The sequence below is a fragment of the Aegilops tauschii genome, chromosome 2 (genome assembly GCF_002575655.3).
Source record: "Aegilops tauschii subsp. strangulata cultivar AL8/78 chromosome 2, Aet v6.0, whole genome shotgun sequence".
NCBI classification, from domain to species: Eukaryota; Viridiplantae; Streptophyta; class Magnoliopsida; order Poales; family Poaceae; genus Aegilops; species Aegilops tauschii.
Genome location: NC_053036.3, coordinates 533,337,587 through 533,409,675, shown reverse-complemented (window position 1 = coordinate 533,409,675; position 72,089 = coordinate 533,337,587).

Genomic DNA, 72,089 nt, shown 5'->3' with positions numbered 1-72,089 from the left:
TTGCTTCTGGATGTCGACAAGCTTGTTGCACCAGATGGCCGAATCGTCGCGTTCTTCCTTCTCTCCACCGTAGCGAAGGTGCAGTCGGCGCTGCCGATGAAACGGGCGAATGCTCCAAAACCTCTGATGGCCCTACAGAAGTGGTAGATGAGAACCTCGTCCCGCACACATACCTGGGCGACGGCGATCCGCTGGTCCCTGTCAGGAGACGAATGGATGGGCACAAGGTCTAGTCCTACAACCTTGTGCTTTCTCGTCCTATAGGTACTGCTTGAACTCGGCGAGGCAGAGCTTCACCGAGTCCGGATCGTTGGTGTACATCACATTCAACTTGGTGCAGCCATAGGACTGAACGGCGAACTCAAAGGGGAACTCCTTGCTGAAGTCCATATCCAGCAGGCTCACCCCTCGGATCGCCATTAGAGTCTCTTTCAAGTGAACGAGTGTGTAGGCGGCAGCAGTTCATTTTTCAGCTCTTGGGGAACTGGATTCAACAGTAAACTGAGTGTGTACAGGAGACAACAGTTACTACCCCTCCCTCGTCCGCTGCACGCCCGGCAGAAGATGCACCCTTGGCGCATTCAAACGCCTCCATTAAGAAACCTACTCCGGCCACACGTCGGTTCACGAGCAGGTCTGTATTGGTCCTGTAATAATAGGAGTTAGTGGTCACTTTACTTAAATTTAATTAGCTTTAATAGAAATTTATACTTAAAACAAGCAATGCATTGGCTCGTTCTATCAGTGCCACAGGATCAACATGCACAACAATTAGAATTATTATTCTCAGGACGCACACGATCAACACATTTGTCGCGCTTTCACAAAGATAATACTACCAGGTTTGAACTGTTTGTTATGGTTGTTGTCCTCTGCATCATCATGCCATGTTTCCCAGCTTGCAAGATTCAGAACCAACAAATAAGATCCAAATAATAAGTACAACAAAGATGCCTACACATCTAATTGATTCCCAGCTTGCAAGATTCAGAACCAACAAATAAGATCCAAATAATAAGTACAACAAAGATGCCTACACATCTCATTGATTCCCAGCTTGCAAGATTCAGAACCAACAAATAAGATTCAAATAATAAGTACAACAAAGGTGCCTACACATCTCGTTGATTCCCAGCTTGCAAGATTCAGAACCAACCCATTAGAGCCTTTTGATAAAGTGAATATCGGTATTAAATCCATCTTGGCTAGCCATGTCATACAATCGAAGAACTTGGCGAATGCTCTTGACCATCACAACATCTGTAGTTGAGTATTCCTGTTTGCACACCACAAACCAGGAGAGCATGATTTCACTTTAATAGTGGCCTCCTTTACTCAACCTGCAGCTCCACTAGGATGAGGCCTGCCTGGAGTTCCATGATTCAATTCATGCGCCTTTTTCTGCAGTTCACCTGAAATGAAGCAAAGATTGCATCATTCAGCTAGCAAGAAGTACTTGCTCTCGTGAGCTGGCAGGTTCTTCTTTAGTAGTTGCACTAAAATTGAGGAACATTAAGGGTGGCTGTCCGGCTCATGTAAGGTGCAACTATAATTTTCTTATCCTTTTGTGCAGTTCCACTAAAATAATGTGCCATTGTGGTGACAGTGACGGCTCATCTTGCAAAGGCTAATAAAATGTTGCACGAGATTACCAGCAGAACTTGACGGAGATTTTGGAAACTCCAATCACCATTTTGTGCAGTTCCACCAAAATTGAGAGATGTTGCCCACGTGACATTTTAGTTGAACTGCACAAGACACTCATTCCAAAAAAAGTGTTTTGTGCAGATCACCAAACGATCACAATAGCAACAAGGTGAAATGGATATCCCTATCTGCACAAAAAGATAGAAAGTAAACAGTTGCTGGTCAATAAGAATATACGAAACATATACGAAATGAACAGAAGCATCTTAATTATGTTCATGGCAATCACGCAAGGATAGTAGAAATTTTAAAACGTCAGCAATTCTTCATGTTACCAGAAGCATTACGATCAACAATGAGATTCCTCAAATATGGGATTACTTTAATGGTGGCATTGCTTGTTTACCAGATAAAGTAAATCAACAGCAGCTAAAGAGTTGGTTTAAGGGCATGGGACCGTGGGGACACTAGGACACTGAGCAGCGTAAAGGAGCAACTTACTTATCGTACTGGGGAAAACAGCAGGAGTGCCATTTGTAACACAGTTTAATTGCATCTTATAACTGGAGGCATTAGATTAACAATAACACTGGTTAGACATGTCCCTAAGGTAACAGTGTGATCGATTCATTTTACATGCGCCCTTACATTAACAACAACAAATGGTTGGTATAAGGACATGCGACAGTGGACGCATCAGCACAATGTACCTACAAGGAGGCATAAAGTGGTGATGCAGAGTTTGTTCATTCTATGTGAGGGCAGCAAATCTAATCCTGGAGACCTTTTACTATGTGAGGGCAGAAAACCTAATCCTGGAGACCTTGTACTATGTGAGGGCAGCAAATCTAATCCTCGAGACCTTTTACTATGTGAGGGCAGCAAATCTAATCCTGGAGACCTTTTACTATGTGAGGGCAGCAAATCTAATCCTGAGACCTTTTACTATGTGAGGGCAGCAATTCTAATCCTGGAGACCTTTTACTATGCGAGGGCAACAAATCTAATCCTGGACATACTCTGTTGACTTCTCCACCAGCCGCCACTTTCTATCCTTTTTTTAACCAATAATAGATCTGTTCCTTATCCAGTTTGTACTGCGTTTTCCCATTATTTCCCTTTTCAACCAAGAGACCGGTTGGGTATCCGGTCTCTACTACTTTCACCATATTATTTCCTCTTTGAATCAAGTCCTAGATTCATGCTACAACTTTCCCCCCTTTTCTTCGCTGTTTGAACAAAGCCCTAGATTCGAATGCATGAAGTAGCTTTACCTCTAATAATACTAAAAATTTAGGTGGCTTTGGAAGAGCTGGTGGGAGTAGAAAAAGATGCACATGCAGACACGTGGGGAGCTGGGTCAGTAGAGCAAGGCCGCTTTCGAAGAACTTATACTTGAGGGTCGTCGGGATGTCGGTGGCGGCAGGTCGGATCTGCAGACAATACGGCAGGGAGGAAGAAGGGGCGGAGGACCTCCCGAGCCGGTGCTGTGTCGGAGAGAACGGCACGGGCAGAGGATCGGGCCCGTCCGGCAGCTGTGGGTTTCCTCCCTCGCCGGGGATGACCACGTGAACGATGCACCTAGTCCTCTACACACACCAGCCGAAGGGATCCGGCCGGATCTGTGACCAGCGGTGAGCAGAGAGAAAATGTCGCTACCGCTGTCTTGTTTATATCTGGAGAGGATGAGAGAATGAAGAGAGCAACCCTAGTAAAGCAAGCGCTCAGGCCCCTGCGTACATATATAGTGGAGTGATTATCTTTTTCTCTCCACAACAAGCGTTTCAATTTGTGTACGTGGCATTAAAGAAAAGAAACACTCTATTTAAGGTGACTACCTGTACGACTCCTACCTACTACTACTAGTAGTAGTATTGTTCACTTGTGCTCCCCGGCCCTCCATTCATTGAACAACCCCACGGGTGAATAAACATACAGTACTAGTATATATATAGAACGAACAAGCTCGAACTATTTTCGCGTAGATAAAAGTTGAGGGCGGGGCTTTTCCCGGATAGTACGCGCGGCAGTTTTCGCGTAGGCGGTTTGACAGAGAGGCGAGGAGGGTGAGGGAGTAGCGGATTCAACTTACTTACTGCTGGAAAGGTCGGGCTGTGTGATTTGAACTCAACTAACCCAAAAATATCCAAACAGGAGGGTTACTTTGGGTTAGTTTGAACTCAACTAACCCAAAAATATCCAAACAGGAGGGTTAGTTTCGGTTACTGTTTGGATCCACATGTTAGAGTTAGTTTGGGTTAGTTTGAACTCAACTAAACCAAAAAAATCTAACCCACCCAAGAGGTGCTTATTTGGGTTAGTTCTTTTCGGGACACTAAAAAACACATTTTTCTCTCGCTCTTCCCGTAGCAGATCCCTCCCCACTTCCTCGAAGCTTCTCGTCCTCTCCCTCCCTCCCTCCCTCTCGCAGTGCCCATGAAGGCACCTCGCCGTATCCACGCTCCATCTAACCCTGTCATCCAAACACCTATTTCGCTAGAGTTACTTCAGGGTTAGTTCAGGATTAGAATCTAACTCTAACCTTTAACTGAGTTAGAGTATCCAAACAGGGCCTTTGAGAGAAACGAGGAGGGAGAAGCGATACGGGCTGCTGGATTACTAGAGATAGGTGTCGCACGGAAGCCAAGAAATATGGTGATAGCGTGGGTTAGCCATGTACTAGTATGATGTAACTACACTGGGCTGCCGTGTTTCGTACTCTTCCAGTCCACTGTGGAGATGATTGGTTGATTTTATATCGCTGAATAATATAAAATATTATGAGTGCAGACGCTCCACCCCGAGGTTCCTTGCTCCTTCTCGGTCGTCGGGAATCTATGTTCTTCCACTCTATTTTTTTACGTGAGCTTTGTTCATCCTTTTGCCAACACGCGACACATCTAACATCAAGGTGCACGTGTCATGCAAGGATCGTTCCATCTATATGAAGAACACGTGGGACTGGAACTACGAGACGGACATGTACCCAGGAGTGGACGTGTGAACCTGTGTAACGTAGCGCAGTAAGTGAAGTAGAAAGGCACAAATAGTATGAACATGCGTGGCATATAGGCATTTGTCTCTTACTACCACTAAATGTTGTACGTGCAATGCTCGGTGATGTTATGGAGTACGTGACTAAGTACTCTACTACTACTATATTAATTGGAGGCATATATTAGGTTTTATATTTGTTTACGTGTAGGCCCCGAGACCTTCCAACTAGATGTGTCTTTCTCTCCGGGTCACACTTTGTATCGTTCATACCACTAGTACAGTAGTACTACTACGTGTGGTCTCCGGCCCAGAAGTGGAGACGCTCTACCACGCTGTACATGTCCCACTCCTTTCGCTAACGTGTGCGACATCCAGCACGTGTCGTGTGTTTGGCACTCCTTCGTCGTAAGAGTTGGAACGCTAGCATTCATTAGAAATAAAAAATAAATATAAATCACCAGTGATACTATACCACGCGGTTTCCTTGCTCCTCGATATCGGAAAGAATACTTCCACTCGCCGACATGTGGGACGTCGACCATCCTGGTCCACTTGCCATGCCCGCAGAACTCCAAGGGAGACTCACCCCGGTCGTCGCACCAAAGTAATTACTAATGAGCCGTCAAATCACAGGCCTAACTTTACCCACTGTGAAGTTGCTCGGACGAAGGAACCATCATGACTTTGAATTCCGCTTCTTGAAGGAACCAACCTTACCAGCAGTACTGCTAGCTACAGTAGTTACTCCAGCAGAGGCCTCCTTTGGTTCATAGGATAGGAATTTTATAGGAATATGAAAATCATAGGAAGTGAGATGACATGCATCTCAATTTCTATAGAGAAAGATATGCCATTTGATGCATAGGAGATGAATTTTTCCATTGAGTCTAGGCTAATGTACTGGTAATTTGCTCTAAAAACTACAGTAGTAACTAGTAGTACTGTTACATGCTCGTAATTAATTAAACAAACGTACGGGCGACACAGACACACACACACACACTAACTACTAGTACTACTACTTCTCACATGCTGGCCAGACGCCGTCGTTCTCCTTCCCGGCTTTGTCGGCGACACCCCACCATGCTTGGATCTCCGCTGACCTCTCCGCAGCAGCGCGTGCATCCTCTTCTTTCTTGCGGCGGCAGGCCTCTCTTTTCTTGAGTGCTTTCTGAATTTTCCGCTCCCTCTGTGCGGCTTTGGCCGCCTCTTACTCTACCGCCCATTCGGCCTTGGCAGCTTCAAATTCCGCCCACATAGGTGTGAGGTCGCGAGCGGCGATGAACTCGGCACGGCGGGATGCCACCGCTTGCCTACCATTCTGTGTGCGGTCATGGGCGGCGAGGAACTCGGCGCGGTGGGATGCCATCGCTTCCTTACCGGTTAGTGTGCGGCGCGGTGGCATGAACGACGCTTGGTGACAGCTCTGGGGTGGAGTGGCCGGACAACCGTAAAGTGCATTGGTTTTTCAAGAGCTCAAGGACAGAAGACGAAGGAAATTTGGAGTCCCCTTCAATCCTGGTCATTTATTACCGAGTAAAATGCATTGGCGGTCATTGAACTTGTCTTGATAGCTCACTTTGATCATTGTATACGAGATATGGTGATTATACGGTCACTGGCTCGACGTATAGCTCTGTATTTGTCTGGTTGACCAGTCAAACAATCCGCATGCGCCTCATCAGCTCGTGTTCTTTATCTATCTATCTATGCGGGCCTACCTGTCAGTGGAGAAAGAAATAAAAACCAAAATTATGCGTATGTGACATTACTGCTTAGACGTTTGCTGGAGGCCTCCGCGAACACCGAGCATGTATTCACCTGGATCAACACCAACGGTCATACTCGTGACTCGGCGCCTTGCTCATGTATATCGTCCGTCAGAACGACAATCTATAAAACAGCCTAGCTAGAGAGGGTACTATGGTGCGGAGTATGTACTATCGTGAGCAACCAATCATAGTGCCACTTCACATGAGTGTGTGTCTGATTGATTCGTCTATTATTCGTAAGCTATGTATGGTTGTGTGGTGTGTAATGGTGGTCGTCGAATGCTAGCTGGCGACAAGAGCGGTTGCATGGACGCCTGCTTGTCAATACGTGCCGCATACGCTTCAAAGGCTCGTCATCCATGAGTTCACATTTTACCACCACGCCAGCGTCTGACCGCCCTGGCCTACCGAAACCCCTTCCATCGCTAGCGCGCGATTCCCGCCTGAAACGATCACCGTCTCTCCGGAACGTCAATGCCGCACTCACCAGCCTTAACTGCAGGTGCAGTTGGTGTGTCGCTGACATGCGGGCCTGATGCCTGTTGGGCCCACATGTCAGTGAGACAAAGCACCTGCGGTTAAGTCACTGAAGCAGTGTCCGCATTCACGCCCGACACGACCTCTCACTGGCGCCGGCATTGCAGTAGCGCGATGGCCGAGAGAGTGCCACCCGCGCGGTATCCCGGTGCAAGCGATTGCTCCGCGTTACACGATGGCTACCGACGAACCTACTCCAGTGCCAGCCGTCCATCCGCCTGCCGCGGCTCATTGCCATTCGCCCGCTATATTAACTTGAGCCCCAGCTCCCAGCCATAGCCAAAGACCCACACTCATTCTCCTCCGGCCCTTCCTTCTGTTGGCACCACTCCAACCATGGCCTTCGGGCACTCCAAAGCTCTCTTGGACATACTGTCGCAGGAGCAGATGAAGGACATCGGTGGCTACACTCCGGGCGCGCTCCAAAGCTCTCTTGGACGTACTCTCGCAGGAGCAGACGAAAGAGATCGCCGGCTCCCCCCCCCCCCCGGCCGCCCTCCGCCGCCACGACCACGAAGCCGGCAGCGAGGAAGAGTAGTACACGGTAGGTCGCCACCGCTCTGGTCCCAGGAAGGCCACCGCTCCTCCACTCAGTCGACGCCAAGCTTGGTGGGATAAAAATCGGCGGCCGATTAGCCGCTTGACCGCGACGTGGAGGCAGAAATCTACATAACCTTGTGCTCCGGAGGAGGAGGTTATCGAGGCGGATAAGGAGGAGACAAAGGCAATGGCCAGCTTTCTCGGGTTCAGGGCCGGACATGGTGGTCGGGGCCCGGCGATCGTTTAGATTAGGTTTACAGTAGGTTTTAGTACTGTTTGTGCGAAATATGTAATGAATTTCGTCTAGTTTATAGGAAAAGTTCTCGAAATGTAATGAATTTCATATGGTCAATTTGAAATTTGCTTTGTTTGCACGAATTTCGTCCGGTTAGTTCATATAGTTGTCGAAAGGTATGCAGGCAGCATTGGATTGCATCCACCAGTGTCCTCGGACAGATGCCGGTGTAAATTTGAGGGCCGGCGCTGGAGATGCCCTAACTATCATGCTATAATCGCTAACAGTGCTCCATTATTTCGCAGGGAACAGTTATCCCTCGATCAAAATCAGCCGCCGTGTTTCGCACTCCTCCCACGTAAGAGTGTAGACTCTTGCTTACATAAAAATGGAGCAAGTGGGCGGCACTGTAGCATGTCATATCACTCAAACTAGCCCGCCTAACGCGCGGGAAAGCACCACCTCGTCATTTTGTTCTGGATTTCTATCAATAGATCGCACGAAAATGTTACGCTTTGCAAGTTCAAAAGGAAAAGGTGGCACACTTACAACTCGTACGCGTCGCGTTCATGTCGCACCCCTGACAGTCCGGCTCGCACGCCGCTCACCAGAGGGGACACGCGTTGTCTTGCATTTTCACGGACATGTGGGATTGCAATTGAATAAACCGTCGATAACCGAAATCTAATCGCTCGGCGGGCGTCGGCTGAGAGGAGAGAGACGGGGGAGGGAGAAGAGATCGCCCGCCATGCACGGACTCCAAGAAATATGTGGTGATAATGTGAGGTGGGCCATGCGGGAGTCCGCACCACTTCCAAGCCCGCTTCTTACCGCCCTGGCCCACCAGAACCCCTCCCGCACCCCACCACCTCCCCGCGCGCGCTCCCCCCACAGAGGCCAGCTGCCCGCATTCATAGCAAGTACTACCAGTAAAATTCTGGGCTATAAAGGGCATGTACAATGGTTGATAAGATAGCCTTATCATAAGTCTTGCATGTAATTTAGAGATGACAAAAAAACATGTGTACAATGGATCATCACTTAGCCTTATATCAATAACTAGTTATTCCTAAAAACATGGTGAAACATATTGTGCTAAGAGATCATCTCTTGTCTTCTCGACAAGCCCGCTTATGTGGAGGAGAGAGAGGCATTGACAAAGTCAAGGAGTGGGATATGCAGGAGCTCGTCTCTACACGTGCTCCTAGGTATAAAAAACTAATTCTAAAAAAAGAGGCATAAAAAACAATTGTGTCTAAAAAAGAAAGGTAAAAAACATTTGAGAGGAAATAGATAGAGAGAAAGTGAGAAAAAGTTGTAACCTTATAGTCAACACTATGGTAGTATTACATGAGGAAGGAGGGAGTGGTGCACATGCCAAGTTCAGTGGGCTGCCGTGTTTCACACTCCTCCGTCGTAACAGTGGAGACAATAGGTTTCATCAAAAATAAACAATGAATACTCGTTGCTCGTCCACTATATCGGAAAGAATACTTTCATTCGCCGACATGTGGGACGTCGACCATCCTGGTCTACCTGCCATGCACAAAATTATCCTGGTCTACCCCGGTCGTAGCGCAGGCTCAACCTTTCCCACTGTAAGTTAGTCGGACGAAGGAACCATCATGACTTCGTTGAATTCCGCTTCTTCAAGAAAACTTACTCTACCCGCAGTACTGCTACCACACATGAAGACTGGACGGCACTGTACCACGTCATATCACTAAAACCCACTAGGCCAAACTAGCCCGCCTAGGATCTGTACTCCCTCCGTTTCAAAGTTGACTCATCTATTTTGAAACGGGGGGACATCTCTCTAATGCTATGATTTTGTGTTGTACGTCTCTGTAATTCTGCTACGATTTTCCTAACCTATGAACCAAATGAGCTCTGAATGTATCTGTGTCGACTATTGTCTGATCGATCGCTAAGCCTACAATTTTAGGAGCTTGGGCTATTGGCCGATCGACGACAGATCAGTATAAGCGTACCACGAGCTCATCAGCCCCAACATTTCTCTTCAGTGAGTGTTTTGCAAGTACTATAGCTCGCACAGTAGCTAGCCTACTAACACCAAGAATCATCAAATAAGCCCTGCTAATATGATAAACAGTTCAAACTTACATCTAAGCATGCCATAACATCAAAAGTTGGTGAGGATACATCTGTTTCCATAACTCGGAGAGGGTTCGCATGATTCACTATCAAACAAAAGTACTAGCAAGTACCGCCCACACAAGACAGTGCACTAGCCCTAAGATGGTTTGCTAACACGCATCGTTCTGGTAATTAAACACAGGGAAATGCAAACTACCCTGAAGGATTAGCACGACCAACTATTTCTTGTCATCGATCTCTCGGGCAATGACCACAGCACGAACAGCGGCATGGGAATCGATCTCTGTGCGATGTCCAATGGACTGACCGCGACATTGGAATCGATCTCTGGGGCGATGTCCACAGGATGGACAGCGGCATCGGAATCGATCTCCGGGGCGATGCCAACAGGACGGACCGCGACATCGAACACGATCTTTGGGGCGTTGTCCACAGGACGGGCCGCGACATCGGAATCATCAAGGATGTCCACCGGCACCTGCACAACCCTAACATATTAGCAAGCACATTGCAAATAACCAAAAACCACAACTTTCGTTTTTTACCTTGTGCAGCTCACCGGGGGATCCCATCCCTCCGGGGAACATCTCCTCGTCCTCGATGGGGGCCATCACCTTGCCAGGGGAATACTGCTTCTCAACGGCGACTATCTCCTCAAACTCGGCCTTGAGCCACGCAAAGGTGGCCATCAGAGTTTCTGGGGTAGGCACGGTGGGGCCCTTGCTGTTGTTCCAACTTTCTTTGAGGAGTTCGTGTGCCAACGTCATCAACTCTTTGGCCAGTGCTTGTTTCTTTGAGTTCTTCGTCTCCATGGGTTGGCCCGCCAACATGGTCAACTCGTTGGTCGGTGCTCGCTTCCTGGAGATCGCTGTCTCTAGTGGGTTGTCCGCCGGCAACTCTTTGCCTAGTGCTCCAGGATCCATCAATGAACTGACAAACAAAAAGCAATCGAAAGGAAACCACATTCGCAATGAAAACGGGAAAAGAATAGGCTGTGAGAATCGGTCGGTGCTTCACAAAAAGAAGATTCTTGGAATGAAAATATAGCAGCATCACTGATTCGCCCACCTTTCCTTCGTCCATATAGAAGAAAAATGGCAGAAGTGAGTAGCCTGGAGTGAGGTTTTCTTCAAGAAAGGGGAGAAAGGGCTTCAACGAGCGTTCCAGTGAAATGATGGTTGCTTCGTCCAGTACAACTTCGAGGCCACTTTACCACTGCTGGTAAAGGTGTGGTTTTGTGATATGACGGGTCATGACGGCCACACCGGGGTGACCCGTGAGTTTCGATTGTAGCACCTCGCTGTGATTTGGTGGATGGATGCGGGCCCGGATGCTTTGATGTCCCGCATGTAGATAGAGCGGCTAGTCATATAGGAGTGGGCAATATTGTGCACCGCGACCAAGGCGGAGAGGAGAACGAAAAAAACTACGTAATTAATGCATGAGTTTAATTAGGGTAGTTTTGCAAAGTATGAGATACATTCCTCCAATCGCAAAATGCCTTGGTTGATGAGATTTGAGATTTGAGCCCTATAAACCGGAAGGGAGATTTGAGATTTGAGATACTGCACGCGGTGTAGTCTAGTCACTTGTTGGAATCTCTAGTATACCGCATGATTCTTTGCTTCTTCTTACTACTACGTACTACTTCGCCGACATGTGGGATAGCCAGCAGCATCCGGGTCGACATAATACGTGTCGTGCACCAGATTAGAGTGCGGAACGAAACGGGGGCATCACCCCAGTCGATGGCCAGCCTCGACGCGGAGCAGTCGGTGCACCGGGAAGCGACGCTCTCTCGGCCGTCGCGCCGCTTCAAAGCCGGCGCCAGTGAGAGGTCGCCTCCGCTCTGGCCAGGCATTAATGCGGCACTGACGCTCCAGGGCGACGCTGACCGTTTCATGCGGGAAGCGCGCGCTGGCAAGGGAGTATAGGTTTTGAACCGTTTCATGTGTAGTACTGGTAGTTTGCAAAACTACTCAATTATTGCACTCAGTTTCCTAAGAAATTGTGGTAAAAAACGTTACTCCACAGCACGCTTCCCTTCTCCTTCCTCTTCCACCGCACGCGCACGTCCGCGGGAAGCGACCGGTCAACCCTTATATAGGAGTGCTAGCACAAAAAGATGCATGCATGACCACTAAAATTTCCAGAATAAACAGCCGCTCCGGCGGGAGTATGGCGTATGTTGTTACCTTCGGCCGGGCCATGGCTACTGGGCGACGGGGACCAGAAAAGAGGCGGCGGGAAGGGAATGAATGCAGCCACTGTTTGGGTTCGCCGTCCGGCTTAAATAAATGCGCAGCATCACGTGTACCCATGGGTGCACAAATTGTAACATCGTGTCTGCTTAAGTGGGCGTCACGTAACTGGTGTGTGTGTGTGAGAGATTCTGAGAGACAGAGTGCGTGTATGCGACTCTACTCTTTGGACATGTACTCAACCTTTTGCATCGGGATATAAGTATAATGGTATTTACTTTAGCTAGTGATTTACGTGGCCATGTTAACATGGTTGTGTAAAAAAATGTCACTTCCTGCTCGTGATTTGCGTTATATAATTACAAGCAAGATGCTCGTGCATTGCACGGAACATCAATACGCATTTTTTTACAAAACACATGTTGTGATTTACCCATGCAAGAGTAATCCCATGTGTAAAAACTAATGATATTTCGAGAATTTTATCAGAAAACTGTTATCTCTTGTATGTCATCGAGAAAATGAAAGATGAGAGATAAGGTGAGGAGGAGTGGAGCATGGTGGTGACTGGTAGTCGGAATGGGCGGAGGCATGGGGATGGACGGCGCCGGCAGGCGGCAGCGGCCACCATGCTTGATTGTTCCGGAGACTTTCTTTTTTAATTGCTCAGCAATGAGGTGTGGGAGATAAGTATGTGGAGAGAGGTGCGGCTATCTTTTGTAAAATTATCATAGTTTTCTTTCTATCCGTCAGATATAGATCAGACGGTCTATATTACAAGATGGCAGGCACACCATCATCACCAACTCGGTTTTTTATAAGGGTACAAATGATAAGTTTGCTAACTAGTAAAGTAAAGTGGAATTTGTCCATGTTATACAAGTAAATTAAGGTGATTGTTTATCATACGGGTAAGGGTGGATGAAGGGTGGTAGGAACAAATGCTCCGCCTAGAGCATGTGTGTATGAGATGGAGTCTCGGTGTGTGTGTGTGTGTGTGGGTGGGTGGGAGAGAGAGAGATGGAGTCTTTGTGTGTGTGTGTGTGTGTGTGTGTGTGTGATGGAGTCTTACTCTGTGTGTGTGCGTGTGTGTGTGGGGGTGGTTGGGTGGGTGGGTGGGTGCGTGTGTGTGTGTGTGTTTGTTTGTGTGTGTGTGTGTGTGTTGCGGGGTCTTCGGTGGCGGATGTAATTTAAGTGTGCATGGCTTCATCATAGAGAGGTGATGTGTATGGCAGAGGCCACCAACGATGGGGTGCGAGAGAGGAAATGCCCGTAGAGAGGGAAGAGAAGGTGTGTGCGCGTGAGAGTAGTCGACATCGAGAGAACGTGTTTGTTCGAGAGACACCACGGAAGACTACTATATATCGATGGTGCATGTAGGCGGGAATTAAACGAAGGGATGGTCTTATTGGTTTCGGGGATATAGCGGAAGAGTGAGAGGGGAGTAGGTATAAGGAGATTGTTAAGTGTGAGTGTGTGTTTTACCCATCCAGGCGGAAGTTATGTGCACACAAGAAGAGAACGATTCGATGTGGCATTAGGGTTGAGAGTAATTAACTACGTATGGAGACATAGAGACCTTCAACGTGCATGTGTGAGAGGTATACATGTATACGTGGGATGTGTGTGTGTGTGTGTGTGTGCGCGCGCGCATGATCGAGATAAAAGAAAGAAGACATAAGTCATAAGCAAAGATCAACGACATGGGAGAGACGGATCGGTATGACAATATGCATGCATGCGAGAATGCAGGGAAGAAGGCCCAACAATTGAGCATGTGTTTTTGTCTTTAAGAGATAGTGGCGTGGGCTGGAGCATGCATCTATGGCGAGCAGAGGGAGTGAGGCACAACGATTGTGAAAAAGATATCAACCTATAAATGAAAGAAGGTTGATGGAGAAACAGATAAATAGAAAGATAAAGATGCTAGCTAGTGTGCGTTAGAGATAGGAGTCGAGTGGATCAGAAGGCTGAGTTATGGGTGTTGGTGTGAGAGAGATGAAGAAAGGGTGCATGTGACTCACATACAAACAAATATCAGAGAGAAATGAGATCCTGAGAGACGGAGTTTTGTGTCTGCGAGAGAGAAAGATATTTCAAAACGAGAGTGATAGCTAGAGAAACATATGAGGGAACGCAAGATATCTCTAGGGAGAGACAGTGTGTGTGAGCGACATGCAAGAGAACAGTGGAGAAATATGAGACCCTGGGAGACAGAGTTTGTGTTTGTTTGTGAGAAAGAGATATTTAAGAGGAAGATTCATAGGTTCTCATACCTAAGGAGCAAAAGACATCTCTGTATTAGGGGTGTGCGAGTTGCACATAGGGGAATAGTAGAGAGAAATGAGACCACGGAAGACAAAGTTTTGTGTTTGTGTGAGAGAAAGAGATTCCACATGGAGAATCATAGTTAGAGACACACAGCAGGGAGCGAGATATACTTAGAGAGAGATAGAGTGATGAAGGTCGAGGGAGAGAGTACCATCAGTGTGTTACGAAGATAAAAGATCATTGTCGACATACACGTAGCACGAGAGATACCCGAGAGACGATGAACGTGTATAGGTCTAGAGAGATAGTCCTATATAAGCATGAGTGATAGTTATATGAGACAAATATCTAGATTAAATGGGATTCAAATATTTAAACTGGAGATCACGACATCGATAATATCATAACGCAAATTGGTGTATCAAACATGCATATTCATTTGAATTTCGGGACACGTGTAATGTTATATAGTTTATTAATATTGGTGATCCATAGATTCTTTAATTAGAAACAATGCATGGTTTATATGCAATTAATGTCTAAACAGGATACACTATATGTTGCGTGTGTGAAACACATTATACATGTTTGACAAGTAAAAAAAACCGCATGAAACACACATTAATTGGAGACAGTTAGCGACGAATGCATACATTGGATTTCAACATAAAGTGGTTTCAAATATTTGAAAATCCAAATTGATGGATACAACCTTATGAATCTGAGATCATGCCATTTGTAAAACATATTTATGTATAAAGGGTGTTGTGCTTTTGAAAGTATATATAAAAAATGATGTATATAGAATTTTATTCCAATCAAAAATGGATCCCGCCCGAACAAAATAGAATACAAACGGGATTCGAATTGAGTTGACATAGTAAACGTGCACTCTGCAAAATTTGAACGAAGCGGGGAAAGTCGCAGTAACCACCCGAAACCAAAATCTGCGAGATGGAAATTACTACTGTCAATCCCTGCCACGCAAAGCCTATCTGCTCGATTTCTATAGGTTTCGACTGGGGTAGGTTTGTAATTTCACTCGAACGTGACATAACCGCCTCTCACCCGGATTCATACACGGTGGGCGCCAAAACACAGTGTGTCCTCGGCCGAAATCGACTCCCTCCCCGATTCATACATGGTGGGCACCAAAAACAAACTCTCGTCGGCAAATATTCGGTGTATGTGAGATTACCGTCCTATCCCCAACCGACTAATATTGATGTGATGTAGGAAATTTGAAACGGGGGCTAAGTTTGTAAATTTCCTCGCATTTGAGACAAGCGCGCCCTGAAGACATGGTTCCCCCTTCCTCTCCACCTCCATTTCCCCATTCGTACTCCGTGGGCGCCAAAACACCCTCTCCACCCCAGCCTCCTCCGTCCGCCACCCCATCCACCGCCGTCCTCCTCCACCATGCCGGAGCTGATACCCCGACGCCGCCGTCCATTACAAGAGATCGACCTCTCTCATCCACGACTTCGGACCGGGATCCTTGCATCCCGTCCTCTCGCTTCATCCCCGCCATCGTCCACCTTGCCGGCGCCGCTCCTACGACCGTCTCGTCCACCGCGCCCCGCCGCCACCGTCTACCCTCCTAGATCTGCTTCCACGCCGCTGACAGCCATCGCTACCGCAGCACCGTCAAATTCTCAGCAGATGCATACACGGCGCCGCACCAGAGGCGGTACTCTTTCGGATCTGCTCAACTTATTTATTGCAGCAAGAAAATAGATCGCCACTGCTTTACTCTGATTTCTTGTCCATCACTTACTTGCTAGTTGAGAGCAAACATTGGTTGCGAAGTTGCCTTTGTCCGGTTTGCACCTTCAGATCCGCCATGGCACGCTCAACACTATACTCCCAATGCTTATGGTTTTCCCCTTTTATATTCCACACTAGTTAAATCACAGTAGACTAAATTTCAAAATTGGGTCAGTTGATTTTTCAGAGCTCGCCGGAGTTCGCCGGTGCGAACGAAGGGGCTCGGGTGGGGACTTTGGTTGGGGGGGTGGGGCGGTGGTGGGGCCTCACCGAACAAAGAAAACTCGACGCGGGTGGGGGCGGGGGTGGGGGTGGGGGTGGCGGAGGAACACAAGCGGTGGGGACCGATGGTCCGGCCGGCGGCCCGTGCGGTGTTCTGTATGGGAAGAATCATAGACGAGGAAGAAGAAGGGTTAGGAGACGTAGGATCTTCATCCAACCGCCTGAAATGGTCGACTGGCCCAAATGCAGACATGCCTTTATATTCAGTACCATCATCGTACCTGCTTAGCACTGCTCCTAAATCCATCAAGCTAAACAAGGTGCCACTCATAATTCCAAACTTGTTGCTCAACTACGAATCTGATATGATGCTGATATTACTAAAATAGATAACATTTAATTGGTCAGCTAATGTTCCTACTTTACTTTTGAAAAAGCACGTGCACCACATATAGAGAGACAGCAGGGAGTTGCTTTCTTAATGCGCTCTGGTTCATCATGTGTGGTTACTGCGCAACGAACATTTTATTATCCAAAATCTGCTTGCTCTTCTTTACCATGTTCCTCTTCTGTTCTTCTTTAATAAGTACTCTCTCCGTTCCTAAATACAAGTCTTTGTATAGATTCCACCATGGACTACATATGGAGCAAAATGAGTGAATCTACACTCTAAAATGTATCTGGATACATCTGTATGTGATCCATAGTGGAAATCTCTACCAAGATTATATTTTGGAACGGAGGGAGTATGATAGTAGTACAGTATGTTCCTTGTAGTGAAGATGAGCAGGGACATTTGTAGTCTGGAGGTCTATACGGTCGGTTGGTATGGACACTTTGAACTCGTCGGGCCTCTTTGATTCGTAGGATTTTGTAAACATGGGAATAGGATTTGTAGTGGCCTGCCCACTTGAATCCTATAAGAATAGCAAGAAAATGCGGGGAGCTGTGTCGCCTTTGAGAGTTACACTGATATTAACAGTACCGCACCTTCAGTTGAAGAGAGCTGGTATCCGAAGCCTTTCTAGCCGTACCGGCAATACTAGCACATATATTCCAGCAAGTTCCACTTTGCTGATTTTACTCTGATGCTTATGGTTTTCCCATTATATCTACACTATGATTTGTGTAGCTGCTTTGTGTCGCACTAACAGCAGTCCACTCTTGAAGCTAAACACCGCAATGACTTACAAAATTGGCACCAAGGCATTGAGGGCCATTCTGGATGCAATGAAACTCATACGCTCCCCACCTGTTGACTCTTGTTCAGAATATGATCCTAATGACTCTTGTTCAAAATTGCCACATATAGAGAGACAACATGGAATTGCATTTCTTTGGGCGCTGTGATTCATCATGAGTGGGCAACCAACATTGTATGCAATTAAGCGGAACCTCAAGAATATGCTTCCTCTTCTGTTCTTTAACATGTTCCTCTTTTGTTATTCTGTATTTAGTACGTATAGTATGTTCCTTGTCAGGAAGGGGAGCAGGGACATCTGCAGTCAATAGCTGATAGAGCTGGCATGTACTTGATCGATAGGCTTTCAATTACTAGCGGCAATACAACACTATATTTTCAAGCCAGTTCCACTTTCCGATTTATATATCGTGGTTATGGTGTACCCCTTTTATGTACACTATGATCTGCCTAGTTGTTGTCTGCTCTTGTTATCATGGTTTGGCAATAAACTCTCTATACAATATATTTTGAACCTATCATCTGCCAACTATCCTTACTTCTGGAGCCTATTTTTTTGTGTACTTGTGCCAGATTATATAAATGCACGCACCATATTACAGCACACATGAGCTCTCCCATCAGAATCCAGTGATAGCACACAAGTGTTTACAGGGGTGCCCCTATATTAGAATATCCTTTGCATTACAAAGATAATCTCACAACTATTTATGTTTTCATGGTTCTCAGATATTATACGTAATTACAGTGAATATCAGAATCCGCGGATCAGAAGAATATTGTGGAACACTGCAATGACTTACAAAATTGGCATCAAGGCATTGAGTGCCATTCTGGATGCAATGAAACTCATACGCTCCCCACCTGTAGATTCTTGTTCAGAATATGATCCTAATGACTATTCTAACCTCGAGGAGTCAAAGGCAGATGGCCTGTCATGTTCACCCATCAAGGTGCCTGCTCTAATTTGGCAAGGTTTTATTGATTGCGCGTATCTTGCATATGTTGTCTTGCATTTCTTCTACTTTGTTGCACCGCCATCTGCTTAGTTTACTCATCATATATGTCGAAATGCCATGCCCATCCATTATCAATACATATTCCATCTGTCATCATACCATGGTTTTCCACTCAAATGTTGTTCTTGTGCATCAGACATCAAAAAGGGAAGAGGGTGATTGCCGAACCTGAAGGAGAACCAGCAAAGTCCTTGAAAAACGTGGTTGTGCCGGAGAAATCAGACAGCACCCCACTTATATTGGCTGTACAACCAGTGACACAAAACGTAGGACCGACTCCAGCAGACTGTACCCATACTTCTCTGGCCACACCACTAGCCCCACCACACTGGACCTGCACTCCAGCAAAAGGTATGGCGATTTCAGTTGCCATAGCACCAGCCGTACCACAGAAAAATCTCACTCCAGCAAAAAGTACAGCAAGTCCACCGGCCGAAGACCTATCCCAACTGCAGAGACGGCCAATTCCTGCAGATTGGAACCCCATTCCAGTTTTTCCCAGTTTAAAAGACAATGCTTTCGATGTTGTTAGGGACTACGTGCATATATTCCTATCATTGGAAGATTATAGTGAAGACAAACACCATTTTCACATCTTCCTATCCCACGTACGTGTAAGTGCTATTATTCATGGTGATTATTTTCCTGTTTTCTGCTGATTGAACACATCAATGATTTACACTACATTGTTGTAAGTAGGCGAGGGTCAATCTGGATGGTCATGACGAGCAAAGCTTGCTTGTGCTTTTCAAGGAAGCATTGCAGCAGTATTGGTGTTACCTGAGGAAATCACACTTTGATGGCAAGTCTACAAACGAATTTCTAGTGAAGTCTTCTATGCTAAATTTAGAAGACATTGAATGGAAAAACCTTGTTATGCACTGGTCTCGTTCCGAGGATGAGGTACTGTCTATGGTATCGCATGACAATTTGAACTTCTACTTTTCCGCATGTGCCTTGCGGATCTTTTTTGCAGGAAATCTGCTCGAAAAAGAATTCTGGTTTGAAAAGAACGACAGGATATCACAAATATGCTGCCCGCTGCTTTGCTCTCGTTAGTACCTGTTGTCTTGTATCACTATACTTGCATACATACCTGGTTCATTATGTGACAACAGTATGCATGATAGCTTGCTTATCAATTGTTCGCTCCAAATTATCTGATATGTATGAATTTTTACATTAGTGTAGAATATATCCAATGCCAATGAATTTTTTTAGCTCTGCATTGTTCTTGTAAGTACCAGCTGTCCTTTATCAGTGTACTTATATTGACAGGTAGTTGTTCATGTACCATCACTCTGCAGCTTATTTTCCTTTGCCCTCCATTTTCTACACATAAGATCTATATTTACTCTTACCATAAGGTTGGATAACACCGATGGTACTGTAGAAGTTTAGCTCTACATTGCTCTTGGCTGTACCTTTTACCTGTATCGTTGTACTTACATTTCTAGCTACTTGGTTATGTAGCATCACTCTTCATCTTATCTTAAATATTCTCCATTTTTTCTTATATTGTCACATCTATATTTACTCTTAACAAAATGTAGAATAAAGGCAATGCTTATGAAGAAGATTCTGTGGTAAACTTCTTGAAATGCCCCCCCCATCAGCATGGACAAGGGCTTTATAGAGCGTGCCTTCACCAATAATGTAAGTTTGTCCTTCTCAAGCCTTCAAACTTTGTTGTGTATATTTGGTTAGGCATGACTGCAACAGCTGTTTATTTTTGGTGTTCGCATCAAATTGCATGTTTAAAGTTTATTATGTACTCCAGTTCATAAACAAAAGTTTGTCCTTCTCAATTTAAGTTTTCAGTTGTACAACCAAGTTCCTTCTTCATACCATGTAAATTAAACTATACGGAGCAAGTGATCTTATTTTGCCAATCTGAAATGGGATAAATTGACAGCACACTAACCATTGATACTTATGAGTTCTTGATCTGTAATCTAGTGGTGTCGTGAAGCTGCCAACTCCTTCACAATGTCATTTCCTGCCATGTCTTGACCTGAACAATAACATATTGTGTTAATGCTATTTTAAACGGTGTCACTTTATTCGTCAGTAAGAAATGTGATGAATTGTCAGCACTGATACTTGTATGTGCAAAACCTGTCATCTGTCTGCTTGTTTATCTTTCAGAGTGAGGAGGATATAAGTGTCAAACAAGTGCAGTCTCACCAGCTTGCTCAGCTGCTTGCGCTGCAGCTCCCAAGCAGGGCTATCCTTTCTTGAACTCTATTGAAGGGCTGTCGGTTTTGAATATTATTTTGTCGGCGTGTTTAGTTGCACTGGTGGCGATCTTTGATGCCCAGTGTATGTAATCTGCTGTCTGCTTGTGCTTTATTAACATAGTGGCAAACTTTGATGCCCAGTGGATGTAATATGCCGTAATTTCTTTATTGTATAGTCTAGGTTTTTTTCTTATTCACGATGCTGCAGTTATTTTACTATATATATATATATATATATATATATATATATATATATATATATATCCTGTCTTCGCAGTAAACCGGCCAAACCGTAAAATTATGGTACATAATCGGGCCGTCATGCAAATCACCATGTACGAACCACATCATGGGCCCCATCATCTTGGTCCGTTAACAGGCCTAAATGTAAACTGGCCCACTAGTAGATTCGGGCCTTTAATAGGCCGAGTAAACCGCCGACCCTATTTTCCCAAGAAAACTCAACGGGCCTTTAGGAGGCTGAAAAGTTGGTTGGGCCTGAAACATGCTGAACAGCCCACGGGCCGGCAGCAGGCCGAAATAGACCCCGGCCCATGAATGTGCCAATCAAATCATGGGCTTATAACGGGCCAAAATTGTCTCGGTCCTTGTTTGGCCCAATCAGATTATCGGCTGCGAGCAGGCCGGATGCAAACCGTGCCGTAGTTAGGCCCAACTATATGACGGGCTTTTAACACGCCGGAATTAATATAGGGCCGAAATGTTAAACGGGCCCTTAATAGGACAAAACTAATATCAGGCCGAATTACTAAATGGGCCTTTAGCAAATGGGCCCAAAAGCATAGCGTCCAGTTGACGGGCCGAATCTGATATGGGCCATAATTTAGCCCAAAGCCTCTTAAAGGGCCGGAACTGATTTGGGCCGTAATTTGGCCCAGAACGTGGTAGGCTTTTAACGGGCCGGAGCTCATATGGGCCATTATTAGGCCCGGAATGTGGCAGGCCATTAATGGACCAGATCAAATATGTGTAACATCCCAAATTTTCAATTTGGAATGTTATACATAGATCATCGTTGCATATCATATTTTTTATTGCATTTTGACAAATCCTCGATAAATCCTAAGCAACTCAAGGACCCTCGGAGAGAGTTGGGGATTTTCCCGATTTATCATATTTGATTTTATCAAATAATAAAACGAGGATTTTGGTTTTAATTATTTTCTCTCCGGAAAAATATTTCATTTAAAAATAAATGAGAGGAGAAAATATGACTTCTCCAAAACAATTGAAATATTGGAGGAAAAATATTAAAATCATATATTGGATTTTATCCGGATTTTATTTGCAATTTTAGTTGCATTAAAAAAATTGCACGTTTTCAAAACTGCATTTTTGAGCCAAAAAAATGTTCACCCTGTTCTAATTATTTTAACTAGACGGGGAAAATTTGTTTTATCTTTTTTTGGATTTTTACTTATTTTCCTATGGATTTTTTTCGGCGGAATGATTTAAAAAAAATGCGCCGCGCCCGACCGGGCTGAGGCCCAGCCGAGCGGCCGGCCCATCCCCGCGTCTCCCTCGCGCGCACGCCGCCCGCCGCCGCCATGTCCGGCTCGGACACACCGTCGCCGCCGCCTTGCCCCCTCCTCCAAGCAGCCCCCCTCTCTTATAAGCCGCCGCCGCCCCCTCCCTTCACCCCGTACCCGCACCCGCACCCGCCCCAAGCCGCCGCCGCCGGAGCCCGAGGACGCCGCCAGCCCGTTAGCCGAACCCCGCCGCCGACGACACCCCCTCGCCACCCCGTCGCCACCTCGAGCCCCGCCCGAGCCCCCGCCGCCCCAAGCCGCCCTCGCCGGAGCCCAAGCCGCCCCGCCGGAGCCCGTCCCCGACGAGGTACCGAGCCGCCGCCGCCGTTTGCCGGTTTTCTGAAAAAAAACGTTCGTTTAAAAAAACCCTAGATCGGTTTATTTTCTTCGGTTTTCTTATTTAGTGAACGTTCACTGACCCGTTCGTTTTAACGAACGTGTTCGTCGGATTTTCTCTGTTAACGAACGTCCGTTCTTTAACCATTCGTCAGTTTTTCTTTTTCGTTGATTTTTCTGCGATTATTTTAGATCTCGATTTCTGATCGGATCTTCTTTTCTGTTTAACTTTTCGCTCGTTTATCAGAATCAGGCGATTCAAGCGCCTAGAGTTTCGTCTCAAAATTCTCTTTCCATTTAACCTACTCCAACAAGTTTTTGCTGCTGCAAAATTTGACCTAGATCCAGATTAGTAAACGAAGCTTGTTTCTTTCGCAGTTTGACTTTCGTTGCTTTGTTCGAGTTGATTCTTTTTGCAAACCGGAGTTCTTAAGTTGAACTTTCTGGTTGGATCTTTCATTCGAGTTTTACCTGTGCATTAGATGAGTACTTATTGTTTGCTTGTTTGTTTGCGATAGAGTACCCGGAGTGCGCCGCTTGTTACTTCGAATCGCTAGGTTTCGCGGATCATCAGCAAGGCAAGTAACACTTTGATCATACCTTTCCATACCTAGTTTTTATTGCATTAGATCAATCCTCAAACATTGCATGATTAGGATCTGATTAAATTGTGGGTTTTGGGAAGTAGTTGAGGTAGTACCTATTGCCCTGTTTATTATCAAACCCTTGGGATTTACTTCTACGTTTGCTATTATATTGCCATGCTATGCTCGTAGACGTGGATTGGGTTTGAGAGATTTCCATGACAGATGTGAGATTGTTAATTAATGGTTTACCTAAGGTGGCAACTAAAACTCACATCTGGGTGGATTGAGGTACCTGGGTATTCCAGGATTGCCTGTTTTTCTTTTGGACCGCCACCCAGGTTCAAAGGGATCATGAGATTATTCATACTAGAAACTTGGAAATGTGCAGCCGCAAGCTATTATGGGCTCTAGCATAGTTGATTAAGTTGTGTGAACTCTTACAGTGGTAGACTAGCAGATGTAGGGGAAAGTAGGTGTAACTGTCTACCCATACGTAAGGTGCAAACACTTCTGAAAGACTGTGTCTCGGTCATCCGTTTCTCTAACATCATGTAGTGCGAGAATCAAGCGGAGGCGATCGAGTCTTGTGGGGAAAAGTGCGCAAACCTCTGCAGAGTGTACAAACTAATCATGGTTAGCCGTGTCCCTGGTTATGGACAACTTGAGTATCTAGTACCTGGATTATCATGTGAATCTCATCACCATGTTACTTTAATTAATTTTGTTGGGTTAATGATGATACTTAATTGGGATTGAGATGCTGTCAACCATCTCAATGTTTAACAACCACCATGATAGTTAAATAAAATTTATTCCTTTGCAGTAGGGAAAAATTGGCTTTTCGCAAAACTTAAACCATAGAGCTTTCCACCAGCCAAATATGCATGTAGTATAGCATTATTATGTTCATTATTCTCTATGTGTTATTTTGCCAGCATATTCTATGTGCTAACCCGTAAGGTGCCTTAGGTCGTGGTCTTATACTCAGTGATGCCGTTGGAGTTGATGGGCTCACTTATCTTCCAAGTCTTCCGCTGTTATCGTATTTAGATGGCCTTAAGCCATATTTATCATACTTATTCTCTTTGGAGATATTCGATGTCATAAGTGTGTGATTGCTACTCTGTTATAACTCCTCCATTTGTACTGTGTGTGTCAGCATTACTGATCCAGGGATGACACTGGTGCATAGCAGCACAGACCATTTGAGGTCTGGTCGCTACAAAGGTGGTATCAGAGCACACGTTGACTGTAGGACACGACCACTAAGCTTAAGCCCTAGAACACTTCCCTCTTCTCATTTCTGACCCCTCTCCACTTTCTACTCTTTTAGGAATGGCGGATGCAAGGAGCAAGTTCATGCAACTAGATGAAGACACGCCTTTTGGACGACACTTGAAGGAAGTCACTAAGTACTTGAACATAGGAATACCAAGCATCACCGGAACCTACAACGCCACATTACCCGAAGAGGAGAGCTGGAAGATTCAAGTTCACATTCCAGGAAGGACGTTTGTGCCAGTTACTGAACCCATAAGATTGGTTTTCGAAGCACCAACCTGGAGTTTAGGGAAGAGCATGGCCGCCCACATCGCTATGGGACGCATTGGAGAAGTCTACCACAGGGAGCTTAAGGATACAATTTATTAGATTTGTGGACGCCGAGACGAGCAATGGGAGATGATCAGAACCAAGAAGGATGGATCAATTGCAGCTTTCATCCAGGAGCAAAACCAACACATTCGTCGCCAGGAGAACCAGATGTGCTCAGACAAGGAAGATCTGAAGAAGGCATTGACGAAGATCAAGGAGCTGGAGGAAGAACTCAAGGCTACACGCGAGGATTATTTGGAGGAAATCGTCGCATTAGTAGGGAAGAATGACGACCTGGAGAAGAAGATTGGAGTATTCATGGGAAATCCAGTGCCAAAAACAGAAGATGATGAATGCACTTGCCCGGATAACTACATCATCATCGACGACACCGACTCGGAACCAAGTGAAGAGGACTTTGTTGATGAAGCTGGAGCAGACATCATGGAGTCTTCAACTGATCAGAATTTCTAGTAGACCACCATATCAGTAGTAGTTTTCCCCATTTAATAGTATAGTTCAAGCACTTTGTAACGTTAGTTAGATCGATTGTATGCCTTGTTTGAATTGATTGAGTGATATTGATTGTGTTTGACTCATGAGCATATGGGTAGTGTTTTCCCTCTAGACCTCATTCTATTCTTAACTCTCATCTTTTCTAACCCATCAGATGCCTCTGAGACGCGACACCGGATTTGTTTTTCCACTGGAGATCACCCAGTTGATTCAGCAACAGAATGCCCTGATGCAAGTGTTAGTGCAGAACCAAGGCAACAACAACAACAACAACCCACCACCACCACCACCTGTTGATCACTTAGCCCGTTTCTTGAGGCTAAACCCGCCGGTGTTTTCCAGCAGCACCGAGCCGATTGTTGCAGATGATTGGCTCCGCAAAGTTGGAAGGGAGTTGGCCACTGCAGGATGCACAGATGCGGAAAGAGTGCGTTTTGCCGCACATCGGCTTGACGGACCCGCAGCATCATGGTGGGAGAATTACACAGCCACACACCCTATTGACACTATCACATGCGACCAGTTTCAGCAAGCTTTCCGTACAGCTCATGTTTCAGTAGGAGCTATGGCTATGAAGAAGCGCGAGTTCCGCAACCTACGCCAAGGAGGATGCACCGTAGGCCAGTATGTGGAGGATTTCAGTAAGTTAGCACGTTATGCACCAGATGACGTTGCTACAGATGCAGCCAAGCAGGAGAAGTTTTTGGAAGGACTGAATGATGAACTGAGTATGCAGTTGATGGTAGCAACCTTCAACAACTACCAGGAGTTGGTAGATAGAGCACTCATGATTGAAGGAAAGCAGCAGCAGATTGAAAACCGCAAGAGGAAGTATGGACAAGGGAAGTATAATTCTGGAGCTCAGCAGAAGCCACGTTTTGCCCCGAAACCGAGAGGACAGTTTCAGCATACCCATGGAGGAGGTAGTTCGCACAACCATAATGGCTCCAAGAATGGTAATGGGAATGGAGGAAGCAACGGACAGAACCGCACCAACCCATCTACCCCAGCTAAGAGAGATCTGAGCCAAGTCACTTGCTTTAAGTGCCAGAAGACTGGACATTATGCCAATGAATGTCCTGAAGCCCAGAATGGAAATGGCAATGGAAGCTCTGGGAAGAAGCCGAACCCTTTCAACAAAGGACATGTGAACCACGTGAGCGTGGAAGAGGTTGAAGCACAGCCTGATGCAGTAATAGGTAAGTTTTTGGTTAAGTCATTTACTGCAATCATTCCTTTTGATACTGGTGCATCGCATTCATACATATCAAGGGGATTTGTGGATAAGTTTAAGCTGCCCACCAAAGTTCTCAGAACACCTATGTTAGTAACATCGCCAGGAGCAGAGTATATGGCAAGCCAAGGATGTTTTCAAATGCCATTGGCCATAGGTAGGCATGTTTTCCCCTCAGACCTAATAATTTTGGAGTCGCAAGGTTTGGATGTGATTTTGGGAATGGATTGGCTATCAAAGTATGAAGGGAACATCGATTGTGCCAGCAAGTCGATTATGCTTACCACCCCAGAAGGAAGAAGGATCAAGTATGTATCCCGGCATGTGCCGAAGAGGACTCAAGTGAATTCCTTATCAGGAGTTGTACAGGAGGAAGTACCAGTGGTGAAGGATTATCCGAATGTATTTCCAGAAGAGTTGCTAGGCATGCCACCAGATAGAGACATTGAGTTCTTGATCGAACTTTTGCCAGGCACAGGGCCAATATCTAAGAGACCGTATAGGATGCCCGCAAAAGATTTGGAGGGAATTAAGAAGCAGATCAAGGAGTTACTGGATAAAGGCTATATTCGCCCAAGTTCGTCACCTTGGGGATCACCAGTACTTCTAGTGGAGAAGAAAGATGGATCATTGAGGATGGTTGTTGATTATCGTGGATTGAATGAAGTGACCATCAAAAACAAGTACCCACTGCCGATGATCAATGATTTGTTTGACCGCTTACAAGGAGCTAAAGTATTTTCCAAGATCGATCTACGATCAGGATACCATCAGTTAAAGATTCGAGAGCAGGATATACCCAAGACGGCTTTTACCACCAGATATGGATTGTATGAGTATACCGTTATGTCATTTGGTCTGACTAACGCACCTGCCTATTTCATGAACCTGATGAACAAAGTGTTTATGGAGTTTTTGGACAAGTTCGTCGTGGTGTTCATTGACAATATTTTAGTCTTTTCCAAGAATGAGGAAGAGCATGAGGAGCATTTGCGATTGGTACTTGAGAAGCTCAGAGAACATCAGTTATATGCCAAGTTCAGCAAATGTGAATTTTGGCTGAAGGAAGTTGGATTCCTCGGACATGTTATTTCTGGAGAAGGAGTAGCAGTAGACCCTGCCAAAGTTGACACAGTGACAAGTTGGGAATCACCCACGTTAGTTGGAGAGATCCGGAGTTTTCTTGGACTTGCAGGATACTACCGGAGGTTCATTGAGAATTTCTCGAAGATTGCAAAGCCCATGACCGATCTATTGAAGAAGGACACCAAATTCAATTGGACCGAGGAATGTGAAGCTAGTTTCCAAGAGTTGAAGAAACGATTGGTTACATCACCAGTGTTGATTCTGCCAGATCAACGCAAGGATTATGAAGTTTATTGCGACGCTTCTCGTCGAGGACTCGGAGCAGTGCTTATGCAGGAAGGAAGAGTTGTGTCATATGCTTCACGACAACTTAAACCCCATGAGAAGAATTATGCTACGCATGACTTGGAGTTAGCAGCCATGGTGCATAACTTGAAGACATGGAGACATTTTCTCATCGGAAACCATTGTGAGGTATACACGGATCACAAGAGTTTGAAGTATATTTTCACGCAGAAGGAGTTAAATCTCATACAGAGGAGATGGTTGGAGCTTATTAAGGATTATGATATGAGATTGCATTATCACCCAGGAAAGGCTAACGTAGTAGCAAACGCGTTGAGCCGCAAGAGCCATGTCAACACCCTCATGACAGGAGAGTTACCTCAGGAGTTAGCCGAGGACCTTCGCGAGCTATGTTTGGAGATAGTCCCAAGAGGCTACTTAGCGACACTGGAGATTCAGTCTACCTTGATGGAAAAGATCAGAGAAGCTCAGAAGACAGACAAGGAGATTGACGAGATAAAGGAGAAGATGAGCAAAGGAAAAGCCAAGGGATTTCGTGAGGATGAGCACGATACCTTATGGTTTGAGGACCGCGTTTATGTGCCCAATGATCCGGAGATCAGGAAGTTGATTTTGCAAGAGGCCCATGATTCACCGTACTCGATTCACCCAGGGAATACCAAGATGTATTTGGATTTGAAAAATACTTTCTGGTGGACCGGAATGAAGAAGGATATTGCGGAGTATGTAGCAGTTTGTGATGTATGTCAGAGAGTGAAGGCAGAGCATCAGAAGCCAGCAGGATTGCTACAACCATTGCCGATACCCGAATGGAAGTGGGATAAAATAGGCATGGATTTTATCACGGGATTGCCCAGGACTCGTTCAGGCTATGACTCAATATGGGTTGTAGTCGACCGCTTGACGAAAGTAGCTCATTTCATTCCAGTGAAGACCACTTACACCAGTGCTAAGTTGGCAAAGATATACATGACCAGGATCGTATGTTTGCATGGAGTTCCGAGGACCATTGTATCAGACAGAGGAACCCAGTTTACCTCGAAATTTTGGAAGCAGTTACATGAAACATTGGGAACCAGGCTAGAATTCAGTACAGCCTTTCACCCACAGACAGATGGACAGACCGAGAGAGTCAATCAGATTTTGGAGGACATGTTGAGAGCTTGTGCACTAGATTATGGATCTAGTTGGGACGACAATTTGCCATATGCAGAGTTTTCTTACAACAACAGTTATCAAACCAGTTTGAATATGGCCCCTTTCGAAGCCTTGTACGGAAGAAGGTGCAGAACACCGTTGTTATGGGACGAAGTTGGAGACCGTCAGTTGTTTGGACCAGATTTGATTAAGGAGTCTGAACAGAAAGTGAGGTTGATTTGCGATAGGCTCAAGGTAGCCCAGTCCAGGCAGAAGAGTTACGCGGATTCCAAACGAAAGGAGACAGTTCATGAAGTCGGAGACAGAGTGTATCTTCGAGTATCACCACTTCGAGGAGTGAAGCGCTTTGGAGTTAAGGGAAAACTAGCGCCCCGTTTTATCGGACCATACAGAGTTTTGGAACGTATGGGAGAAGTTGCCTACAAGCTGGAATTGCCCGAAGGATTGTCTGGAGTTCATGATGTATTTCACGTTTCCCAGTTGAAGAAGTGCCACGCAGAGATGGCTGAGATACCGCTGAGAGATACAGTGCCGCTGGAAGCGATTCAGCTGGAAAGTGATTTGACTTATGAGGAGAAACCAGTTAAGATTCTCGAGTATGCCAGCCGAGTTACCCGCAGTAAGGTTATCAAGTTTTGCAAAGTCCAGTGGAGTCACCACACGGAAGATGAAGCCACCTGGGAGCGAGAGGAAGATCTACGGAAGGACCACTCCCACCTGTTTTCTAGCCAACCCGAATCTCGAGGGCGAGATTCATCTTAAGGGGGGTAGGTTTCTAACATCCCAAATTTTCAATTTGGAATGTTATACATAGATCATCATTGCATATCATATTTTTTATTGTATTTTGACAAATCCTCGATAAATCCTAAGCAACTCAAGGACCCTCGGAGAGAGTTGGGGATTTTCCCGATTTATCATATTTGATTTTATCAAATAATAAAACGAGGATTTTGGTTTTAATTATTTTCTCTCCGGAAAAATATTTCATTTAAAAATAAATGAGAGGAGAAAATATGACTTCTCCAAAACAATTGAAATATTGGAGGAAAAATATTAAAATCATATATTGGATTTTATCCGGATTTTATTTGCAATTTTAGTTGCATTAAAAAAATTGCACGTTTTCAAAACTGCATTTTTGTGCCAAAACAAAGTTCACCCTGTTCTAATTATTTTAACTAGACGGGGAAATTTTGTTTTATCTTTTTTGGATTTTTATTTATTTTCTATGGATTTTTATCGGCGGAATGATTTAAAAAAAACGCGCCGCGCCCGACCGGGCCGAGGCCCAGCCGAGCGGCCGGCCCATCCCCGTGTCTCCCTCGCGCGCACGCCGCCCGCCGCCGCCGTGTCTGGCTCGGACACGCCGTCGCCGCCGCCGCCGCCCCCTCCTCCAAGCAGCCCCCCTCTCTTATAAGTCGCCGCCGCCCCCTCCCTTCACCCCGTACCCGCACCCGCACCCGCCCCAAGCCGCCGCAGCCGGAGCCCGAGGACGCCGCCACCCCGTTCGCCGAACCCCGCCGCCGACGACGCCCCCTCGCCACCCCGTCGCCACCTCGAGCCCCGCCCGAGCCCCCGCCGCCCCAAGCCGCCCTCGCCGGAGCCCAAGCCGCCCCGCCGGAGCCCGTCCCCGACGAGGTACCGAGCCGCCGCCGTCGTTTGCCGGTTTTCTGAAGAAGAAAAAACCGTTCGTTTTTTTTAAACCCTAGATCGGTTTATTTTCTTCGGTTTTCTTATTTAGTGAACGTTCACCGACCCGTTCGTTTTAACGAACGTGTTCGTCGGATTTTCTCTGTTAACGAATGTCCGTTCTTTAACCATTCGTCAGTTTTTCTTTTTCGTTGATTTTTCCGCGATTATTTTAGATCTCGATTTCTGATCGGATCTTCTTTTCTGTTTAACTTTTCGCTCGTTTATCGGAATCAGGCGATTCAAGCGCCTAGAGTTTCGTCTCGAAATTCTCTTTCCGTTTTACCTACTCCAACAAGTTTTTGCTGCTGTAAAATTTGACCTAGATCCAGATTAGTAAACGAAGCTTGTTTCTTTCGCAGTTTGTCTTTCGTTGCTTTGTTCGAGTTGATTCTTTTTGCAAACCGGAGTTCTTAAGTTGAACTTTCTGGTTGGATCTTTCATTCGAGTTTTACCTGTGCATTAGATGAGTACTTATTGTTTGCTTGTTTGTTTGCGATAGAGTACCCGGAGTGCGCCGCTTGTTACTTCGAATCGCTAGGTTTCGCGGATCATCAGCAAGGCAAGTAACACTTTGATCATACCTTTCCATACCCATTTTTTATTGCATTAGATCAATCCTCAAACATTGCATGATTAGGATCTGATTAAATTGTGGGTTTTGGGAAGTAGTTGAGGTAGTACCTATTGCCCTGTTTATTATCAAACCCTTGGGAGTTACTTCTACGTTTGCTATTATATTGCCATGCTATGCTCGTAGACGTGGATTGGGTTTGAGAGATTTCCATGACAGATGTGAGATTGTTAATTAATGGTTTACCTAAGGTGGCAACTAAAACTCACATCTGGGCGGATTGAGGTACCTGGGTATTCCAGGATTGCCTGTTTTTCTTTTGGACCGCCACCCAGGTTCAAAGGGATCATGAGATTATTCATACTAGAAACTTCCGTGTGCAGCCGCAAGCTATTATGGGCTCTAGCATAGTTGATTAAGTTGTGTGAACTCTTACAGTGGTAGACTAGCAGATGTAGGGGAAAGTAGGTGTAACTGTCTACCCATACGTAAGGTGCAAACACTTCTGAAAGACTGTGTCTCGGTCATCCGTTTCTCTAACATCATGTAGTGCGAGAATCAAGCGGAGGCGATCGAGTCTTGTGGGGAAAAGTGCGCAAACCTCTGCAGAGTGTACAAACTAATCATGGTTAGCCGTGTCCCCGGTTATGGACAACTTGAGTATCTAGTACCTGGATTATCATGTGAATCTCATCACCATGTTACTTTAATTAATTTTGTTGGGTTAATGATGATACTTAATTGGGATTGAGATGCTGTCAACCATCTCAATGTTTAACAACCACCATGATAGTTAAATAAAATTTATTCCTTTGCAGTAGGGAAAAATTGGCTTTTCGCAAAACATAAACCATAGAGCTTTCCACCAGCCAAATATGCATGTAGTATAGCATTATTATGTTCATTATTCTCTATGTGTTATTTTGCCAGCATATTCTATGTGCTGACCCGTTTTCGGGCTGCAACGTTTCATGTTGCAGACTTTTCAGACGACGAGTAAGGTGCCTTAGGTCGTGGTCTTATACTCAGTAATGCCGTTGGAGTTGATGGACTCACTTATCTTCCAAGTCTTCCGCTGTTATCGTATTTAGATGGCCTTAAGCCATATTTATCATACTTATTCTCTTTGGAGATATTCGATGTAATAAGTGTGTGATTGCTACTCTGTTATAAATCCTCCATTTGTACTATGCGTGTCAGCATTATTGATCCAGGGATGACACTGGTGCACAGCAGCACAGACCATTTGAGGTCTGGTCGCTACAATATGGGCCGGCATTTGGCCCAAAACATGGCAGCCAGTTAATGGGCCGGCCTACTAGGGTCCTCAAAATCTTGTGGGCCTAAAGCTAGGCCGGCCCATTAATGTCGGTGAAATCTCGTGGGCCTTTAGCTGGGCCAGCCCATTATGGTCCATTAAAATCTTGTGGGCCTTTACCTGGGCCGGCCCATTATGGCGCGCAAAAATCTTGTGGGCCTTTACCTGGGCCAGCCCATTATGGCCCGCAAAATCTTGTGGGCCTTTAGCTGGGCCGTCCCATTATAGTCCGCAAAATCTTGTGGGCCTTTAGTTGGGCCGGCCCATTTAAACTTTATGGGCCACTGTTGGGCCGTGCCACGTGTCGACGTATCATAGGTGCTTTGGGTCCAATGAGTGAATGACATCTGTCCCAACGGTGAGCCGACACGTGTTTCCTCCAGCAAATGATGATTTTACACGTGGAAAATCCCCATTGGTCGGGGCTGTTAACGGGTTATCAGATCCAAAACCGGACCCGATAGTTTAACGGTGTTCCGTTACGGTGGATGCCACGTGTCGGTCACCCTTGACGAAAGCACTTCTGTGACGCACGATTTATCGTCATGGAAGTGGACACTTCCATGATGATAATTTTGGTAATGTCATGGAACACTTCTACGACAACACAGGTATGAATATCTTGATTCTGTCATAAATTTTTCATGGATGTACATGCATGACAGAAAACGTGACCTACTGTGACAAACACGTATCATCACGGAAGTGTCTTTTTTTGTAGTGTTTGTGTCTATTGCTTTCTCCATGACTTATACATGTTCCTATGACTATGAGATTATACAACTCCCGAATACCAGAGGAACACTTTGTGTGCTACCAAACGTCACAACGTAACTGGGTGATTATAAAGGTGCTCTACAGGTGTCTCCGATGGTGTTTGTTGGGTTGGCATAGATCGAGATTAGGATTTGTCACTCCGATTGTCGGAGAGGTATCTCTGGGCCCTCTCGGTAATGCACATCAGTATAAGCCTTGCAAGCAATGTGACTAATGAGTTAGTTACGGGATGATGCATTACGGAACGAGTAAAGAGACTTGCTGGTAACGAGATTGAACTAGGTATTGAGATACCGACGATCGAATCTCGGGCAAGTAACATACCGATGACAAAGGGAATAACGTAAGTTGTTATGCGGTTTGACCGATAAAGATCTTTGTAGAATATGTAGGAACCAATATGAGCATCCAAGTTCGGCTATTGGTTATTGACCGGAGATGATTCTCGGTCATGTCTACATAGTTCTCGAACCTGTAGGGTCCGCACGCTTAAAGTTCTGTGACGATCGGTATAATGAGTTTTTGTGTTTTGATGTACCGAAGGTAGTTCGGAGTCCCGGATATGATCACGGACATGACAAGGAGTCTCGAAATGGTCGAGACGTAAAGATTGATATATTGGACGACTGTGTTCGGACACCGGAAGTGTTTCGGGAGGTTTCGGACATATACCGGAGTACAGAGGGGTTACCGGAACCCCCCGGGGAGTGTAATGGGCCTATTGGGCCTTAGTGGAGAAGAGGAGGGGCGGCCAGGGCAGGCCGCGCGCCCCCTCCCCCTCTAGTCCAAATTGGACAAGGAGGGGGGCAGCGCCCCCCTTTCCTTCCCCTGTCTCTCCTCCTTCCCCCTTCTCCTACTCCTACTAGGAAAGGAGGAATCCTACTCCCGGTGGGAGTAGGACTCCCCCCTTGGCGCACCCTCCTCCTTGGCCGGCCGCCTCCCCCTTAGCTCCTTTATATACGGGGGCGGGGGGGGCACCCCAAGACACATAAGTTGTTCATTGATCTCTCTTAGCCGTGTGCGGTGCCCCCCTCCACCATAATCCACCTCGGTCATATCATAGCGGTGCTTAGGCGAAGCCCTCCGTCGGTAACTTCATCAACACCGTCACCACGCCGTCGTGCTGACGGAACTCTTCCGCGAAGCTCTACTAGATCGTGAGTTCGTGGGACGTCACCGAGCAGAACATGTGCAGTCCGCGGAGGTGCTGTAACTTCGGTGCTGGGATCGGTCGACCGTGAAGACGTACGACTACATCAACCGCGTTGTCATAACACTTCCGCTTACGGTCTACAAGGGTACGTAGATGACACTCTCCCCTCCCGTTGCTATGCATCACCATGATCTTGCGTGTACGTAGGAAAATTTTGAAATTACTACGTTACCCAACATAATTGACATTCATATTAAGCACATAATATATTTCATTTCCATATTAAGGAAGCAGAATTTCATAATTGAAATACATCAGAGTACGACATGATATAGCTTTAGCACTTAGCTAACCCATTACACAATTGCCCCAGCACCAAATTTCACATGCAACATGTAGAACCTTTCGAAATTAGCATCATAGACGGTATATAGACAGATGCATCTCATGTAGAAAACTGCTGAAGCGAAAGGCGAATATCGAGCCTTCATTCATGTTGAAGGTCTTTGCAACTTTAGGCCAGTGCCTGTGGATGATTGACCATCCGACCTTCGTCCTCTTCAGGAACACTTCAATATTGAACGGTCGGTGTTGTATGAAAACCTTCCTCGCCTCCTGACCATAGAGGTGGTTTGAGCGGTAATCATCAGTGAACTGCTTTGGAAAGGCCTGAAAACAAGGATGTGCATAAATATCTTCTCTATATTGGAAATGGGGCAAAGGAATAAAAAATGGCAAGGTATAATAGTTTGTACCATCTTGTAGTGACTTGATGTCTTCTTCATTGTGCAGACAAAGATCTTGTTGTTTTTGTCGCTAATTTCTTTATCCTAACAATCTTTCTGAGTTTCTTGATTTGCTTGATATTCATGGACAACTCATTTCCCCATATGCAAAAAGGGTCGAACAGCGGGTCAAAACCTCTGACAGCAGGACCTACATGTGCAAGACCAAATTGTTAAAAACCAAAATATTAGAATGGTTCATGCAGTTGCACAATAATGTGCTATTAGACAACGGACCATGCATGTGCTAACCTCGATTGTAAACCTCAGTGCTTCCCATTGTTTCCCTACAACACATGTAAGGGTTCGCATGCTGTTAGTAGAATATGTTGATGAAAAATAAGCACATTGCAGATTCATTAGATTAATTCAAGCCACATTGAAAACCCATTTATCCAAACCAAGCATGATTAAGAACTAGGAAATATAGCACTTGTATATGTTTCTCATGTATTAAGTGCAACCAAATTTGATTTATTTCTCACATCGTATACAATAACAGAATGCAGCCACAACAATTGGACATCGCATTGCAGAATTAAACCATGCAGCTAAGTAAACACCACAACAAATAAACCAAATATTAACTTAGCACCACATTGCACAATATAACATACTCCTAATAGAAGATCAGAAGTTAACCAGACCAAGCATGCTTAACAACTTGGAAATATAGCAATTGTATTTTTTCTCATGTATTTACTACAGCCAAATTCAATTTATTCCGCACATGGTATACAATAACAGAATGCACCCACAATTATTGAACATGGCATTGCATAATTGAACCAAACAGTTAACTAAACACCACAACACAAATGAACCAAATGTTAACTGAGCACCACATTGCACAATGTATAACCAAACCAAGCATGCTTGACAACTTGGAAATATAGCAATTGTATTCGTTTCTCATGTATTTTGTAAAGATAAATTCGATTTATTTCACATATGGAAGACAATACAAAATTGCAGCCTGAAGAATTGAACATCACATTTGCATAATTGAACCAAATAGTTAACTAAAGATGACAACTAATTAACAAAATAGTTAATAAGTAAGCACCACACTGCACGACATATAGAAATATACACTAGAGCAACAGATTGCATGGTAAAATTAGATAGCACAATTCACTAGAATTTGTGAAGGAAAGGCAGGAGTAGCACACGCAATGGGTAAACCGAGCATGCTTAACCGGCGTAGCTAGCAAATGGCAAGCTACTCCTCCAAGATCTGGGGGTCGGCACGAATGGTAGCCATCGCGACCTTATCCGCGTGTGTGGCCGTGATTTGCTTCTCCGCTACCAGCTCCTTGAGATCCTGGCTAAACTGCGTGCACCATGGCTTAGGGCGGCGCTTATTTGGTGGAGGGGTCGGTGATTTGGGTGGAAGTTTCTGCGCTCGCGCCGGCGGTCGGGGCATGTGGGATGTGGATGGAGGAGGAGGATGGCGGTCGAGTATGGATTACCTGCCTGGATAGACGAGGCCGAGCAGCGTGAAGGAGGGTCGCCGGCGAGGAGGCGGCGCTGCAAGCAAGGAGTGAAGGTTTCAACTTGGAAAGGAAGGTGGAAACAGGGGAAATGTGGCTTTTGGTAAGGGGGAGGGGGTGGGGAGGTAGGTATTTTGGTGGAAGCCAAAAATTTGGAATCGCTTCAGCGAAAAAACTGGCATGCAAAGTGTCATCAGACACGGTCCCTTATTCAGAACTGTGTACAATATGTGAACATCACAAACGATTCAGATAGCTTAACCCGTGTGTGATGAGTTTGAACATCAAAAAATTTGGTTCGAATTCCCATGGTTACAGTGGTCATCCACGTCATTGCAAAATTAGAGTACACAAAGGAAACTACAGCACACCCACACTTCTTAATCGAGCAAGTTCAGCAATTAAACAGAGCTAGCTGACCTAAACATTACTCTAACAAATTAAAGACCGGCGCTCTTAATTAAACAAAACAAAGAGTACTAGTACTATGGCTGGTGCTGGTCGATCTCCGCCACCGCCTCCATGTCCAGCTCGCGCCCGACGGTCTCCTGGGGAAGGGGCTCCATGGCATCCATCACACCATACTCGGCAAGCATCTCGCCATCCGTGTCCACCATCTCTTTGGAAAATGCCGCCATGAGCTGGGTGTGGGCGGTCGCGATCTGGGCTTGGACGGGCTCTGTCGTTGCAAGGTATGCGGCGGAGGAACGGACGGTTGCTCGAACGCTCTCGGCGGTTGCCAACTCTTCGACCGTGGTTGCCGACCGTTGTCGGAGAAGCTTTGTTTGATTTGTGCGGTGACCGCCACGAGCTGGGCATGGGCAGCCTCGACATGGTCGTGGGCGGCCTCCATCAGGGCTAAGGCCGCCGCTGCGGAACAGACAGCTGCTGTGCCGCTCTCGCCAGTTCCTATCCCCGAGGCAGATGTTGCTGCCGCCACCTGAGAAGCAACAGCGGCTGTTTGGGCTGCCTTGGCCGCCTGGTCGCAGATTGCGCCCGCGCTCATGCACCTTTTTAGCACGTGCATGGTGGCTGCGGCCGCGCTCTCGCCGGAGTGGGCCACCGAAGTTGCCCTCACGACGCGGGTCCACGTGCCCATCTTTCACTGGCGACGATTGAACAGTGAAATGATATTTGGGGAGTGAGCTAGTGTGCTTGAGACGCCGGCTATGGACTGTAGCTGACGCACCTTCTCGCGTAAGCCATAGGTCTACTATATATACACCGACGGTGCTCCAGGATATTTTGTGTTGCATCTCACACGGTTGGTGATAATAAACTGTGTGCGATCTACTTGATTTTTCATCTTGATTTGAATTACATAATGGGGTCACAGCGGCAATGGACGGTGTTTGAATTGCTAGACCTTTTATCTACAGTGAGCATGCAACTATATGTGTGTCGTAGAAGAATTGGAATTATTCAGGGTTCGTTTGAACATTTTATACATTAAATTGGTTTTCTAGCCATTTTAGGTGCACAATTCAAAATTAAACAACATGCACATGCTCCGGTGCACCAACATGGGTTGTAAAATCATATATGTGTCCATGGGTTTATGCTTATGTCCCACGCAAGAAATGGGGATGAAATTCGAACACCACGGCACCATGGCTCTCCGGCAAACGTTGACGTACTTGCTTTTGTAATTCTAGTAAATCCAAAATTCGTCTGAAATTCATGAAACTTGGCATGCTATCATGGAGTGACATCAACATGCCGTGGTAAAAATTTTGTCCCATTTGGGGCAGGTTTGGGTATAAGCTTCTCATAAATCAGAGCTTCTCACAACAAGTGTGATGGTTTCGGTAGGGAACGTTTCACCTTTTTGTACGAAACGATATCCGTTGCCCCTTCTCGATTTCAATTTTTTTCCTAGTGTCAACATAGAACAACAGGAGTGTTGTGTCAATTTTTGGGATTTTTCGGGGTTCACTTGGACATTTTTATACATTAACTGAGTTTTCTATGCATTCATGTGCATAATTCAAATTTGAACTACATGCACATGCTCAAATGCATATAAATTAGTTGAAAATTCAAATCTGTGTCCTTGCTTGCCTGCTTAGGTCCCATGCAAGAAATGGGAATGAATGTCAAACATCCTGCCACTTTCAATCGGTCGCAAACATTGAGATACCTGATTTTTAAATTCTAGTAAATCCAAACCTCGTCTGAAATTCATGAAACTTGGCATGCTATCATGGAGCGGCATCAACATGCCGTGGTAAATTTTTTGTCCCATTTGGCGCAGGTTTGGGTCTATGCTTCTCACAAACTAGAGCTTCTCACAACAAGCATGATGGTTTCAGTAGGGAACGTCCCACCATTGGGGACGAAACGATATCCATTGTCTCTTATTGCTTTCAAAAAAATTCTCGTGTCAACATAGAACAATAGGAGTGTTGTGTCAATTTTTGTGATTTTTTGGGGTTCGTTTGGACATTTTTATGCATTAACAGAGTTTTCAATGCATTTATGTGCATAATTCAAATTTCAACTACATGCACATGCTCCAATGCATATAAATTGGTTGAAAAAACAAATATGTGTCCTTGGGTGCATGCTTAGGTCCCATGCAAGAAATGGGAATGAATTTCAAACACCAGAGCACCGTTGATTGCCGGCAAAACGTTGAGATACTTTATTTTTAAATTCTAGTAAATCCAAAACTCGTCTGAAATTCATGAAACTTGGCATGATATCATGGAATGGCACCCGACATGCTGTGGTATTTTCCGTGTCCATTTTGAGAGAAGGCGCACTCGAATAATGACAGCCAACAAAGGCATTTTGAAAAAATAGCTACCACTTTAATATCTCAAACGTTTGTATAATTCAAACCATGTGCGTTCTATTAACCATTCATGTGACGCCGCGTGTCTTGGTTTTAATAGCTGTAGGAGGTGCCGTGCGGATAGCTACTTGACCTTGACTAAACAGGATGCGTGCGAGCGTGGTCCGGTGCGCAGGCTGACCGAGAGGCGTGCAAGCTGTCCTCGAATGTGCAGGCTCACCGAGAAGCATGCGAGCTGTACGCTGCGCAGGCTCACTAGGAAGCGAGCCCTTTGACTTCCATGGCCGCCCGTCTTCCTCTCCATGCGCGCGCCCCCCTCAGCGGCATGGGACGCCGCCATCGAACGCTACCTCTCAGCGCCGCCAGCTGCCGTCCTCCCGCGCCCCGCCCGTCGATCGCGGGACGACATGATGCAAAGTGAGAGCAGGATTTGTGCATCTCTTCAACGCAAACGGTTCTTTTGGATGACCCATGTCCAACCACTTACAAACAATTTGGTAAGATTCGCATCTGTCATATTGGGTATGTTGCCATTTGTCAAACTGGAAAGATTGACATTTGTTGATCTAGTAACATTGCCATTTGTCAACCTTATAACACTGCGATTTGTCAAAATATGAAGCTTAAAATCACTAGCAGTATCTAATTTTTGCAACTAAAATTCAGTAATTAAGCATAGATTAAGCAGTCGTTCTTAATTTATACAAACAGTTCAACTCGACAGCTGAACCGACCAAACTTTTCCCCAATTGTTGCCAACCACGTAGTAAAATAGCTAGTTCAACTATATATACTAGCTAATTTTAAGTACGTTGTACAGTTCCACCACATGTATAGTCAGATAAACTGAACAAAATAGCCCCTAAATACTACTACTACTGCTGCGGAGGGGCTTTGTACTACTTCCGTCTACCTCTCCTCTGCCGAGCGCGCTCAATAAGAGGCGGAGGAGGAGGAGCCTACCGACGAGCTGGGCAACCGCAATACGGTGCCTGCCGTCGTTGCAGCTTCAACGACGCTCACCTCGAACGCCCTCTGCCGCTCCAGACGACCCCTCTCGATGCATTGGTTCTCCACGTAGATCTCGTGATTCCTCGCCTCTTAGGCGGCGTGTGCCGCGGCCACGGCGGCGGTATGGCTCTTTGCGTGCTCGACGAGGCGCTCCTCCTCCTCCCGCAAGAACTCGGTGTAGCGCGAAAGGTCGCTGTCGCACGTGTAGGCATCCACCTCCGCCTCCCACCTTAGGGCAGCGGTGGCGGAGCGGGTGATGACCCCGGCGGTCGACGGTGGGCTGGCGGCCATGGCGGCCGACAATGGGGTGGCGGCCACGACCACCACCTCCCGCCTTCGGGCCGCGGTGGCAGAGCGGGTGATGGCCACGATGGCCGGCAGTGGGGTGGCGGCCACGACGGCCACCTCCCGCCTTCGGGCCGCGGCGGTGGAGCGGGTGATGGCCCTGGCTTTAGACGGTGGTGTGGCGGCAACGGCGGCCGGCAACAGCTACCGACGGGCACCGACGGCGGAGCGTGTGGTGGGTGTTCCGCGCACAACCAACAGGGACGCCACGCACCCTACACTATGCCGGGGACTGCGCCACCATCGCGGTGTAGCCTCCCAGCTGGAGCTGTCCTCTGATGACGGCGGAGTGGCTGAGCGACGACGATGGGCCGGTGCCATTGGCGATTTTGGGAGAAGCAGACGAGATAAGCTACAGGGAGGGAGGGGAAAATGCGACGGAGGACTCACCGGCCGTGAGGGTTTTTATAGCAGGCCAGTAAGCATTGGGATTTTGGGGATTTCACCAAGTCGGGCGGGAAGCTTGCGCGGGAACCTGCAAGGTTGCACAAGAATGGGCTCACTGACGATTCATTGGCGCCACCGTTTTGCCAAAAGAACGCCCCCGCGCACTGCGCAAGCTTGCGCTGTAAGCCGTCTGCGGCAGCGGGATGACAAGACGTGTGAGAGGAGGACGAAAGGCCACATACACACACGGATAATAAAAAACGTTTGCGATTCAATTACCTACTATACCCCGTCCTGGTTTATAAGTATGATTTAACTAATAAAATAAGAATGCATGTCACCAAAGATTCTATAGTTGGATTCGTATTTGAACATAGTTTCCAATTGTATAATTTTTATAACATGCATTAACGTTTTGTTGGTTAAATTTGAGGGCAAAGTATGGCACAGATTATAAAGGGGACTATAGACTAGACGGAGGTGGTAGCACACGGCCGCTCTCTACGCAGTGACGCAACTGTCGGATGGCTTGTAGGCGACCATTTCCTGCGTGTTCAACTGCTCTATGTGTGTGGTTGCTTGCGGTTCAGGCGGCCGCGACGCGCTCTGCTCGCGTCCCGCCACACGAGCACTGCTCATGCGTCCCTCCGGGTGCTCTGCCCTCGTCCCTCCATGCGTGCTTCCAGTGTTTGGGGCCAACACATCATCATGCACGTTCATGTGCATGCGGTTGCGCCGGGCGCGGCGCGACGATGCAGTTACCCGCTGCAAAAACTGCCATGCGGACGGGCAGAGAATCCAGGCCGCCCGACCCCCATTTATTCCTACGGCCATTTACCTTATATCTCTCGCGTCACATGACACAATAAGAACACCCACGACGACACATACAGAGAGGACATCCAGCGGTTCGAATGGCGCTCCCCGTGGCTCCAATGGCGCTCCCACCGACGGCGGAGCGTGTGGTGGGTGTTCCGCGCACAACCAACAGGGACGCCACGCACCCTACACTATGCCGGGGACTGCGCCACCATCGCGGTGTAGCCTCCCAGCTGGAGCTGTCCTCTGATGACGGCGGAGTGGCTGAGCGACGACGATGGGCCGGTGCCATTGGCGATTTTGGGAGAAGCAGACGAGATAAGCTACAGGGAGGGAGGGGAAAATGCGACGGAGGACTCACCGGCCGTGAGGGTTTTTATAGCAGGCCAGTAAGCATTGGGATTTTGGGGATTTCACCAAGTCGGGCGGGAAGCTTGCGCGGGAACCTGCAAGGTTGCACAAGAATGGGCTCACTGACGATTCATTGGCGCCACCGTTTTGCCAAAAGAACGCCCCCGCGCACTGCGCAAGCTTGCGCTGTAAGCCGTCTGCGGCAGCGGGATGACAAGACGTGTGAGAGGAGGACGAAAGGCCACATACACACACGGATAATAAAAAACGTTTGTGATTCAATTACCTACTATACCCCGTCCTGGTTTATAAGTATGATTTAACTAATAAAATAAGAATGCATGTCACCAAAGATTCTATAGTTGGATTCGTATTTGAACATAGTTTCCAATTGTATAATTTTTATAACATGCATTAACGTTTTGTTGGTTAAATTTGAGGGCAAAGTATGGCACAGATTATAAAGGGGACTATAGACTAGACGGAGGTGGTAGCACACGGCCGCTCTCTACGCAGCGACGCAACTGTCGGATGGCTTGTAGGCGACCATTTCCTGCGTGTTCAACTGCTCTATGTGTGTGGTTGCTTGCGGTTCAGGCGGCCGCGACGCGCTCTGCTCGCGTCCCGCCACACGAGCACTGCTCATGCGTCCCTCCGGGTGCTCTGCCCTCGTCCCTCCATGCGTGCTTCCAGTGTTTGGGGCCAACACATCATCATGCACGTTCATGTGCATGCGGTTGCGCCGGGCGCGGCGCGACGATGCAGTTACCCGCTGCAAAAACTGCCATGCGGACGGGCAGAGAATCCAGGCCGCCCGACCCCCATTTATTCCTACGGCCATTTACCTTATATCTCTCGCGTCACATGACACAATAAGAACACCCACGACGACACATACAGAGAGGACATCCAGCGGTTCGAATGGCGCTCCCCGTGGCTCCAATGGCGCTCCCAGCGGTCGTCGACGACAACGGCGGGCAGTTCACCACGCATCACGTAGTGGACAACCACGTGAGGGGGAAGGCCCTCTCGGTGGTGTACATGAACGATCTGGTCTCGGTGGAGAGCTCCATCCAAACTATGGAGCAGTTCCTTGCCGAGGACAAGTACCGAGTGGTTGGCTTCGACCTCGAGTACACCATCGGTCATGCCGGGCATGATCAGAAGTTTGTCGTCGCCCAGTTGTGCGTGCGACATGACCTCCTCGTCTATCACTACCACCTTGCCACAAGGCCTTGTGAGCGTTTCTCCAGGTTTATCAACAGCTCCTACTATGGTTTCGCTACGGTGGACACCACCAACGATCTAAAAGCGCTCAAGGTTTCGGACTTGAAATGCCCGAATCTTGTCAACATCCAGCACCACTACAAGGTCTGGGGCAGCAACAAAAACAAACTGAACTCTCTGGTTGACCTCGCCTCGGCCATCATCGACCCCTACTACATGAAGATGAAGAATGAGAGCAATAGGGCAAGAACGCCTGGCACAGTGTATGGCATGAGAGACTGGATGAACAACATGTCAAGTACGCGGGCATGGACGTGTACACAAGCTATGAGATGTACAGGCAGATCCTTGACATGAGGAAGTGTATTCTTCCTTCCCCAGACGAGGGATCGAGCCACAGAGCAGTGGCGGGAGCGTCACAAGAAGTAGATGACTAGACGATCGTTTCTCCTACTTTAGAATGCATGGAATTGTTTATTGAGGTGTGTGCGAATGATCTGTATAGTCACTTATGTAATTGGATGTTTATTTAAGTTATATATATACATGTTATTCTACTATAGACAGAGCAAATCACACAACTTATTAGCAGCAGTCGTCTCTGTTATTATTGGTCTTCGCACACATTTCTAATTACGGACCTTTTTGCCGCGTATCACACACATCTTGTTCAGTTGAACCGTTTCTAATGTGTTGCCTAATCACACACAGTTCATCCGAGTGAACCGTATGCTGTATATCGCACACGCCTTCATCTGGCTTCCCATTTCTTTTGTTCCTCCTCATCCCAAATAGTTAATTGAACTAAACCGTGTACCCTGCATCGCACACGCAACTAAAATCTGAACCATGTTTGATGCATCTGTCATCGCAAACGTTTTGCACATTTTTTGACGGTTTATTTACACCACCGTTTGCAAGTATGGCATCGCACACAGTTTTGTCGAAGGGTCTCTGATCGTAGTGTCGCGTTTGGACCATCCTGCAGTAGTGATGCAAGCTTTGACACTGACCCGGATGACTCTAAGTCACAAACCGGATACGTATTTATATTGAATGGTGGAGCTGTCAGTTGGTGCAATTCCAAGCAGAGCGTTGTGGCGGGATCTACGTGTGAAGCGGAGTACATAGCTGCTTCGAAAGCAGCAAATGAAGGAGTCTGGATGAAGAAGTTCATATTCGATCTAGGTCTAATTGACGACGACATGTACCTAGGGTAGGGTCATAGGCCTGACCTAGACACCCTACCCAAGGACACTGCCCTAGAGTCAAAGCCATTCAAAATACAACAGAAGAAACCGACTGAGTTCACCTTGGAGTGCAATCCACTCGACCATCTACCTCACTCGGATACCCTAATTCCATTCGGCCAAGATAATAGTCACTCGACTACATGAAGAATCACTCGGAGACAGAAGGCCTAAAGCCACTCAGGATGGCAACGGTCAAGCATTCACTCTGTAGTCTTTAAGATTATTTATAGCTCTTTATAGCTGGCATTACCAGTAACGCCCTGTCTTAATGTACATTGAACCCTGTGTAACGTGGGATGGCTGGGGTCCTAGCGCACTCTATATAAACCACCCCCCTCCACTGGCACAAGGGTTCGGACCCCCTGTAACTCTCACGCATAATCCAGTCGACCAAGCCTCCGGGCACCGAGACGTAGGGCTGTTACTTCCTCCGAGAAGGGCCTGAACTCGTAAACCTTGCGCGCACAACCTCACTATAGCTAGGATCTTGCCTCCTCCTACGTACCCCCTACTCTTACTATCAGAGTTACTCCCACGACAATTGGCGCCCACCGCGGGGCAGGTGTCTTAGTGACTTCCGGCGAGGTTGCAATTTTTCCGATCTCCATCAACATGGTTTCCGGCGGTGGTCCGGCTATGGGCCGTGAGATCCGACTCGGCGCGCTCGTCTTCAGCGCCGACGACTCCACTTGGCTCCAGCAGGCCCCCCTTGACGTCGAGGCCCTTCCCATCCGCGGGGCGGCGCACTTCCGTGCGAGTGCCTGCGGCATCCTTCTACGGCAGCCGTCGACTCAGTATCGGCTGGTTCCCACGTCATCCACCCATCCAGCTGTACGCCGTTGCAAGAGATCTGATCGATCGCGGCTTCAGCGCTGGGGGAAGCATGCGGTGGCTCGCCAGTCGGCCACCCCTCAAGTCGCGGCAATCGAGCCCGACGAATCTCTCTACGAACTATTCGACCTGTCGACTGGTTTCGCTGAGACTCTGTCCGAGTGCGGGAGCAGCGACCCGGCGGCAGAGGTCCTGATCGTCGACACGCCATGCAGCCCGCCTGGTTTCCATCGCAGTGGTTGCGGCGATGGTGGCGCCGGTCCGTCGCGCGGTCATGACGAGTATCATCCCGAAGCCCTCACTTCGTAGCAGAGGGAAGAGCTGCATCGACGCAACGTGGAGGCCCTCCACACCGCCATCATCGGGGAAACCTCTTAGGCTCGGGCCTTGGAGGCTGCACGCCTGGCCACCTTGGCTGAGCGCGCGCGTCTGGAGAATCTCCAACATTCACTCGACGAACGCGCTCGTCAGCAGATCCCCGAATCCAGTCAACAGTGCCGGCAGTTGTTTCCGCCTGAACCTCAGGTATATCGCACACCAGTTCAGAATCTTGCAGCCGCAACACGTATAGCAGAGTTGATTCAACCATCACGTTCAGAGGCTAGTAGAGGTTTGATGCAAATTCGAGCGTTGCTTCGGGCGGCGGGGGAACAAAACTCAGCCGTTTCTCAGTCGACGCATCCTGGAATGTCACACTTTGCCAGAGCTCCGTGTCAATCTGCAATACCGCCACTTTCAGTCGAGCAAGATAGTTCGTGACGCTGGCGAGGCAGGATTCTAGTCGCAGCACATTCATCGCAGCTTCGTCCTTGGCGGGGGAGTTAATGGGGTCCAGATTCGTCTCAATCCGCCCAATCTCTTCCTCGAAGTTTTGACAGAATTCCGCACACACACAAAAAGGTGAGTCGACAGTTGAATAATGAGTCGGTAGTTGCAAATCAGTCGGACAAGGAAAAGTACCTTCAAGCATAAGGAACATCTTCTTGGCGAGTCCTCCCAGATAAGCCTCCAGTTCGTCCCTCTTCTGAGTGAGATCTCCGACCTTGTCAGTCAGGGCCACCTTGTCCTTCTTCAGCTGCACAACCTCTTTGTTGGCTTCATCAATGGCAGTCTTCAGCTTGGCATTTTCTTCTTCTAACTTGCCGACTGAAGCCAGCTTCTTGTCAGCAAGTTCAGTTTTCTCTCGCGCCGTCTTCTGCGCTGCTGCGAGGTCGAGGTCCTTCTGCTCCAGAGCCTGCTTCATTTTGTCTAAAGAAATAACATTCTTCACACGAGCTTGGAGTTGTCTGTGTTCACTACGCACATCTGTTCGAGTGGAGTCACTCGGTTCAATACGAAAAGAAAAAGATGACAAGGCGAACAGTCGATCAGTTATTACCTCCCATGGCAGCTGCTTCATCTTTAGCCTTCTGCAAGTTCTCCTTGGCCAACTCCAGGTTGCGATTGAGCCGGATCTGTTTCTTATTCAATTCAGCAAACTGAGCCCCGAGCTCACAAGATTTCTGCAATCAACCAATAAGACACGTCAGTCGACAGGAACAAAGATCGATTGCTTCCGAGCGATAAGATACAAGTTCAAGTCATTACGGCAAAAAGAGTTCTAAGACTATTGCCGAATCAAACATTCAACAGTAGTCTCGGGGACTACACCCAGTGGGTGCACTTGGCGTGCCCCCACTGGTTCGACTTCCCACTCGACATGGTCAGTCCAGTTGAAAGAAAAAAACGGCAACACTTATTCTCAGACAACCGCTGACTGCCCGCAGTTGACCGCGGTCTCGGGGACTACACCCAGTGGGTGCACTTGGCGTACCCGAACTGGTCCGAATCCCACTTGGCACGACCTGTCTGGACCGAGTGGAAGAACTGTAAGGATACATTTGACAAAGACCCCCGCCGAATCAAACATTCGACGGTAGTATCGGGGACTACACCTAGTGGGTGCACTCTGCGTGCCCCCACTGATTCAATGATACACTCGACGCGACCTAGTTGACTCAAGAACTATTCAGCAAAAGTTAAAACACCTAGTGGGTGACCGGATGCAAGGCATAGACTCATGATAGATGCACATTAAAGGTTTCAAAACGCTCATCCACGGACATGTTACGAATAATAAAGCAACAGTTTTCAAGTACCATATCCTAACAGAGGAAAGATCAAGCTGAAAGATCAGTTGGAAATCAACTCACCTGGACATTGGTTTGAAGAGCAAAGCTGGCATCGTAGGCAGCCTTGCTAGCTTCGTGCACCACCTTCATTTGCTCCATCATAAGGCCTGCTTGGCGTGTAGCTTCCTTAGCAACGCTCACTTGGTCCTCTGGGACATGATGGGTAACAAAGAGCGGAGTTGGTGGAACAGTCAAAGCAGCCAGGGGATCTGAGGCATGGAGTTGCAAGGATGGAGCAAGGACTTGGGCGGTCGACGCCGAAGGACGATCAGTCGACACAGGATCGGCAAAAGAAACAGAAGCCCGAATTGGATCTCTAGCTTGCTGGATCACTAGTTCTGGCGCTGATGTTGACTAAGGTACCTTGCTGGCAGGCACCCTCCTCCTAGAAGTCCTGCCCTTTCTTCCCGTGGTCTTCTGGGGCACATCTTCGTCGTCGTTTGGAAGTTCAATGACATTTGGTGGCACTGCAAAAGACTCGGCTGTAAGAGTTCAGTCGACCGATAGTACAATTGAAAAAATGAGGGCAAGATTGTAGAGTTGTACCCGCTTCAGAAGTGGCCGCGTCTTCAGTTTCCTCATCATCTTGATCCTCGTAAATGTCCATGGAGGTCCAAGAAGTTGCAGCACTGAAAGTTTCAGAATTCACTCGGTCAAGCAAGAGAATGAGTCGACAATAACATAGAAGTTCCCAAGCAAAGCAAAAGCAAAGAGGGAAAGCAAAACACTTACGTAGAAGCGACAAGAACATCCACCTTGATCTTGGGCAAGGCCTTCCGAGGCTTTGGGGGGGCGATCTTGGGCTGCTTGGCGGCCTTTTCAAACGGTTTCGGAGTCGAAGTCCGAGTGCGTTTTTGCACTTGTGTGCTTGGAGGAGCTGCCTTGCCACGACCGCTTGCAGGGTCTTGAGACTGTTTGGATTGCCGTTCTAAGCGAGGTGGTGAGTCAACTTCTTCACTGTCGTTTGAGTCATCACTGTCATCTTCATTGTCATCGGGGGATTGCCAGTCGCAACTCTCGTCTGTGCTCTCCGTTCCCTCCTGGACTTGCTCCCCGGAGTACATCTCAGTATAAATCTGCAAGGCAAAGTGTTAAACAAGCATCAATCAGATTCAAGGATAGTTGCAAATCAGAATAAAAAGACACTCGGTAACAAAGGTCAGACCTTGTCCGGCTCATTATTGGCGTCGAATGGTGCAACTCTTCTGGACCCCTTGGGGTTGTCTTTGTTTCCGGTGATGCTCCGTAGCCACTGTGCCACCGTCTCCTTGGTGACCTCCTCTGGGTGGACCCGAGCGGTGTCGTTAACGCCCGAGTACATCCACATCGAATGATCGCGGGCTTGGAGAGGCTGGATGTGTCGACTGAGAAACACCTCCAACAAATCCATGATAGTCAGGCCATCATGGACTAATTGGACTACCCGGTCGACTAGTGTTGACACCTCTCGTTTCTCTACTGGAGTCACGGTCAATGAAGAGGGTTGGCGGACTTGATCCATGGTAAAGGGAGGAAGACCAGTCGACTGACCGGGACTCGGAACATCTTGGCAGTAGAACCAGGTCGACTGCCACCCCCTAACCGACTCGGGAAGAGTCATAGAAGGAAAAGTACTCCTACCCCTCGTCTCGATCCCTAAACCCCCACACATTTGGATCACGTGCATCTTTTCGTCAGTCGGATTTGCTTTCTTCACAGTTTGGGAATGGCAGGTAAAGATGTGTTGGAATAGACCCCAATGCGGTCGACAGCCCAAGAAGTTTTCACACAGAGAGACATACGCAGCGAGATATGTGATTGTGTTGGGAGAGAAATGATGAAGTTGGGCACCAAAAAAGTTCAAGAAACCCCGAAAAAATGGATGCGGAGGCAGAGTGAAACCACGGTCGACATGAGTTGCGAGGAGGACACACACACCCTCCTGTGGTTGAGGCTCGGTCTCGTTCCCCGGCAACCTCCACGATCCGTGGGAAATCAAGCCCGCGTCGGCCAGGTCTTCCATGTCTTCCTTCTGGATCGTAGATCGAATCCAGTCTCCTTGGATCCAACCAGGCGGCAGGCCGGACCTCGATGACGACCCCCGACTCGTCTTCTTTCCCTTTGATGTCGTTGTCGCCTTCTTCGCGCGCTCCAGGGCCGCCGTCTTGTCCTTTCCCATTGCGGCGGACGGCATACGGGCAGAGCGGCGGCGTCGAGAACAGAGGGGGATGCGGTGGACAAGTAGAGGAAGAAGAGAGAGAATGAGGTGCACTGTGCAAACGCATCAGCCTCGACAACCTTATATGGGCCTATTTCCAAGTGACTGGCTCGTGGGCCCGAGCAATCCTGTCAAATCCCGCAACAGTCGCTTGCCCGATACATGGCGAAAAAGGCAGCGCAAAAATCGAGGTGTCCCTATCTAACCACTCCGATTACTGTGGCTCGCTCTGTCCCGCGCGCTTCTCGAAATTTTGAATCCCATGAGATCCGGGGACTGCAGAGCAACCAATCACGCCAAAGATTTCGTTCCATATCAACACTCGAAGATTCTCAGTATAGTCCACTCGACGACGGCCTCTGAATGGATCAAGGCGACTGAAACAAGCTTGAAGGTTCAACATGATTCGCAGACTCAGATGAAATACCTCCGAAGTATGGAATCGAGTCGGAGTCAACTTCAGCTCTTTCTTCACTCGGACCTCAATCCATTCAAGGGCTAATGACGACGACATGTACCTAGGGTAGGGTCATAGGCCTGACCTAGACACCCTACCCAAGGACACTGCCCTAGATTCAAAGACATTCAAAATACAACAGAAGAAACCGACTAAGTTCACCTTGGAGTGCAATCCACTCGACCATCTACCTCACTCGGATACCCCAATTCCATTCGACCAAGATAATAGTCACTCGACTACATGAAAAATCACTCAGAGACAGAAGGTCTAAAGCCACTCAGGATGGCAACGGTCAGGCATTCACTCTATAGTCTTTAACATAATTTATAGCTCTTTATAGTTGGCGTTACCAGTAACGCCCTGTCTTAATGTACATTGAACCCTATGTAACGTGGGATGGCTGGGGTCCTGGCGGACTCTATATAAGCCACCGCCTCCACTGGCACAAGGATTCGGACCCCCTGTAACTCTCACACATAATCCAGTCGACCAAGCCTCCGGGCACCGAGACGTAGGGTTGTTACTTCCTATGAGAAGGGTCTGGACTCATAAACCTTGCGTGCACAACCTCACCGTAGCTAGGATCTTGCCTCCTCCTACTTAGCCCCTACTCATACTATCAGACTTACTCCCACGACAGTAATACTTAGTGCATCGTGTCCAATGAAAATCTTTTGTGACAATACTTGAGCAATAGCCTTGGCGACGGAATCCAGATTTCACAAGGGAACCAAACACATCAAGAGACGCTTCAATTCCATCCGCGATCAAGTCAAGGAGGGAGACATAGAGATTTGCAAAATACATACGGATCTGAATGTTCTAGACCCGTTGACTAAGCCTCTTCCACGAGCAAAACATGATCAGCACCAAGAGTCCATGGGTGTTAGAATCATTACTATGTAATCTAGATTATTGATTCTAGTGCAAGAGGAAGACTGAAGGAAATATGCCCTAGAGGCAATAATAAAGTTGTTATTTATATTTCCTTATGTCATGATAAATGTTTATTATTCATGCTAGAATTGTATTAACCGGAAACTTAGTACATGTGTGAATACATAGACAAACCTGAGTGTCCCTAGTATGCCTCTACTTGACTAGCTCGTTAATCAAAGATGGTTAAGTTTCCTAACCATAGACATGTGTTGTCATTTGACGAATGGGGTCACATCATTAGAGAATGATGTGATGGACAAGACCCATCCGTTAGCTTAGCATAATGATCATTTAGTTTTATTGCTATTGCTGTCAACATGACCTATACATGTTCCTCTGACTATGAGATTATGCAACTCCCGAATACCGGAGGAACACCTTGTGTGCTATCAAACATCACAACGTAACTGGGTGATTATAAATATGCTCTACAGGTGTCTCCGATGGTGTTTGTTGAGTTGTCATAGATCGAGATTAGGATTTGTCACTCCGTGTATCGGAGAGGTATCTCTTGGCCCTCTCGGTAATGCACATCACTATGAGCCTTGCAAGCAATGTGAATAGTGAGTTAGTTACGGGATGATGCATTACGGAACGAGTAAAGAGACTTTCCAGTAATGAGATTGAACTAGGTATGATGATACCGATGATCGAATCTCAGGCAAGTAACATACCGATGACAAAGGGAATGACGTATGTTGTTGTGCGGTTTGACCGATAAAGATCTTTGTATAATATGTAGGAGCCAATATGAGCATCCAGGTTCCGCTATTGGTTTTGGAACGGAGATGTGTCTCGGTCATGTCTACATAGTTCTCGAACCCGTAGGGTCAGCACGCTTAACGTTCGATCACGATTTGTATTATGAGTTGTGTGATTTGATGACCGAAGTTTGTTCGGAATCCCGGATAAGATCACGGACATGACGAGGAGTCTCAAAATGGTCGAGAGGTAAAGATTGATATATTGGACGAAGGAATTCGGACACCGAAATGGTTTCGGAGAGGTTCGGATATTTTTCGGGGTACCGAGGGGTTACCGGAACGCCCCCGGGGAAGTATTGGGCCTTCATGGGCTTTAGTGGAAAGGAGAGGGCCGCAAGGGGTGCCCCCCCATGGCAACTTCGATTTGGACTAGGGAGGGGGGCGCCCCCCTCTTTCCTTCTCCCTCTCTTCCTCCTTCCCTCTCTCCCCCTCTTGTAAAAGGAAGGGGAGTCCAACTAGGATTCCCAATCCTAGTTGGACTCCCCCTATGGCGTGCCCCTCCTAGGCCGGCCACCTCCTCCCCTCCTCCTTTATATACATGGCCAAGGGGGCACCCCAAAGCACAACAGACAATCTCTTAGCCGTGTGCAGTGCCCCCCTCCACAGTTTAACACCTCGGTCATATTGTCGTAGTGCTTAGGCGAAGCCCTGCGCCGGTAACTTCATCATCACCGTCGCCACGCCGTCGTGCTGACGGAACTCTCCCTCGGCCCTCTACTAGATCAAGAGCTCGAGGGACATCATCGTGCTGAACATGTTCCGAACACGGAGGTGCCATATGTTCGGTACTTGGATCGGTTGGATCGTGAAGACGTTCGACTACATCAACCATGTTACTAAACGCTTCCGCTTTCGGTCTATGAGGATACGTGGACACACTCTCCCCGCTCGTTGCTATGCTTCTCCTAGAAAGATCTTGCGTGGTCATAGGAAATTTTTTGAATTACTACGTTCCCCAACAGATCCAAGAGCTCATGAGCGTACCTCAGCTGAAGGAGAAAGAAGCCATCCAGAAGGCGCACCACCTCAACACCGAGGAAGTAGTGCAAAGGACCCAAGTCCTTGATGGCGAACTCAGCGCGAAGACGATCAGTGAGCTGACCGAGAAGGCCAGTCGTGCATTGATGACCCACAAGTGTAGGGGGATCAATTTTAGCTATTTTCGATAAGTAAGAGTGTCGAACCCAACGAGGAGCAGAAGGAAATGACAAGTAGTTTTCAGTAAGGTAATGTCTGCAAGTGCTGAAATTGTAAGTAGTGGAGTAGTTTGATAGCAAGATAATTTGTAATGAGCAAGTAACCATAATAGTAACAAACATGCAGCAAGCCCAATCCTTTTGAGGCAAAGGACAGGCCAAAACGGTCTCTTATGATAAGCAAAGTGCTCTTGAGGGTACACGGGAATTTCATCTAGTCACTTTCATCATGTTGGCTTGATTTGTGTTCGCTACTTTGATAATTTCATATGTGGGTGGACCGGTGCTTAGGTGCTGTTATTACTTGAACAAACCTCCTACTTATGATTAACCCTCCCGCAAGCATCCGCAACTACGAGAAAAGTATTAAGAATGAATTCTAACCATAGAATTAAACTTTTGGATCCAATCGGTCCCTTACAGAATAGCACATAAACTGGGGTTTAAGCTTCTGTCACTCTCGCAACCCATCATCTAATTGCTACTCCACAATGCATTCCCTTAGGCCCAAAATATGGTGAAGTGTCATGTAGTCGACGTTCACATGACACCACTAAGGGAATCACAACATACATACTATCAAAACATCGAACACATATCATGTTCACATGATTACTTGCAACATGATTTCTCCCGTGACCTCAAGAACAAAAGTCACTACTCACAAATGATAAACATGCTCATGATTAGAGGAGTATTAAATAGCATATTGGATCTGAACATATAATCTTCCACCAAATAAACCATATAGTAATCAACTACAAGATGTAATCAACACTACTAGTCACCCACAAGCACCAAACTATAGTTCCGGTAACAAGATTGAACACAAGAGATGAACTAGGGTTTGAGATGAGATGGTGTTGTTGAAGATGTTGATGGAGATTGCCCTCCCCAAGATGGGAGAGTTGTTGGTGATGATCATGATGATGATTTCCCCCTCCGGGAGGGAAGTTCCCCCGGCGGAATCGCTCCACCGGAGGGCAAAAGTGCTCCTGCCCAAGTTCCGCCTCGAGACTACGGTGCTCCGTCCCAAAAGTCCTCTCCTTATTTTTTTAGTTCAAAATGTCCTATATACCATAAGATGGGCACAGGAGGTGGGCCGAGGACGGCACAACCCACCAGGGCGCGCCTGGGCTCCCTGGCGCGCCCACGTGGGTTGTGCCCACCTGGTGGGCCCCCTCTGGTAGTTATTTGCTCCAATAATTCTTAAATTATCCATAAAAAATCTCCGTGAAGTTTCAGCTTGTTTGGAGTTGTGCAAAATAGGTGGCCTGCCATAGCTTTTCTAGGTCCAGATTTCCAGCTGCCAGAATTCTCCCCCTTGGTGTATACCTTGCAAATTATGAGAGAAAAGGCATTAGAATTACTCCAAAAAGCATTATTATGGATAAAAACATTATAAATAACAGTAAGAAAACATGATGCAAAATGGACATATCAACTCCCCCAAGCTTAGACCTCGCTTGGCCTCAAGCAAAAACCGAAATCGAAAAACATGTCCACATGCTTTGAGAGAGAGGTGTCGATAAAAATGAAATACGGACATAGAAGCATCATGTTGATTATTATAACAGCAACAAAATTAAACATAGGACTTTTATCATAAAACTTTCATCATATACTTCTCATGAATAAGTAACCGTTCATCACACAATCGAAGTATAAAGCAAAAACTCTATTAGAATCCAACAAACTATGTTCTCAGTCAACTTTGCAACTACAATTCATCATCTTTTCAGGAAGGGTCACGTGTCGGAGCCTTTAGGCAAGTCCAGATACTCAACCATCATATAGTCGTCTATGATTTCTAACACTCACCTCGTACCCATGAGCAAAACGTTTCAACCGGACATATAGAAAGATAGGGGCTTATAGTTTCGCCTCCCAACATACTCACCTCGAGGGTGATGTCACCAATAATAACTCATGCTATCTATATTCAACCGGACATATATGCCTAGATCTTTCCTCACCACATAATGCTTGCCAAAGGAGAAAAATAAAAAGGAATAGAAGGACAACTTTGACTCTTTGCGTAAAAGTCAATACATAAAAGTAAAAGATAGGCCCTTCGCAGAGGGAAGCAGAAGTTGACATGTGCTTATTTGTTTGTATGCTCAATCCCTTAGTGCAAGAGAACGTCACGTTGTATTGCCCCTTAAGATGACAACCTTTATTATGCAGTCTGTCGCTTTTATTCTTTGTCATCCAAGTTCGTACAATGCTCAATTTTCTCTTACACTAAATGATCTCACACTTTTAGAAGCAATTTTTTATTGCCTTTTTGCACCGATGACAACTTACTTGAGGGATCTTGCTCAATCCCTAGGTAGGTATGGTGGACACTTGAAAATAATATTTGGGTTTAAGGGTTTTTGGATGCACAAGTAGTATCTCTACTTAGTGCGGAATTTTTGGCTAGCAAAGATAGGGGCAAGCATCACATGTTGAAGGATCTATGACAATATGACTTCTATGTGAATATAAACAAACATAAACCATTAAGTTGTCTTCCTTGTCCAACGTCAACAATTTTGGCATATAATAGTTTGATGAGGGCTCACAATCACAAAAGATTTCTAGGATAGTATATTCATATGTGAATCGTCTCTTCCCTTATTAATTCTTTCATGAGTTGCATCATTGACTAATGCTATGTTTGTCAATCTCTAATAAAATTTTCTACTTATACTTTTCCTTATGTGGTGCCATCACCGACCATAGGGTTAGTATATAATCTTATTGATTTATTTCCTTTCTCTTTTAATTTCTTTCTTATATATTTTCTTTATTTGCAACATGAAATTAAAGAAAGCAAAAACTCAAACTAAACTTTACTATATAACTTGCACTCGATTACAATGATAGATCACTAAGCAAACTATCAAAGAAGAAAGGATCAAACTAAACTTTATTTCATCTATAGCAAAAAGATCGAACTAAGATAAGTAAAAGCAGAAAGATAGTTGGATGATATGATACCAGGGCACCTCCCGCGAGCTTGGCGGAAGCCAATGGGAGTGCCCATACCCGATACTTAGTTCTCTTTCGGTGGTGAAGAAGATGATGGTGGTGGTAATGATTGTGCCTTCAACTTTTTCATTTTGTAGTTGAGGAGAGCAATTTCCTCCTTTAAGTCATCGACTTCCAAATCCAACTTCAAGATCTTGTCACATAGATCCCTTTTGCTTTTCTGTCTAAAACAAAGAGGAATAGATCAATTATTAGACCGGTTGGCTCTCTTAGGGAGACTGGACATCTTGAACTCCACGTGCATATCTCCAGGTTGAGATAGAGGAATATCCCCCTCCTCCGAGCTAGAATCATCAACCCTCATCAAGTGAGCATCCTCCTCATCATCCGTAGTTCTACCATAGGGAGATAAGTCCCCATAGGTCTTTGGATCAGCAATGAGATGTGAGACATCGCTCTCTCCGTCGAAGTCTTGGGACGACATATTTTCAGAACTACACAGAAAACAGCAAGAAAAGAGAACAGAGGATTTCTCCGCAATATGGAGGTTAACAGGCTCGGGAAGTATATATAGATTTTTTATCTTGGAGGACAAGCATATGGAAGAAAAACGGAGTACGGAAGGTGTCGCGGGTCAGCACAACCCACCTGGGTGCTCCAGACCCTGGGACACCCCACCTGGGCGCGCCAGGCATGCCTGGCGCGCCCTGGTGTATTGTTCCCACCAAGGGACGCTTCCTAGGAGTTTCTTTATTTCCAAAATTCTAAGATATTCCAAAACTAAAAAAAAAATTTTTACGGATTTTGCGGAGTCCGTTTACTTACCGTATCATGTACCTCCTTATTTTGACGATTCTGGAGTGGTCCGGAAGGACTCTTTTATATGTTCTTCAAGTGTCAAAGTTTGGATAATATTACTTTCAACATTAATGGGCGTACCTGAGATATAATACTTTATTCGTTGTCCATTGACAACCTTCGTGTCACGCCCCCGATTCAATCGTACACTAATCATGCACGCAAACGTGTACGATCAAGATCGCGGACTCACGGGAAGATATCACAACACAACTCTAAAACATAAATAAGTCATACAAGCATCATAATACAAGCCAGGGGCCTCGAGGGATCGAATACAAGTGCTCGATCATAGACGAGTCAGCGGAAGCAACAATATCTGAGTACAGACATAAGTTAAACAAGTTTGCCTTAAGAAGGATAGCACAAACGGGGATACAGATCGAAAGAGGCGCAGGCCTCCTGCCTGGGATCCTCCTAACTACTCCTGGTTGTCGTCAGCGGGCTGCACGTAGTAGTAGGCACCTCCGGGGTAGTAGGAGTCGTCATCGACGGTGGCGTCTGGCTCCTGGGCTCCAGCATCTGGTTGTGACAACCAGGTAGAAAGGAAAGGGGGAAAAGAGGGAGAAAAGCAACCGTGAGTACTCATCCAAAGTACTCGCAAGCAAGGAGCTACACTACATATGCATGGGTATATGTGTAAAGGGCCATATCGATGGACTGAACTTCAGAATGCCAGAATAAGAGGGGGATAGCTAATCCTGTCGAAGACTACGCTTCTGGCAGCCTCCATCTTGCAGCATGTAGAAGAGAGTAGATTGAAGTCCTCCAAGTAGCATCGCATAGCATAATCCTACCCGACGATCCCCTCCTCGTCGCCCTGTTAGAGAGCGATCACCGGGTTATATCTGGCACTTGGAAGGGTGTGTTTTATTAAGTATCCGGTTCTAGTTGTCATAAGGTCAAGGTACAACTCCGGGTCGTCCTTTTACCGAGGGACACGGCTATTCAAATAGATAAACTTCCCTGCAGGGGTGCACCACCTAACCCAACACGCTTGATCCCATTTGGCCGGACACACTTTCCTGGGTCATGCCCGGCCTCGGAAGATCAACACGTCGCAGCCCCACCTAGGCACAACAGAGAGGTCAGCACGCCGGTCTAAATCCTATGGCGCAGGGGTCTGGGCCCATCGCCCATTGCACACCTGCACGTTGCGAGGGCGGCCGAAAGCAGACCTAGCCTAGCAGGCGTTCCAGTCCAATCCGGCGCGCGCCGCTCAGTCGCTGACGTCACGAAGGCTTCGGCTGATACCACGACGTCGAGTGCCCATAACTGTTCCCGCGTAGTTGGTTAGTGCGTATAGACCAAATGTCCAGACTCAGATCAAATAGCAAGAACTCGTTAAGCGTGTTATTTTAAAGTAACCGCGGACGTCGTCCAGGGCCAGGCCCACCTCTCTCCAAGGTGGCCTCAACCTGCCCTATCGCTCCGCCACAAGATCCACTCGCGGGTACTCCTACGAGCCGACCCGACTTTAGTCACCACAAGTATCATGTATAGAGTATATAAGTATATACCCGTGAGCACCGCCCAAGTGATCACGGCCCGATAGTATAGCACACCAGACGGACAAGAATGTAGGGCCACTGATGGAAAACTAGCATCCTATACTAAGCATGTAGGATTGCAGGTAAAGGTAACAACAGTAGTAGCAAGGACAGGCTATGCATCAGGATAGGATTAACGGAAAGCAGTAACATGCTACACTACTCTAATGCAAGCAGTATAGAGAAGAATAGGCGATATCTGGTGATCAAGGGGGGGCTTGCCTGATTGCTCTGGCAAGAAGGAGGGGTCGTCAACAGCGTAGTCGGTCGGGGCACCAGCAGCGGCGTCGGTCTCGTAGTCTATCGGAGAGAAGAGGGGGAAGAAACAATGAATACAATGCAAACAGATGCATAACGATGCATGACATGAAAAAGCGTGAGGCTAGGTGTGCCCAAACGCGGTACTAGGTGATACCGGCGAAGGGGGGAAACATCCGGGAAAGTATTCCCGGTGTTTCGCGTTTTTGGACAGATGAACCGAAGGGGGAAAGTTGCGAGTTCGATATGTCAGGGATGTGTGGCGGACGAACGGGCTGCGAATCCGGATTCGTCTCGTCGTTCTGAGCAACTATCATGTAGAAAGTATTTTCATCCGAGTTATGGATTATTTTATATGATTTTCTAAAGATATAATCATTTTCTGATTTTCATTATTTATTTAAATCCAACATTATCCAAAACAGTGAATGATGACGCAGGCATGACATCAGAGTGATGTCAGCAGGTCAAATGGTCGGTTGACCAGTCAAAACTGACTTGTGGGTCTAGTGGGACCCACCTGTCATTGAGCCAGAGCTGAAATGGATTTGTTTTAAACTAACTATGATTAACTAAGTGCGGGCCCCATTAGTCAGTGACTAATTAGCCCAGATTAATTAGATTAACTAATTAATTAGTTTATAGTGTGGGGGCCACTGGTCAGCTGCTGGGACCAGCCCAGTCAGCACGTTGACCCTGGTCAACTAGGCCAGCCGGGCCCACGGGGCCACCAGGCAGTGACCCAGGGGTGGCCCCAGGTGTGCCAGCTCAGCGGAGCCGCCGGAGTAGCTCCGGCGAGCTCGCACGCAGCGGCCGAACGCCGGTGTCAGGACCGGTTTTTTGGGATATTAATTTCCCAGAAAGCGGCCTTTGTGCTCACCAGCCCCAGGATTACTGTTAGCTGATGAGGCACCAACTTGATACAAGAATTCCAAGCAAAGTACAAAATATGTAGTACAAGACCATTGTGGCCTAGGAGTACAACACTTGGTTTCTAGTGGTTGATGGCGGAAGCGGTTTGTGGTACATCTGCGTCTATGGGACTCCATTTCCCACAAGAACAGCTGACACAGGATAACTCCTATCTTCGCGAGGCTGCTATCATCATTGCGTAGGTTCCGGGGCTGCATCACAATGCTTATCTCCATGCGCGAAATCTGGCCAAGACAATAGCCAGGGACAAGCCAGTGAGTACATTTGAATGTACTCGCAAACATCAAGAACACGGGTATAATATATCAAAACATGCTCCGAAATATTCTATGACCATAACGTCAGTCACGAGATAAACAAAATTTCATGATGCACGCATGCAAGTTATTCATGTAAAATGCATTACGGGAGTAGACATAGAATGCACCGATCGAGTGTCTGAAGCGACGCCTCGAAAGGAAAGTAAAATAAATCATGCCTCGGTCGGGCGTCTGAGCGACACCACATAAAGGGCTTATAAATAAAAGAAATAACAAACATGCCACAGTCGGGCGTCTATGCGACACCACATAAAGGGCTTATAAATAAAAGAAATAACAAGCATGCCACAGTCGGGCGTCTATGCGACACCACATAAAGGGCTTATAGAAGATAATCACAGTGAATATCCAGGAGGTAGAACCGTCCCAGGGATACTCAATAATTCAAATAATGTAAATGGTTAGTCCATAATAATAGTAATCATAATCGTCACAAGTCACAAGTCATGATCCAAGTTCTGTTTTAACAGTTTTTCCTCCGAAGACCGACACTAAGACCGACACTTGACCCATCCCAGACTGTAGTCCTTAACCATGGACACGGCTATTCGAATAGATGTATAATCTCTGCAGAGGGTGTACTCTTTACCCACGGGTAACGGATTTCTTTAGTCCATCGAGACTAATTCCGTCTACGGTCTTTTAATTGAAAACACGCCTGACCTGCACACACCAGCTTAACTTACCGGTGTCTGGAATCACCCACGACACCTGTCAAGCGAAACTCTATGTGGGGAGGCTACAACCTCGACGTAGCATGGGATCACAAAATTTATACCGCGCGCAAACTAGGGGAGCTACCCCTTCGGCTACAACCGAAACACCCATGCCCCCGGACCGGATGACTGGCTTTAATCCATGGCCATGGGACCCTCATCACGGCCTCTCTGTACGGTGTGTGCTAGAAAGGGGTTGACAACTTACTGAACCGTACCCTACCTATGGCAGGGACAAGTGGTAGTACGAAGCAAGTATGGGGGTTACTGGAACAAGACTCGATCTACGGCCGACTCAGGAGGTTCAAGTATTCCCTGCATGAATAGCATAACAAAAATATTTCCAATAACAGATAAGCTTAACACTCATCAAGCCCCACCATGCCATACCGGACATACTCGTCTCAATGAGGAACTAGGGACAAGCTCGTGTCTACCCAAGACCGCGACTTTCCCGGCTTCCTTCCGGTATGCATGAGAAGCTTACGAGGATGATCACTATCACCAGCATATCCATTTATAACAGCAAAGAAATTTCCATTTGCGCACTCATGCGTATGACCTTATCGTCACATAAAATAGCGTATGCTCCAAGTCAAGGTGATGTTGTAACCGTATCAACAACATCCAAAAATATTAAGCCAGGGTTCAGAATGCTTGCCTTCAAGTGTATGCATGTGGGGGTGCACTTTTTGAAGGTTGCCTTTTTCTCCAAAATCCTATTTTGAGAAATATTCAAATAACATATATTTCAAAAACAGTACAAAAAGTTGTCCCAAATATTTTTGAAATAAATCTTAAAATAAACTAGATGAAATTTGAGAGAGGTAGGAAAAAGAATCAACTCATTTGGAGTTTTATTTTAAAAGATATAGCCAGTCAAAGATTAGTCAAAGTTCTGTTTTTAAATAAAACTAGAAAAGAAAACGTTTCGGGGGGAAAATACGCTTTCGAAGCAGAGGAGACATACTCGGGACTTTGCGCTTCCACTAAAGCCAGCGTGGGTGGCGCGCGGGTCACTGACAGTGGGTCCAGCGGGCCCACTGGTCAGGTTTGACTAGTCCCCCTCTCCCTCCTTTCTCTCTGCCCGAACGGGGCGGGACTCCGGCGATCGCCGTCGACGAACGGCAGCTCCCCACGGGGCCCCGAGGGAAGGGATGGATCCGCCAGTCTAGGGCGGTCCTCCCGGTGGACGCTAGGCAGGTGGGGACGGAGGAAGTCACCGGCGGCGAGCTCCGCGGCGGACGGTGGTTCGGGAGCAAAGGGGGCTTCGGGCTATGGTGGTCCTTGGTTGAGGCTGAGGCGCTAGGCAGCTCCGCAAGACTATGGGGAGACGGTTGGTGGCGTTGGATGGGCGGGGGAGGGTCCGGTTGCGACGCACTGCACTGGATTGCGGCGGCGACCGAACTGGCCGGAGGCGGGGAAGAAAACTTCCCGACGTCGATTGCTGGGTGATGGGGGCACTAGGGGATTAGAAAGAGGTTGCCTGAGTGCTAAGTTGAGCTCGGGGTCTCCTTATATAGGCGCTCGAGGTCGGTCCCGCGGCGGCCGTGGATAGGATCGCCGGCGACCGCTGTCCTCTGGTTGCAGGGCTACGTGGCGGCGACGAGCGCGTGCCGACGGGCTTGTGGATAGGCTCGGGCTGTTCCCAGGGGGCAGCTGGCGCGCGCGGGTGGCTTGGGCGGCGCCGTCCACGGCAGAGCCCACTGCCGACGCCGGCGTGCCGCCAAGGGGGCCCTGACGGCGGCGCTGTAGGGCGCCAGGGAGGCTTGGAGGGTTCTGGTGAGTGGGCGAGGGCAGGGCGTGGCCCTGCAGGCGAGCAAGGGCCAGGGGTGCGACGCGGCGACCCGTGCGCACGCACGTGCAAAACGCGCGCTCTGGTCGCGCCCAGAGCACGCACGCCAGGTGCTCGACGAAATGCCAGCGCGTGCTAGAGAGCTTGGGTGATGCTGGCAGTTAACAGGCCAGGGTTAGGGATAGCTAGGAGGTTAGTGGACATGCTGGATGGGTCAGGGGCTCAAACTCACAATGCAAACTAGAAAACATGCCAAAACTGTTCCTGCACACAGGGTGTTCGACAGAATGCCATGGGCATCTAGGCAACTCTTGGGGTGGCCAAAATCTCCAGTTCCTAGTCTCTTTAGGAGCTAAATAAGGTGGTAAGGTTAGTTTGGCAAAAACAGAAATTTGTTAGTGCAAGTTTTTGAGAAAACCAGTTTTGGGAAGAAACTAAAGGCTATCATTGCAAGCACTTAAAATCCTCCAATGGGTCCAATCTCCTGGACTTAAGGGTTTGGTAGGGAGGACTATAAGTAGGAAAAAGCTCAAGGGCACTAGAGCAAAATAAAATAGGGTTGCAGTACAAATCACCAAACTGGAGCAGAATGAAGATGAGGATGATTCACTCAAATTTTTCAAAGAACAACACTGGGTTTTTGCATGAAGTTGAATTATGAGCATCTACTGACATCTCCAAACACTTGGAAGAATTTTTTGAAGAATATTTAAATAGGTTGTAGTGCAAAAATACCTACTGGACTAGATTTGAAAAATTGATGTAGAGCTCAAAACCTCCAATAACCAAAAGATATTTTTGCATAAAAGTGATGTGGAAACCTCACATGACATCCCCAAATTTTGATGAAAATTTTAAATGCATTTATCAAAAGGTTGCAGTGCAAAAGGGGCTCCAAATTTATGAAAAATCATTTTAAAAGTATAAAGCTCAGGAAAAACAATTATGCAAATAAATCCACTAATAAAGAATTGTTTTATTGAGAGAGCATACAAGTCCAATAATACTTTTGAAAAGTTTCCACTAGAGGTAGAAACCCACAATATTAAAGAGAAGAGGGGTTCTGAAATCAAAGGGGAAATCCAGAAAAATAAAATTTTAATTTCCTGGCAAAATTTTAATTAATAAAACAAGGTCAAATTTTTGGGGTGTTACAACACTACCCCCCTTAAGAAAAATCTCGTCCTCAAGATTTGTTAAGGGTTGTTTTAAAAATAATACTCCCATTAGTTGAAACCAAGAGTTTGCTCATAGCACAAATTTAGGGTACAAACATAAGCTGCAACACACAAATAAACATAGCTATGACGTTTACAATGAAAACGGCAAAAGGACAGGGTCCTAAGAAAATGTCTCAGGTACTGGGGCGCACAAGCAGACATCCTTTAATAATGGTGATACAGGATCACACAATTACAAGGCGTAGAAATATTAAGGCTCGCTACTACTCGAGTGGCTTAGTCTACTCCGTTAATATCTAAGCGGGCTTTCCTAGTGGACGTCGAAGCTTCTCCACGGGTTTCACCGTCGGGATTAACCGGACGAGGTTGAGGGGTTGCAGGCTCGGGGTAGCGATGATGACCATCGCGGGGGTTGTTGGCTACAATCCCGTTGGAGCGTGTTCCCAAAAGGCGACGAAGCACTTCTGGGGACATCAAAGTATTTTGGTCGATGGCTGGGCAGACCTCAAGGGCTCGATCGGGTGTCCGAACAGCACGACTGGGTTGTTGGCGTCGGGCTCCACTCCTCCTCTCGCCGGGGCTCGGCGAAACAGTTCTCCACGAGCTGCGATCAGATCAAGGGTGATTTGATCGAACAGTTCCTCTAGTGCACTTACATAGCGCACCAGATGCAATAGTGCAGGATCCGTCTCGTGATCTCCGTTGGCAACCTGGGGCGGCCTACCATACCCGTTACGACTGGGGTAGTAGTAGAACGAGCGACAGTTAACTCTGGGCGACAAGTGCTGGAGCTGAACTATAGCTTCTCGAGCTGCCAGTTGGATGGCTTGTGGCTCAAAGGAAGTGGTCCTCCCAGTGAACCTGTAGGGGCATTCTGGCGATAGACCCCTACCATAAATGTGTACAGTGGCCCAGAACTGACGGCTCTCACCGCTCATGAGTTCTTGGTACACAACATATTCTGGGGGCTCTTCTAATGCATAGGCACGGCGGGCGAGGTTTGCGAGCACGGTCACAAAACCTCCAAGGTTGGTTGTTGTGGTCTCATTGTGAACAATGGGGCCAGGCATCGCGACTTGCTTTGGGAAGGAGGCTGTGCTGTGCTGGGTTGAGGCTAGCGTGCCCTTTTTATAGGAAAAGGGGACGGAGTCTTCCTTCGCACGCTTGCGAATGAGACATGTTAGGTGTCGGTCACTGGCGCGTGATCGACAGGCTAGGCTGATAGGTTGGGCACCGACTGCCAAAAGCGTCGGGGTCACTGTGTGGCTATCCTACACGAGAAGCTTGGCCGGGGTTAGGTTAAGGTCTGGTGGGTTGGTTAACCTAGGTTTATTGACCTGGCTAAGATAGGATTAGCCAATGGTCAGCCTGGCTCTGATACCAAGTCTGTCAGGACCGGTTTTTCGGGATATTAATTTCCCAGAAAGCGGCCTTTGTGCTCACCAGCCCCAGGATTACTGTTAGCTAATGAGGCACCAACTTGATACAAGAATTCCAAGCAAAGTACAAAATATGTAGTACAAGACCATTGTGGCCTAGGAGTACAACACTTGGTTTCTAGTGGTTGATGGCGGAAGCGGTTTGTGGTACATCTGCGTCTATGGGACTCCATTTCCCACAAGAACAGCTGACCAGGATAACTCCTATCTTCGCGAGGCTGCTATCATCATTGCGTAGGTTCCGGGGCTGCATCACAATGCTTATCTCCATGCGCGAAATCTGGCCAAGACAATAGCCAGGGACAAGCCAGTGAGTACATTTGAATGTACTCGCAAACATCAAGAACACGGGTATAATATATCAAAACATGCTCCGAAATATTCTATGACCATAACGTCAGTCACGAGATAAACAAAATTTCATGATGCACGCATGCAAGTTATTCATGTAAAATGCATTACGGGAGTAGACATAGAATGCACCGATCGAGTGTCTGAAGCGACGCCTCGAAAGGAAAGTAAAATAAATCATGCCTCGGTCGGGCGTCTGAGCGACACCACATAAAGGGCTTATAAATAAAAGAAATAACAAACATGCCACAGTCGGGCGTCTATGCGACACCACATAAAGGGCTTATAAATAAAAGAAATAACAAGCATGCCACAGTCGGGCGTCTATGCGACACCACATAAAGGGCTTATAAAAGATAATCACAGTGAATATCCAGGAGGTAGAACCGTCCCAGGGATACTCAATAATTCAAATAATGTAAATGGTTAGTCCATAATAATAGTAATCATAATCGTCACAAGTCACAAGTCATGATCCAAGTTCTGTTTTAACAGTTTTTCCTCCGAAGACCGACACTAAGACCGACACTTGACCCATCCCAGACTGTAGTCCTTAACCATGGACACGGCTATTCGAATAGATGTATAATCTCTGCAGAGGGTGTACTCTTTACCCACGGGTAACGGATTTCTTTAGTCCATCGAGACTAATTCCGTCTACGGTCTTTTAATTGAAAACACGCCTGACCTGCACACACCAGCTTAACTTACCGGTGTCTGGAATCACCCACGACACCTGTCAAGCGAAACTCTATGTGGGGAGGCTACAACCTCGACATAGCATGGGATCACAAAATTTATACCGCGCGCAAACTAGGGGAGCTACCCCTTCGGCTACAACCGAAACACCCATGCCCCCGGACCGGATGACTGGCTTTAATCCATGGCCATGGGACCCTCATCACGGCCTCTCTGTACGGTGTGTGCTAGAAAGGGGTTGACAACTTACTGAACCGTACCCTACCTATGGCAGGGACAAGTGGTAGTACGAAGCAAGTATGGGGGTTACTGGAACAAGACTCGATCTACGGCCGACTCAGGAGGTTCAAGTATTCCCTACATGAATAGCATAACAAACATATTTCCAATAACAGATAAGCATAACACTCATCAAGCCCCACCATGCCATACCGGACATACTCGTCTCAACGAGGAACTAGGGACAAGCTCGTGTCTACCCAAGACCGCGACTTTCCTGGCTTCCTTCTGGTATGCATGAGAAGCTTACGAGGATGATCACTATCACCAGCATATCCATTTATAACAGCAAAGAAATTTCCATTTGCGCACTCATGCGTATGATCTTATCGTCACATAAAATAGCGTATGCTCCAAGTCAAGGTGATGTTGTAACCGTATCAACAACATCCAAAAATATTAAGCCAGGGTTCAGAATGCTTGCCTTCAAGTGTATGCATGTGGGGGTGCACTTTTTGAAGGTTGCCTTTTTCTCCAAAATCCTATTTTGAGAAATATTCAAATAACATATATTTCAAAAACAGTACAAAAAGTTGTCCCAAATATTTTTGAAATAAATCTTAAAATAAACTAGATGAAATTTGAGAGAGGTAGGAAAAAGAATCAACTCATTTGGAGTTTTATTTTAAAAGATATAGCCAGTCAAAGATTAGTCAAAGTTCTGTTTTTAAATAAAACCAGAAAAGAAAACGTTTCGGGGGCTTTCGAAGCAGAGGAGACGTACTCGGGACTTTGCGCTTCCACTAAAGCCAGCGTGGGTGGCGCGCGGGTCACTGACAGTGGGTCCAGCGGGCCCACTGGTCAGGTTTGACTAGTCCCCCTCTCCCTCCTTTCTCTCTGCCCGAACGGGGCGGGACTCCGGCGATCGCCGTCGACGAACGGCAGCTCCCCACGGGGCCCCGAGGGCAGGGATGGATCCGCCAGTCTAGGGCGGTCCTCCCGGTGGGCGCTAGGCAGGTGGGGACGGAGGAAGTCACCGGCGGCGAGCTCCGCGGCGGATGGTGGTTCGGGAGCAAAGGGGGCTTCGGGCTATGGTGGTCCTTGGTCGAGGCTGAGGCGCTAGGCAGCTCCGCAAGACTATGGGGAGACGGTTGGTGGCGTTGGATGGGCGGGGGAGGGTCCGGTTGCGACGCACTGCACTGGATTGCGGCGGCGACCGAACTGGCCGGAGGCGGGGAAGAAAACCTCCCGACGTCGATTGCTGGGTGATGGGGGCACTAGGGGGTTAGAAAGAGGTTGCCTAAGTGCTAAGTTGAGCTCGGGGTCTCCTTATATAGGCGCTCGAGGTCGGTCCCACGGCGGCCATGGATAGGATCGCCGGCGACCACTGTCCTGTGGTTGCAGGGCTACCTGGCGGCGACGAGCGCGTGCCGACGGGCTTGTGGATAGGCTCGGGCTGTTCCCAGGGGCAGCTGGCGCGCGCGGGTGGCTTGGGCGGCGCCGTCCACGGCAGAGCCCACTGCCGACGCCGGCGTGCCGCCAAGGGGGCCCTGACGGCGGCGCTGTAGGGCGCCAGGGAGGCTTGGAGGGTTCTGGTGAGTGGGCGAGGGCAGGGCGTGGCTCTGCAGGCGAGCAAGGGCCAGGGGTGCGACGCGGCGACCCGTGCGCACGCACATGCAAAACGCGCGCTCTGGTCGCGCCCAGAGCACGCACGCCAGGTGCTCGACGAAATGCCAGCGCGTGCTAGAGAGCTTGGGTGATGCTGGCAGTTAACAGGCCAGGGTTAGGGATAGCTAGGAGGTTAGTGGACATGCTGGATGGGTCAGGGGCTCAAACTCACAATGCAAACTAGAAAACATGCCAAAACTGTTCCTGCACACAGGGTGTTCGACAGAATGCCATGGGCATCTAGGCAACTCTTGGGGTGGCCAAAATCTCCAGTTCCTAGTCTCTTTAGGAGCTAAAGAAGGTGGTAAGGTTAGTTTGGCAAAAACAGAAATTTGTTAGTGCAAGTTTTTGAGAAAACCAGTTTTGGGCAGAAACTAAAGGCTATCATTGAAAGCACTTAAAATCCTCCAATGGGTCCAATCTCCTGGACTTAAGGGTTTGGTAGGGAGGACTATAAGTAGGAAAAAGCTCAAGGGCACTAGAGCAAAATAAAATAGGGTTGCAGTACAAATCACCAAACTGGAGCAGAATGAAGATGAGGATGATTCACTCAAATTTTTCAAAGAACAACACTGGGTTTTTGCATGAAGTTGAATTATGAGCATCTACTGACATCTCCAAACACTTGGAAGAATTTTTAGAAGAATATTTAAATAGGTTGTAGTGCAAAAATACCTACTGGACCAGATTTGAAAAATTGATGTAGAGCTCAAAACCTCCAATAACCAAAAGATATTTTTGCATAAAAGTGATGTGGAAACCTCACATGACATCCCCAAATTTTGATGAAAATTTTAAATGCATTTATCAAAAGGTTGCAGTGCAAACGGGGCTCCAAATTTATGAAAAATCATTTTAAAAGTATAAAGCTCAGGAAAAACAATTATGCAAATAAATCCATTGATAAAGAATTGTTTTATTGAGAGAGCATACAAGTCCAATAATACTTTTGAAAAGTTTCCACTAGAGGTAGAAACCCACAATATTAAAGAGAAGAGGGGTTCTGAAATCAAAGGGGAAATCCAGAAAAATAAAATTTTAATTTCCTGGCAAAATTTTAATTAATAAAACAAGGTCAAATTTTTTGGGTGTTACAGCCGGCGAGCGTCGGGTTTCGCCTACGGGGCACCAAAACGAGTACCGTCTCTTGCGTTCGAACGAGGAGAGTGCCCCGCGTCTAGTGGTGGCGGTGGCGTGGCCGGAGGTGGCCGGAAGCGACGGCGGCGAGCACATCGGCGGACGGCCGGAGTCGGGTGTGAGGGCAAATGGTGGTATCGGGCACGGTTTTACGCGCGGTTGGGTGTGTTCGAACGCACACGACAGCGCGCGTCGAGTGGCGGTGGTCGCAGGCACGGGTGTGGCTGGAGACGAGCAGTACGACGTCGCCGGCAGCGGGGTGTTTTGGGCGAGGAACGACAACGGCGATGTGGCGTGCTATTGGGCAAACGGGAGGGCTAGTCGGGCCCTACTCGACGCGGCAAGTTCAATGGCAACACGCCCGTGACCATTTGGTCACCGAAGACTCGTCGGCGATGAGCTCCGCGGCGCTGCGTTCGGGCGCTTCGGCGGTAGCTAGCTAGGGCGTGCGAGAGAGCAAATGGAGAGCAGGAGGGGTGGAGCTCACCGAGCGGCACACACGAAAGGCCCTTGGGGGGTTTAGGAGCTGCAGAGTCGACGGCGCTCGTCGGAGACGCGCCGGGGATCCGAGGAAGAAGACGAGGCCGGGGCAGCGTTCGACGGTGCCCGGCATCCTGCGGCTTGACGGGGAGGCGTAGTCGAGGGAGGCGGAGCGAGCGGACACGTCGGAGAGGCGCGGAGGTCACGGTGGCTGCGAGTTCTACGGCGGCGAGGCCATGGCGGCGCTCGGTTGCGGTGGGGGAACGAGGGGGAGTGGCGAGGTGGACCTGAGGGCAGAGGGAGAGGCGCAGGAACCGAGGGCGAGAGTGGGGGCGAGTGGGAGGCGGGATCGAGGAGGCGGGGGCGTGCCGGCCTTATCCTCTCCTCGACGTCGGTGTGGGGGGTCCGGTGGCGACGCGCCCCTGTTCCGACCCGGGTCGGGGGAACAGGGAAGGGAGACGAGGCAGGGGGCTGGGCCGGCGGTTGGCAAGCTGGGCCAGGTGGGCCGGTCTGGCCTGTGAGCTGGGCCGCCTGGTCCAGTGGGGGGGTTCTTTTTCTTTTCTTTTCTTTATTTTTCTTTTCTGCTTCATCTCACTTTAAAATACTTAGGCACTTTCTAAAAAAATGTTTTCTCCACAATAATTACCAGTGCAATATTTGGCACCCACAGAACATTTTTGTTTTGACTTTTGAAAACTTTGGGTGTTTGTCACTAATTCTTTTTTTTGAATTTGAAATGTTTTGAACTAACACTTGATTAGCAACAGTAACACAGATGACATGGCATCATCAGGAGAGTTTTACTGTAGCCTAATTATCCGGGCGTTACAAATCTCCTCCACTACAAGAAATCTCGTCCCGAGATTTAGGAGGTAGAAGGAAACAGTGCGGGGTATTCATCACGCAGGCGATCCTCGCGTTCCCAAGTGGCTTCATCTTCAGAATGGTGCGACCACTGGACTTTGAGGAACTTGATCGCCTTCTGACGTGTGCGGCATTCAGCTTGGTCGAGAATGCGGACCGGATGCTCTTTATAGGAGAGGTCCTGCCACAATTTGTGCACTTCATGATCCACTGCTCGGATTGGGTCCTTGAAGCAACGGCGGAGCTACGACACGTGGAACACATCGTGAACCTGAGAAGGGTTCGACGGAAGCTCCAGTTGGTATGCCACTTTTCCACGCCTTTCGAGAATAGTGAATGGGCCAATATAGCGAGGAGCTAGTTTGCCCTTGATCCCGAAGCGGTGAGCACCCTTCATTGGTGTGACTCGAAGATAAGCCTTTTCGTCAGGTTGATAGACCATGTCTTTATGATGACGGTCATACTGACTCTTCTGACGTGACTGAGCAGTCTTGAGATTCTCACGAATAATGCGGACTTGTTCTTCGGCATGTTGGATAATATCCGGACCAAAGAGTGGACGTTCCCCAGTTTCTGACCAGTTCAGAGGGGTTTGGCACTTTCGTCCATATAACACTTCGAAGGGGGCCATCTTCAGACTAGCTTGATAGCTATTATTATAAGAGAACTCAGCATACGGGAGAGATTCCTCCCATTTCTTGCCGAAGGAAATAACACAAGCTCGAAGCATGTCTTCGAGAACTTGGTTGACACGTTCAACTTGCCCTTGCGACTGAGGATGAAAAGCAGTACTGAATGACAGATGAGTTCCCATAGCTTCTTGGAAACTTGCCCAGAATCTTGAAGTGAATAAGCTGCCACGGTCTGAGCTGATAACCAATGGGATACCATGGAGTGAAACAACCCTGGACATATAGAGCGTTGCCAACTGACTAGCAGTGATCGTTTCTTTGACTGCCAGAAAATGTGCAA